Here is a 72,089-nt window from a genome sequence, read left to right on the forward strand (position 1 = left end):
TCAACTAGATCCTTCCACAACCATGCAATACAATCTCTAAAATCAATGTATGAGTGCCACATGATTTCATACCTAAAAGGCCTTCATCTAATGGATTGATTCTCCAACCAAGAAAACACCATCATAGAGTGATCCAAAATAGTCCTTGGCTCTACCTTTAAGGAAGAATGTTGTAAAATGTCCCAACTAGAAGAAATAAGAGCCCTATTAAGTCTAACTTGAATCAATTTTTTCCCCAATCTATTATTAGACCAAGTGAACAAAGACCCTAGAGATCAATATCAATCAAGTTGTTCCTTCCAAGAAAGCCCCAAAATCTTGCATACTATTAGAAAAGTCTTCCAAACCCCCCAATTTCTCATATAGATACAGAGGGGTGTTAAAATCCCCCATACACAACTTTTTCTTGTCTCATAGTCTCAACCACTTTAGTGGTCTCAACCCAGACAACTAGTCCACCATTCCTAGTGTTGGGGGAATAGAAATTGAAAAGATTCCAACTAATAGTGTGGGAGGTAAAACTCATAACCACAAAAAGGGGATTAATATAGGTGACCATTCCCACCACCTTGTTTGGGTTCCACATTGTGGAAATGCCACCAGAGGTGCCATTAGCCCCACTATAAGAAAATTTAGCCCCTGTCCAAATGTAAGTAGTAACTCTAGAGAGAACATGCTCAATCATTTTAACTTCTTGCAAAAGAATTAAGTTAGACTTATCCTATATGATCTTTTGTTTTATTTCATATTGTTTCCTAAGGCTATTCAACCCTCTTACATTCCAAGAAATAAGCTTCATCTTTTATGATATTAGGCATCCTTCAGGGTTTATTATTTCCCCTGTGCTATATCCTTCTTAGTTTATTTTTGGTGTAAATTCCTGGTCAGAGGTCTCCCAATCCTCATGGATGACCCAACATCCTCCTTATATCTTCCTCTAGGAATGCACTTTGGGACCGTCCATTTAGCATCATTTTTTAGAAGGTCAAGATTTGGTAGTTCAAATGTGGGGCAGAGTATTTCAACCATACCTAGGAGTGAGACCACTAGGGTGCCATCAACGAGAGGTTATCCATTCCCTAAGGGAAGGGATGAACAACATGGAGTAGCACCACTATCAACCTCCATCACTTTATTCATCTACCCTGCCCTAGGTTGGAATAGTTGAATAGCAAGTGGGTCCAAAATCTACCCCTCTTCAAGGAGAGAAGAATCATTTGTAATAGTATGGAATTCTCTACCCTATCCAATGGAATCCTCCTTCAAAGGGGTTTTTGCCTTCTCATCCTTTTTTCTAGGGGTTTCAATCAGGTCTTGAGAGGCCTCCTAACATGTTTCCTTTAGGCCTATCACCTCCTTATTCTCTAGGCTTTTGGCTTTCTTAGTCATCTCAGTAGTTTTGGAGCTTTCAACCACCATCACTCCTAGTGAGGACAATTTGTCTATGAGTTTCTCATCCTTCAAAAAATCCATAATTAAATGACCAAACATTTTACACTTTTGGTAAAAGTAGGCTGCATTCTCATATATTATCAACAATGACTAGTTGCTCCATCTAGATTTTAGTAAACTATTGTTGGCAATGGTTTATTCATTCTACCATTGATACAGAATCTAGAAAAACCTAGTTTGGTTCTAGAGGTAGTCATATTGTCCATCTTGATGAACTAGCCAAAGGAGTTACCAATCCATTTGAACACCTGTTCACCCCAAAAATCTAAAGGGAGACTAGGAAACCTTATCTAGACCAAAGAATACCTATAAAGGTCCCTCTCCTAGTTAAATCCTAGTTTCCATCTCACTATTAGCAATGGGTGTTTGCCAAAATACTAAGAGCCCACCATAACTAAGTCTCGATCCACTTCCATAGAGAATTTGAATAGGAAGAGGAGGCCATCCATCATAGAGATGGACACTAACCTCAAGAGTTTCCACTTAATAGAGAACCACTTCCTTACCATATCAATTGTGGGTCAGAAGGAGATGAACTTGCCAATCAGACAAATGGTAAAGCTTGAGGTGATTGAATTGACCACAGAATTTGGTAGAGAAATTATGGGACCAGTGGCCCCTATGGAGATCATAGGTTTCACACCAGAGTCCTCAAGAGGCTTGGATCCAATAATAGCCCCAAACCAACTTAACTTAGGGGACGTTATTGAAACCAACGTCAATGGGGGACCATCAAGAGGTTTGTGGACCCAAACAAGGATAGTCATTAGGGAAAGTGCAAGGTTTGGTTAGAGGAATATCTTCCTAGTGTAGGACACAAATATTTTAGGTCTTAGCAAAAAAAACTAGTTCTAGGTCTAGAAAAATGGACCCCAACATCACCAACGGGGGGGGGGGGGGCACTAGTGGGGGGACCATTACCTCGAGGGCAGAGAGGGTATGGAACTAGGAGGAAGTCAAGAGTGAGAAAGGAGTTGCAGAGAAATGTTGCTAATACTTACTATGGGAATTTTATTACATCTTCTATTAAAATTTCAAATAAGTTACTATTAATTTAATATAGTGATCTACCATTTTGTCTTAAAATAAAATAAATAAGTAAAAGCCTATTTAAAAGAGAGAAATGATTATATTTATAAAATGGCAAATAAAAGGTGACATTTTAAAAAGGTTTTGATGGCTTTGAAATGAGACCTTTGAAAGATATACAAGTCCTTTATGTAAGGCTTCCAATAGAGAATGTCAAAAAAAAGAGAAATTTTAAGAATAATAAGATTATTTAGATTACTAGATTGTTAATTTCGTAATATAGTAAATTAAATTATATATAATAATAAATAGTTATTAGTAGGATAATTGTAGTGAATTAATATTGTTAGTAGATAACTGTAGTGAATTAGTATTGGATTAAGTAGATTAAAGGGTAGATATGTGTAAAAAAAATATTGATCATCCTCTTGATATTATTTTAACATTTAGTTGGAGATGTTAGAAATGATAGTGAAAAAAAAAATTAAGTTAATTTTTTTTTAATTAATATTTATGATACTGTAATTTTTCTTATATTAATTATGATTGTAAACTTTAGTTTCTAGAACTCAAGGTGGACAAATGTTAGATAAAAAATTCAAATGCTTCTTACAATGAAAATTAAATTTAAAAGATTATGATTGCATTTGTAAAAACTAAATGAATAATATTTTTTAAAATTAAATACTTAATATATTTAATTATTTGTTAACAACATACTATTATTTATTAATTAATTCCTAAAATTGTGCTGATTAAAATGAGTTATGAAGCTATATCCAAACAAAGGGGTCCTATAAAACAAAATCAGAACAACCAATCATAGTGGTGAAAATTATTTTTTAGAATACATAAAATTAATCAATAAATTTAAAAGAATAAAAAAAGTATCAATTACATAAAAAAATGTCTTTCTTTGTGAAAATTAATTAAAAAATCAGAACAACTGAATGAAACAGTATATTGCGTACAAAAAGTACAATAAGGAAAAGAAAAATTAAAAAGTGTTGGGTTATATTTGTCATAAGTTATAAAAGTTTAATTAAGTGGACAATACATTAAACTTAATAATTAATTAGTTTATTTAGTAGTTCATTAATAATTATAATTTAGTGATAGTATTTAATATAATTTAATCAATATTGTTTTTCTATTCTTAATATTTTAATCAATATTTTAAAATTTTTATGAAATATTAAAAAATTGTAAGATTAAAGAAATTATAATTTTATTTTTAATGAATAGTCCCTTCTCTATTATCATTCTATTTCAAAAACTTACGTCAATCATAATTTATTTATCATTAAACTAATTAATAATACAAATGTAATGTTAGTAATTATCTATTGATAGTTTTTTGTTATTTTATTTAAATTCAAAACTAATTTCACATTTTCATATATTTGTGTTTCCAAAAATATTGCCTCAAAATAGGGGGGTATGCATCCTGAAAATTCATCCCTATAAGACCTGAAATATATGATGCAATCGAATTGAAATAAAAATTTCTTTTTAATTTCAAAGTTTTTTTTTTTTTTCATATATACATTAGAAAAATGGAACATCAAAATTTAAAATGAAAATACTTAGATCAATCAGTAGTTAACCCCAAATATATGATGTAATCAAAATTGAAATAAAATGATTTTATTAATTTTAAAAATTAAAATTTTCATCTATATACATTAGAAAAGTGAAACATCAAGTGAATATATATTAGAAAAGTGAAACATCAAAATCTAAAGGGAAGATGCTTGGCAATTATTCACTAGTTAGTTGTGCTTAGATAGAAGTGATTGCAATAGTATTAGCCTAATAAGACATATGAAAGGAAATATTTAAGTTTTCCAATCAAGCATTATGCATTGGATAAGAGGCATGCATTTTCTACTTTAAATGCTTTCCACCCCTATAAATAATAGAATGTGTAAGTAATTATCTTCTTTCAAATCTTCTTTGGTGGATACCAACTTCTTTATTATTCCCATATAAATAAAAATCAACTTTTATACTTTAAACTTATTAAGCTATTTATAATTGAGATTAAAATTATTTAGATTCTTTGATTTTAATATTGATGCATTAATGTTATTAAGTTATTTATAATAAACTCTAAATAATATTATTAATTGAATTAATAAATATATTATTAAAACATCGCGTAATTAATAAGAGAGAGTAAACAATTATTTAATAAAGTTTATTTTAATTAAATTGCATAAAGCATATTCATGAAATTAAAATATAATAAATTAAATAAAGAGATAACACCAATTATTTAAATAAAAATATTTTGTAATTAAATATCTAAAAGTTTGTGCATGAAAATGTAAAAGATAATAGAATAATAATAAAACTTGATCAACGAGTTCCCTCTTGGGATTGCACAATCAGAGCCCCAAATTTAGGGGAGAACTCTTTATCAGGGATTCAGAATCCATTTTTCAATAACCGAGGATTTTGGAGAAACAATTTCAACAAAGTAAGATTTTAGAGAAAAATGGATTTTCTCACATTCTTCATGGGATTGTGTTTGCAGGTTAGAATCAAATTCAAGTATAATCTAATGTTTAATTTTATAATAGTTTTAGTTTTCCAATCTTCCATCTGCTTCATCTCTGGTTATATTCAATCTTGGATAATTGTCGATTTGTTTGATTTCTTTAATGAAACCCTATTGTGAATCTGAGTTTATTTTCATTTCAAAGTTATATGTGTTTAAGGAATGAATTTTTTTTGAAAATCCTCATGCTCGTAAATTTTAGTCAGTTGTGCTTTTGTTTAAAATCAAAATTTAATAATAATAGTAATCTTAAATGTAAAAAAAAAAAAAAAAAATTCAAATTATTCAAATAATAGAATCTTTATATATTTGATGCATAATTTTATTGTATAGGTAAAATCATATCAAAAGATTATTTTATATTACTCATACATAGAAAGCCATTATTTTTCATTTTGTTCACTTTATTGGTGTTTTAATCAAATGAGGATGAATAAATTGATCTCTATAATCTTCAATTTTTGCATTAAATAAAATTTCCTTCATGTCTACAGTATTCGTGTTATGATTTAGAATCATTATATTCAAGTTTCTACATGAGTTAAATGTGAAAATTTCCACCAATTTTGACTAATGCAATATACTACCAAAATATGCAATTAATCAATATACTTAATTCATAAGCTTTTGCTAATATGGTTTATTTCTAATAGAGATTCTCATGGTAGATATGAATTCCCTTGGATTAGTACATGTGGATAAATAAATAAAATATATATCTTTAGAAATTCAATGGACAAGCTATAGAAGTTTGTTCATTGTAGGTGAGTCAACTCATTTATCAACTTCTAAGAAATTGAATGAGTAAACACTAATGACATACTCATCATTATAACACAATGTTTTGTTTTTAGTTCTTCTCAGTGAATAGGTGCAATATTTTTATTCGCCCTACATTGTGCATTTTGTTTCTAGTTGTTCCTCAAGTAGTTTATCCATGGCACTTATCATTTATTTTTTCACATTGTGCCATGTAGAACATACTAGGGTATCCTGTTAATTTTTTAATAGGAATATATTGAAATAGGTCAACTAGAATAATTTGTTCTTGCATTTAGAGTAAAAATGCATTACCGATTCTACATCACAAGACATTGTTAGTTCGAACTTATAATAAATATGTGCATCTTTTCCCATCCTACAAAAGATCATAATAGTAATTATACATATATATGTGTGTGTGTGTGTGTGTGTGTGTGTGTATGTATGTATATATATAAAGATAACTTATTCATTGATGCATTATATGTGATGAATAGAAATTTCCCAAAAAAGAATTAAATAGGGATTCATTTGGGATGGAAATGCAATATTTTATTTTAACTCTAAAGAATTGAAACCAATATAGTTCCTAGAAAAATAAGTTGACAAAGATGAAGACCGTATGTATTTATTCAGATATGCTCCATGTAAACATTGCTTAACATTGTTTTATCAAATGGAGGAGTTTTATCAATTTGGATTCTTCTCTCAAATACAAAATTACATTGAGAGTGACAAGATATGGAGGTTTTTATTGCCAAAATTGTTTTATATAGCTCCAATCATTAAACTTTTATGTAATTATTATAATTAAAAATTATATTATGTTTTTATATTTGTAAATGGGATGAACTAATATTTAAGGTGAGATTAATCATAATTAAAATTATATACATATGCAACTCTTAGTCAAACATTTGGTAAAACTAATAAATTTTAAACTCAAACAAACCAATAGTTAACTTATAGACAAAGAATTTAAGAGAAAATATTTTTACAAAGTAAATATTCAATCGATTTGTGAACTAGACTCATTTAAATTAGTCAATAAATTTGTAGCTAGTTTTTTAAAACAAATTTATATTAAGATGATATATTGTGTGTATTTTAGAAGACTAGGTTATCCAATGATAATTAGAGGGGTAACAAGATACAGGGAGGGATAAGTGGGGAGAGGATAGGGATATTTCATAAGATGAATAATAATAAGAGAGAAGAGAGATAGGGAGTTGAAGATATATCTATATTGATTAAAAAAAAGGGAGGAGAATTTAGTGAGAGAGGGAGTGTGAATTAGGGAGATAGATGCGCAGGAAAAGGAAAAGAAGAAGGAAGTAGGAGGGAGAAAAATGGGAAGAGGAGAGAGGAGAGTGGGATATGAAGAGATAGAATGATAAAGATGTAAATGAGGTGATAGATAGTATATGTACATAGATATAGAATATCAAAAATAAGTAGAGAAAATTGAATCTAGATAATGAGAGATGAATTGCAAGGAGAGGGGTCACATAAATAAAGATATAAGGGAAAGTATAAGGAGGTAGATAGGGAAAGTATGTACACATTAAAGAGAGACATATGGATATAAGAAAATAAGAGATATATAAAACAAGAGTAAGATGGAGAGAAAGAGATATATATGATGAGATAGAGACACTTTTAAATTATTCATTTCAAATAGCGAGGTTGTTCATTTCATAGAATAAATAATAGTTAAAGAGATAGATAATATAATGAAGGATACAAAGAGAGTGAGGGATTGGTGGAGAGATACTAAGATGAATAATACGATGAAAAATGAAGGATGGAGAGGTGAAGGGATTGATAAAAATAAAAATAGATAGGGAAACATAAGGAGAGACAATGTATAGATAGATGGAGAAGAATCAAATATCAAAGTGTAGGATATTTATGAAGGGAGAGACAAAGAGGGGGGGAGTGGGATGAAAAGAAATAAGAAGAGGAGAGGAGGGAGATAAAGAGTGAGAATGTTAAAGATATATGAGGTGATATAGCTCTTTATTCTCTTATTTAATGTCTTGAATGAGGGGTTCAAGTTGTGTAAGACAACAAATGGAAGGTTGAGCTCATGTATTTAAAGAAATACATGACAATGAGGCATTCAATTAAGGTTATAGTGGTAGACCTAAAAGTCTATGGTGGTATTGATCATATTTACAATTTTGAATGATATATGGTAGGCTGAAGGTTTATTAGACCATATGAATTGATACACTAGATTTTTAGAAGAGCTGTGAATATGATAATTAAATTTATTGTTGAACCATCAATATTTATTATAAAAAACTTAGGATTTTACATAAAGATTATTATATGTATGTATCGTAAATATCTTATTTTCTTTTTTGATCAGTAAGAGGCCAAAGTAAAGATTAATTATTGTATTATGTGTTGTGATTAATTATTATTATTATTTAGGTAAGAGCCTACAACACAACGATAACTTGTGAGCCTCTCATGTAGGAGGTCTTGGGTTTGAGTATAATTAACCTTAACACATAAAACAAATTAATTACAATAAATAATAATATCAAATCTAGGCTTCAACCCATTATTGATAAGAAAATTATATTATTATTATTGATTAAGCTTGATTAGAGTCAAAACCAAGACCTCCCAAATAAGAGGCTCACAATTTACTATTATTGGAGGCTCTTGCCTAATAAATATGTTAGTTTATATTATATATGTTTCTTTAAAAAAAAAAAATTCTATATTTTATTATTATAAATGTTTCTAATTTTATTATGATATTTTATTTTAATGTAAAGTTCTTTGAAAATAACATACTTGAATTTAGAAATACGCTTATTTTATTTATGATTGTTGTATACATTACTAATTTAAAACTATCACTTATTCAAAGAGACATTTTATATATTACTAAATTATTTTTTTATTGTCTAATTTACAAAATATTTAAATTTAGAATATTTTTTTAAATTAAAAATTGACAATCAAGTTTTTTTCAAAACATAAAATAAAAGATATTAAATTAAGCCACCCATTATTAAAAAAATCATATGACACATAGGAACAACTGCCAAATTCTAGGCTGCATATTGCATTGCAATATAGGTTAATTTTGTTCTCATCTCATTAATGTGTGTAGTGGGTGGTTAAATTTAACCCTGTCCATTGGGTCTATTTCTCGCAGCCTTCTATAAATTTTGTATGTATGTTGGTTTGAGTTATTTAGCTTACATGAGAAATAAAAAAATGGTGTCTATTGTTTTTAGTTGTGTGTTTTTGAAAATAAGCAAAAGTCTATAAGTGTTCCAAGAAGCTACAAAGACAGAAGAAGATCATGGGGGAGGGGGAATTCATTTCAAGTCAAGCATGATGATTGGAGGAATATAAAAATGATACAGAGTTGTGGGAAACCCTTCATCATGGAGGAATGACTAAATATATCACGGGAATGAAGGATTACAATCCCAAGCTCTCTCAAAATATTGTAAAATCATGGGATGTAGGAAGGGTGACCATTGGTTTCTTTATTTTGTGGTGATTCCAAAGTTGATTTGGCCATTTATAGGGTGAGTATTATAGGTGTGAAGATTCTAATTACTAAAAAGATATCTTTTAAGGAGGCTCTCTAGATGAAAGCATTTTTTTATCTAGTTGACAAGATTGCTCAACTCCACTATGGGTTTAATAAAGAAATAGTTAAATGGGTTTGGGGTTTGGCATAGCAAGGTGGACATGCACATCCAGATTATTACCTATGAGAAAATGTACAAACAGTTCCATTCTCACCTATTTTCCATGCTTACTCATTTTCAACACGATATGTCGTTATATTTTCATTTTAAGATTTTTTCCTTTCTTTCTATTTCTATGGAAAAATGAAAGACTAAGGGTTCTCTTCCTAACAACAAGGGTTCCTATATATCTTAGGTTATATGAGTATCATAGGGATTTTATTCCTCATACATCCCCTCACCTTGTTGTTGAGGTTAATAAATAGGTTTTCCCAACCATCTCTTTCGAGTCGTTAAAGAAAGCTTGTACCCTTGGTACTCCTAAGACTACCTCTAGGTTAACTATTGTGATTCTTGCCACCTATAAAGATAAAAATGACAAATTACCCCCTCCCCTACACACTCGAGAAGAAACTATGGAGGTCTCTGAGGACTCTGAAATGGGATCTTTCTTGGCCTGAGAGACTGAATGGACCCTACAAAATTCAACCCAAACTTTCTCTTCCCTCTCCCTAGGATCCACAATGTACCCTCCCTCCCTAGTGATTTATTTGAGTCACCCTGTGACTCTCAAGTGTCTCAAGAACACTCTCTAAGCCCTATTATTGAAAGTGAGAATGCCTCTATGGATTTGGAAACCCTTTCTCTACACTCAAAAGAGCTAGGTTTATGCTATAAAGGTTAAAAGATTTGTCAATATGACTTCTTTTTTAGATGCATATTTCCCATAGGGAAATTAATAGGTTGGAAGCCATAGCAAAGGTAGAGTAGAAATTAGTGGATTGGACTTTGGGTCAAATGGATGAAGTGTGGTAGGAAGTGGGTGAGGAGCATGGTGATAAACTGCATAATCGAGACCAACTGAAAGAGTGGGTGGTGGATCTTTGGAATAGGTTTCCATCAAAGGAAGAGAAGAAGAAAGGTTTGGACTAGCTTTGAGATCAAATTAATAATTTGATTGCTTGAAATAATTCTATTCAGGAAAAGATGGAGGCCAACATCAGTGGCCTAAAACTTCAACTTGAAGAAAGATTAGTGAAGAGAGACCTTGTGCAAAGTGGATGATAATCTAGTGGCCTCCCAAGGGATGAGTTTGGCTATGCTTTCTCTCCCTCCCAAGTTCTTTTTCTTGGACTAGATCAAGGAGATGCAGAGGTAGTTGTTTAGCCTTCTAATTTTGCTCTTGTGGGCTTGTATTAGGTCCCCAGTGTCTAGTTTTTGATGTTGTTGGTTTCTAGTGGGTGGTATATGATGGTTTAGTGTGGCTAGTTTGATGCCCAGTGGATCGTGTTTGTTGGTTCTTCTAGTTCCTTGCTATTGGTTGCTAGATTTTTGGTAGCTTGGTCTATCTTTTCATCCTTAGTGGCTTTGCATGGGCTTTTGTTTTAGTGTCCCATTTTGGTTAGTTGTTTTTAGTTTTTATTGATATTTATTTGTTAGTTAGTAGTTGTTGGTTCTAGTTTTGTTTGGTAGGTGTCACTACTCATGATCTTATCTTTATGTCTATAGACTTGGTGTTAATTTTGTTTTAATGGCTCATGCCCTACCCTATTTTACTTAATCAAAACATTGTCACTTAAGTACCTAAAGTGATTTTTTTTTGCAATGAAACTAGTTTATTTCGATAATGTAAGATATCTCTAATCAACCTAGGACAACCATAATTAATTTAGGACAATATATTATAATGAGGAGTTGTGATGAACATAGGACAAACTAGCAAAAAAATATTAGAGTATTCATTATACTATACTAAATGATGTGGTAGAGTTTTGAATTATAAAGATTATATTTATCAAATAAAATCATGCCACAATGTCATATCTTGGGTTGTCAATAATCTTCTTTCATGACATACCCAATAATTTTGATAGCTTAGCTAGTCTGACAACGCTATTTCTTTTACATTTTACTTTATCATAGTCTAATAGGTGTTATATCATTTGATACTTTATCTATATTATTCAAAACATGTTCTCATCTACAATAACAAATGAATTTGATGAGATTAGATTTTTATAATGAAGTTAGAACAACCCTAGTAATGATCCTAAAATAACCCTAGTGCACATAGACATATTGAATAATTCTAGGACAGCCATCATGAACCTAGAATAGCCTTATAGAATAATGATGGTTGAAAGTGTGTGAATAGCCCTATAGAATAAATATTTTGGAAGTACACACTTTCAACGATCGTTATGCATAGAGATTGCATTTGTGAAAATGTATAACCATACATTTTTTTTTCCAAAAATGATCATTACAAAAATTTGTTTCTTCATTATAGTGAAATGATTAAAAATATATATCTACGCTTGATTGGTTTATAGCTTCATCTTCTATCATGTCAGGCATTTTTGGGATTCCCGGGGCATTTTAACTTTTAAATTGCACCCTTTGGTTTATTTTGGATTCTTGGGGAGATTCTTCTTATTTAATGATGTTGGACTTTTGGGATTGTTTTGGATTGATTCAGATTTCTGATTTTGATTGGACTTGATAGAATTTTTCTGGGGAAGTGATGAAGTCCGCGAGTCTATTTTCTTCATGTTCAAGCCATTTCGATTCTGCGCAGTTTAACAGAGCAGGAAGCATATTCCTTTTTATCTGCTAACTCTGTTTCCATCGAGATACCAATACTATAATTGATTAGGTGAACCGAACTGCTGTTGAGTTCTGTCTACTAGTAAGTTTTTTTTTAATCCCGAAGCACATTACCTATGTGACTTGTTTATGCAAGGATACCACTGTACATACTAGAAACTGCTTCGAGAAGTTGAAGATCATTACTCTCTCAGACTACACTAAGAAGAAACACTAAAATAAAAGTAAGCCAAAACATAGAATACAAGCCATGTATTAATAGTTATACCTTGATAAGCAAGAGTAATAAGTACTTACTATGTTTACAATGGAAGATGAGTGAAAGAAAGCTACAGCTCCTCCTCACAGCAACAAACTACATAAGCACGCATGTCCTGCTGCTCCCCACTATCAGGCAGGACATTATTTAGTTAGTTATGTGGGGAGAGACGGAAAGGAAGCAGCATGGCGTGGGTCTCAGTTTGTTGCGAACCACGCGAGGTGGTTTTGGGGGATGAAATGGCAGACGGAAGCACCGCCAGGCTTCAGATTAAACTTCTGCAGTGCCACGTGTTCGGGACTCCAAGCGCTAATGTCGATGTGACAGAGGCTCACAGCCTCCACCGTGCTCTCATCTTCGCCTTCCGTCCAAACCCTCGCAACCTTGGTGCCTTCCAAGACGTAGCAGTAGTACACCGCGTACTCGTACTTCAAAAGGTGGCACACAACCGTTGGCTTGTCCGCTTCGCTCTCAAATTTCACCCCCAACACAGCGTATTCCTGCTTCACAGATTTTGACGTCTTCATAACACTCGTCATCAGAACAGTTAGGCAGTTGCTCCCGAGATTGGACGTGGTTAATTCGATCATGGACTCGAGCGACGTTGTGCAATGCTTGGTTTCGCCCTCCATAGCAAGCCTTTCGCATGTTCGTAGTGTTCGGTTCATGGCATGGAAGGAGGGACCACGTTGAGTTGCTTTAACACCAGAGAGAGCTTGTCGGATGAGAATGGGATCTCCTCTGTTGTGGAGCGTGGGAGGAAATGAGTCTCGCGCTTCCTGGAAAAGTTCACCGACACTTTGGTTCCCCTCGCCAAATTCTGCTCTAGCAGGAACAAGCTGGCAGACGAGGGCTTTCCCTTCTGCTCATCTGTAGCGTAGTGATCATAAATGAGGGAGCCCTCATCCTCGCCCTCTGCGGCGTAGCTATGGTAACGGAACAGGCCCTCCTGACCTGCACCGCGATCGCTCAAAGAAGACTCATCCAATTCTTGTACCAGACGTATCGAAGGTACACCACGGCCATCATCATCACCATCATGAGCTAAGATGAGCTCCCATAGACTCTCTGGAATGGCCGTTGTAGGAAGCTTCTCCCGCCAGTATGCTATTATTTTTTTCCCTCTCGCCTCCCAAATGTGCCCTTCCGCTAGCCACTACTGACTCTCAATTACAAACAACAGTGTGTTCAACAAATAGCTTCAAAGATATACAAAATTACAGAATAAATATCTTAACAAGCTCTTAAGAACTTATCCTTTTAATTTTTTGTTTTTAAATTATTCAAATATAACATATTATTATGTATATGTAATTTTTGTTTCTCCATTTTATTGTGTGTTTTTTAAGTATCAATAATTCAAATCACTATATATTTTACTTGCGTTCTCTCATCTTAATAATGGATGGATCACATAGTATGACATTGATGCTAAAGAAATACACCCAATCAAATGGGAATCCAGAAAAATAAATTACATGACAAATAAATTGGAGAAATTTAATATTATTAAAATATTATATATTTAAATAATCTGATATTATTAAATTATTATATATTTCAATAAATTTACAATTTAATAATTATTTATATGATCTTTTTATGAGATAAACATGACCAAAATTAGTTAATCTTTACAGATTCAGTTCTAATTATGATCATCTAAAAATCTTATATTATTACTATTTAAAATTTAATATAAAATTATTTAAATGTAAGAATTATTTAATATTTAGCTGATCATAAATGAATTTAATTTCTGTGAAATATACATATACTAGAAGTAAATGAAAAATAATTGATCAGGAATGAATTTTAAATATGAATATTTTGAAAACTTGCATTATTAGTACTTTAAAACAAATATAGAATTATTTAAATGCAAGAAACTATTGAATAGCTCTATAAACTAATAAACAGCAATGAAACTAATTAGAATTTTCATAAATTAGCTGATCATAAATGAATTGATATTTTATGAAATAAATATATACTAAAAAGAACTAAACTTCTTATTCTTCATAGATTAATTGATTATCAACTAATTCTAATTATAAACATCTTCAAACTTACGAACAGACATAAAATTATTTAAATACAAAGAATTACTATATATTTCTATAAACTAATGAAAAAGAATGAAACTAATTAAGACCGTCACAAATTAACTGATCAATTCATTTATGAAATAAACATTAAAAGAAGAATGAAACTAGTTTCTAACCTTCTATGTTAATTCATCCTGAATGGATTCTAGTTATGAACATCTAAAAACCATAGATTATTACTTCCACAAAACAACATAGAATTAACTAGATGCAAGAAATTACTAAGAATTTCTATAAACTAATGAACAAGCTCATTTATGATTTTTTTGAAAAGAAAAACATACAATAAGAAGAATGAAACTAAGACTAATAAAAGCCCTCATCTTGCAGTTCGAAGATAACAAACAAACAAGCTGAATTGTTTGAAGAGATACCGAGTGAAGGGGGCTTGATCCTCACCATATCACCTTCTCTCTAAGTCTCTTGCTTAGAACTCTCTCCTTTTCTCCAAAAACCTTGATTTAATAGATAGCTACTTGGAGGAAACTCAGAAAATATAACCTTAAAGATAAAGAGATAATATGAGTTTCTATAATTGCTACTTGGAATGGTAATAAATTGTACATTTGGATGCCAGAAAAGAGACACATCTGGGAAGCCATTTTCAATATCACTTATTACTATAGATTCTCTTAGAGAGGTGTGATTACTAATTCATGCCAAGATCTCGATAAGGTGGAAATTAATTTTTACATTGGATCATCCTCTAACATAATTGCTAGACTTTATTTACATAATCCTTATGGATTGGACCATTATAGCTACATACATTTATAAATAAAAAAAAGCCACTTTGGAATGACACCTTCTTTTCATTATGGTGTTTACATTTAAATTTAAATTTATAAGGGCATCCCATTTAAAAATTAACACCATCCTTAAAAGAAATATTTCCAAAACCCACAATGTTAACCATCATTCCCTATGTATGAAAGTTCATTCCCTTTCTAAAAAGGATTGAATATTTTTTAGTAGAGTAGCCATTTTCTTCTAGAATCTAACTCCCTAGACCTGCAAGACAAGGCTAGACAATTTTTTGTCAGAGCATTACACACTCTATAAATGTGTTGTAAAGTGTATCTCTCCATTACAATGAGTAGTACCCATATGTCATAAAGAATATTGGATCAATACTAGCGTGGATCCATATTACCTCTAACAATTTCCATAATATATTTTTAGTCTCCTTACATAGATGCTTCCATTCCAAATTGACAGCTAAGCTCAAGCCCCAATACAAAGCAAGGAATTTGATATAGTGCTCCTCTGAATTAAGAATTTTGAGCTTTCGTACACATTAAAATCCTCTGGGAGATTCCATGATAAAACAAATTCTAGTTACCAATGGATGGGGCTTTGGGGAGTTTGCCCCTTATATCCATCTAGGTTTTCCTTGGATAGCTTAATTATGATATTAGCCACTACATCAGTCAAACACTCCTCCTCGCTGAAGATAGAGTTGTTTTGTTCCTTCTAGATTCCCTAACTAATGGGGGGTGGGGCCATGCTCCAAAGTAATTTGATCATTGGGTGGTGGAAGGGGTGATCCAAATTTTATATAAATTATTGTAAGTGATTCAAAAAGACCCATGAATGAGAGATTTTTTGGAAGACCATAGACTAAATATCTCTATGAAATGGGAAAAGGTAAAAAATTAAGTGAATATGATCTTCTTCCTTTTCCACACAAGTAGCGTCTATTTGGGATGTTAAACCTACTTCACCTTAAGTTTTCAATACTAACAATCATTCCATGTAGAGTAGTCTACTAGAGAAATTTGATATTAGGGGTTAGGTCATCCAAATATTCTTCAAATCCTAAGGTATTAAATCATTCTTAAAGAAAAGGTAGGAAGATCCAATAGTGATTTTCTTCAAAGCATTTATGTCCCAAAAAAAAAAATTCCCTCTTCTTGGAATTCCATTATCCTATTATGCACTAAGATGCTATGTAGTTGTACAACCACTAGTTTAGGGTTATGGGGTAACCCTCCTTCTGTAATCTTCCTCCTCTTCCTATCAAATACAAAAATGTCCCTATCTTTCTGACCATAATTTAACTTGAGATATTTTGTAAGCTAGCAAAATTTACTCATTATTAATGGCCATACTCCAAGCCAATTAGAATCTTACTCTATACCTTCTCGTTACCATCTATCTATGACACTCTCAACGGATATTTATTTTATTAGTAATCAAATTATTATCAATTTTAGAGCCTTAGGATCAAACACTGTCATTCTAATAAATGACAAAGGGTACATTTTTAAGGTACTTTTCTTCCATAATATCTCCCTAACTAGCATGATTCACAACTAAGCATCAATCAATTTTAGTTTAATTAGAGTTTGGTTCAAGTTAGTGATCTTTGTAATTCCTAACCTTCCTCATTTCTAGACCAAAGAAAATTCCTTCAAATTTTATCAAGGTTCTCATCTATACCAGTAGAAATTTGAAATAACGAAAGGAAGTAAATAGGGTTCCTTTGAAGGGAGGCCGGCAAAAATTGAGGTTTTTCCACACTACTTAAATCCTTCTCCTTCGACCCTACAAGTTTTTAATCCATTCTTCCAAGGACAATGTTCCAAAATTGAGTAGAAATTTTCTCAATTGTAAGGGGTAGACCATGGTATTTATTTGGGAGAGCATCAAAATGACACAACATGATAGCAGTTACACACCTTTGTGGATGAGGGTCTTTATTAAAGAAGTAGATTTTACTCTTGCTATAATATTCATTTCTCTGTTATAAATGTTATATATATGTAATACATATGTAAATGATTTGAAGAACAAATATACACATAATTTGAATGTTTTTCAAATTAATTAAGGTTATTGAATTTTTTTTGTATATGAAAATGTAAATAAATTTGAAATCAAGAATTGGATACAGTATATTTTTTTAATCAATACTTTGGATTTGTCTTTATGAAAGAGAATTTGAATTACTATTTTCTTTCTTGTCAAAGGATTTTTTTTAGTTAACAATAAATTGTAACTTATCAATTTGTATCTTTTTATCATTTCATAAACTGTATCCCATTAAACTATTTAAAAGGATATTTGTAATGGGCATGGTTTACTTAGTCCTCCTACATGTTTACATTTCAATTTTCTTTGGTTAGAATTTGATACATTGAACTTCAGTTGAAGTATTGTAAGTTTAATAGTCTTTTCTTATGCATTCATTGTATTGATCTAATTTTGATTATTTTAGATAAGATCTAATAAATAAATATTGTATCTTCTATAATTGATGATATTTATGTTGAAACTATTAATTTATTAAAATAATTTATTATATTGACAAGTACACACCACTATATGATAGTTTTTGTTCTATATCTTTAATTGTAATGTTTGCATTTAAAAAAATTATTCAAATATATTTGAAAAGAAAAGATCTTATTATCAAATTAAACATGAATCTTCATCTACAACTATTACAAGTCAATTGACTTATCATTAAAAATAATTAAATACTTTATTTGAAAATATTTATAGACTAATTATAAGGAAGTCTTTTGAAAAACAAATTACATAAAATTTGTTCAAAGCAAATACCTCATATTATTTGATGATATGATATAAAGTAAAACATAGTTAAGATTTTTCTTTCAACATGTAAAATATGACGTCTTTGAGATGACTTGAAGTGGGAGAGATTACATAAAACAAATAATTCGTTAAAATGCGAGAGATTACATAATGACGCAATGATGGTTACCACTGAGAATATGAGCCAATAGAAATAATTGGCATGCAGCTTGTGAGTCAAATTGGTGAGGGAATCTTTTATGGGATAGGCTAATCTCCAGCAACAAAAATATTGTATTGGAGTTTGAGTTACCCAACTTTAAATCAATGGATTACTTATCATTTTGTTCACTATAGTTTCGTAGTTGAATTGTGATAGCAATATAATAATTTTAAAATGCTAATATTTTTCATTGCCTAGCCTTGATAGTCCCACAACCAATTTATTATTTTCTCATTTATAAAATATTTAAATTTAAATTAATTTATTAAAATATTTTTAAACTAAAAAATTGGCAATCAATTGTTTTTCAAAATGTAAAATGAAAGACATTAAAACAAGTCATTCTTAATATTTTAATCAATATTTTAATATTTTTATGAAATATTAAAAAATTGTAAGATTAAAGAAATTATAATTTTATTTTTAATGAATAGTCCCTTCTCTATTATCATTCTATTTCTAAAACTTACATCAATCATAATTTATTTATCATTAAAACTAATTAATAATATAAATGTAATGTTAGTAATTATCTATTGATAGTTTATTTTATTTTATTTAAATTCAAAACTAATTTCACATTTTCATATATTTGTGTTTCCAAAAATATTGCCTCAAAATAGGGGGGTATGCATCCTGAAAATTCATCCCTATAAGACCTGAAATATATGATGCAATCGAATTGAAATAAAAATTTCTTTTTAATTTCAAATTTTTTTTTTTTTCCATATATACATTAGAAAAATGGAACATCAAAATTTAAAATGAAAATACTTAGATCAATCAGTAGTTAACCCCAAATATATGATGTAATCAAATTGAAATAAAATGATTTTATTAATTTTAAAAATTAAAATTTCCATCTGTATACATTAGGAAAGTGAAACATCAAGTGAATATATATTAGAAAAATGAAACATCAAAATCTAAAGGGAAGATACTTGGCAATTATTCACTAGTTAGTTGTGCTTAGATAGAAGTGATTGCAATAGTATTAGCCTAATAAGACATATGAAAGGAAATATTTAAGTTTTCCAATCAAGCATTATGCATTGGATAAGAGGCATGCATTTTCTACTTTAAATGCTTTCCACCTCTATAAATAATAGAATGTGTAAATAATTATCTTCTTTCAAATCTTCTTTGATGGATACCAACTTCTTTATTATTCCCATATAAATAAAAATCCACTTTTATACTTTAAACTTATTAAGCTATTTATAATTGAGATTAAAATTATTTAGATTCCTTGATTTTAATATTGATGCTTTAATGTTATTAAGCTATTTATAATAAACTCTAAATAATATTATTAATTGAATTAATAAATATATTATTAAAACATCGCGTAATTAATAAGAGAGAGTAAACAATTATTTAATAAAGTTTATTTTAATTAAATTGCATAAAACATATGCATGAAATTAAAATATAATAAATTAAATAAAGAGATAACACCAATTATTTAAATAAAAATATTTTGTAATTAAATATCTAAAAGTTTGTGCATGAAAATGTAAAAGATAATAAAATAATAATAAAAATTGATCAACGAGTTCCCTCTCAGGATTGCACAATCAGAGCCCCAAGTTTAGGGGAGAACACTTTATCAGGGATTCAGAGTTCATTTTTCAATAACCGAGGATTTTGGAGAAACAATTTGAACAAAGTAAGATTTTAGAGAAAAATGGATTTTCTCACATTCTTCATGGGATTGTGTTTGCAGGTTAGAATCAAATTCAAGTATAATCTAATGTTTAATTTTACAATAGTTTTAGTTTTCCAATCTTCCATCTGCTTCATCTCTAGATATATTCAATCTTGGATAATTGTCGATTTGTTTTATTTCTTTAATGAAACCCTATTGTGAATCTGAGTTTATTTTCATTTCAAAGTTATATGTGTTTGAGGAATGAATTTTTTTTGAAAATCCTCATGCTCGTAAACTTTAGTCAGTTGTGCTTTTGTTTAAAATCAAAATTTAATAATAATAGTAATCTTAAATGTAAAAAAAAAAAAAAAAATTCAAATTATTCAAATAATAGAATCTTTATATATTTGATGCATAATTTTATTGTATAGGTAAAATCATATCAAAAGATTATTTTATATTACTCATACATAAAAAACCATTATTTTTCATTTTGTTCACTTTATTGGTGTTTTAATCAAATGAGGATGAATAAATTGATCTCTATAATCTTCAGTTTTTGCATTAAATAAACTTTCCTTCATGTCTATAGTATTCATGTTATGATTTAGAATCATTATATTCAAGTTTCTACATGAGTTAAATGTGAAAATTTCCACCAATTTTGACTAATGCAATATACTACCAAAATATGCAAATAATCAATATACTTAATTCATAAGCTTTTGCTAATATGGTTTATTTCTAATAGAGATTCTCATGGTAGATATTAATTCCCTTGGATTAGTACATGTGGATAAATAAATAAGTTATATATCTTTAGAAATTCAATGGACAAGCTATAGAAGTTTGTTCATTGTAGGTGAGTCAACTCATTTATCAACTTCTAAGAAATTGAATGAGTAAACACTAATGACATACTCATCATTATAACACAATGTTTTGTTTTTAGTTCTTCTCATTGAATAGGTGCAATATTTTTATTCCCCTACATTGTGCATTTTGTTTCTAGTTGTTCCTCAAGTAGTTTATCCATGGCACTTATCATTTATTTTTTTACATTGTGCCATGTAGAACATACTAGGGTATCCTGTTAATTTTTTAATAGGAATATATTGAAATATGTCAACTAGAATAATTTGTTCTTGCATTTAGAGTAAAAATGCATTACCAATTGTACATCACAAGACATTGTTAGTTAGAACTTATAATAAATATGTGCATCTTTTCCCATCCTACAAAAGATCACAATAGTAATTATATATATATATATATATATATATATATAAAAAGATAACTTATTCATTGATGCATTATATGTGATGAATAGAAATTTCCCAAAAAAGAATTAAATAGGGATTCATTTGGGATGGAAATGCAATATTTTATTTTAACTCTAAAGAATTGAAACCAATATAGTTCCTAGAAAAATAAGTTGACAAAGATGAAGACCGTATGTATTTATTCAGATATGCTCCATGTAAACATTGCTTAACATTATTTTATCAAATGGAGGAGTTTTATCAATTTGGATTCTTCTCTCAAATACAAAATTACATTGAGAGTGACAAGATATGGAGGTTTTTATTGCCAAAATTGTTTTATATAGCTCCAATCATTAAACTTTTATGTAATTATTATAATTAAAAATTATATTATGTTTTTATATTTGTAAATGGGATGAACTAATATTTAAGGTGAGATTAATCATAATTAAAATTATATACATATGCAACTCTTAGTCAAACATTTGGTAAAACTAATAAATTTTAAACTCAAACAAACCAATAGTTAACTTATAGACAAAGAATTTAAGAGAAAATATTTTTACAAAGTAAATATTCAATCGATTTGTGAACTAGACTCATTTAAATTAGTCGATAAATTTGTAGCTAGTTTTTTAAAAAAAATTTATATTAAGATGATATATTGTGTGTATTTTAGAAAACTAGGTTATCGAATGATAATTAGAGGGGTAACAAGATACAGGGAGGGATAAGTGGGGAGAGGATAGGGATATTTCATAAGATGAATAATAATAAGAGAGAAGAGAGATAGGGAGTTGAAGATATATCTATATTGATTAAAGAAAAGGGAGGAGAATTTAGTGAGAGAGGGAGTGTGAATTAGGGAGATAGATGTGCAGGAAAAGGAAAAGAAGAAGGTAGTAGGAGGGAGAGAAATAGGAAGAGTAGAGAGGAGAGTGGGATATGAAGAGATAGAATGATACAGATGTAAATGAGGTGATAGATAGTATATGTACATAGATAGAGAATATCAAAAATAAGTAGAGAAAATTAAATATAGATAATGAGAGATGGATTGCAAGGAGAGGGGTCACATAAATAAAGATATAAGGGAAAGTATAAGGAGGTAGATAGGGAAAGTATGTACACATTAAAGAGAGACATATGGATATAAGAAAATAAGAGATATATAAAACAAGAGTAAGATGGAGAGAAAGAGATATATATGATGAGATAGAGACACTTTTAAATTATTCATTTCAAATAGCAAGGTTGTCCATTTCATAGAAGAAATAATAGTTAAAGAGATAGATAATATAATGAAGGATACAAAGAGAGTGAGGGATTGGTGGAGAGATACTAAGATGAATAATACGATGAAAAATGAAGGATGGAGAGGTGAAGGGATTGATAAAAATAAAAATAGATAGGGAAACATAAGGAGAGACAATGTATAGATAGATGGAGAAGAATCAAATATCAAAGTGTAGGATATTTATGAAGGGAGAGACAAAGAGGGGGGGAGTGGGATGAAAAGAAATAAGAAGAGGAGAGGAGGGAGATAAAGAGTGAGAATGTTAAAGATATATGAGGTGATATAGCTTTTTATTCTCTTATTTAATTTCTTGAATGAGGGGTTCAAGTTGTGTAAGACAACAAATGGAAGGTTGAGCTCATGTATTTAAAGAAATACATGACAATGAGGCATTCAATTAAGGTTATAGTGGTAGACCTAAAAGTCTATGGTGGTATTGATCATATTTACAATTTTGAATGATATATGGTAGGCTTAGGGTTTATTAGACCATATGAATTGATACACTAGATTTTTAGAAGAGCTGTGAATATGATAATTAAATTTATTGTTGAACCATCAATATTTATTATAAAAAACTTAGGATTTTACATAAAGATTATTATATGTATATATCGTAAATATCTTATTTTCTTTTTTGATCAGTAAGAGGCCAAAGTAAAGATTAATTATTGTATTATGTGTTGTGATTAATTATTATTATTATTATTTAGGAAAGAGCCTACAACACAACGATAACTTGTGAGCCTCTCATGTAGGAGGTCTTGGGTTTGAGTATAATTAACCTTAACACATAAAAATAATTAATTACAATAAATAATAATAGCAAATCTAGGCTTTGACCCATTATTGATAAGAAAATTATCTTATTATTATTGATTAAGCTTGATTAGAGTCAAAACCAAGACCTCCCAAATAAGAGGCTCACAATTTACTATTATTGGAGGCTCTTGCCTAATAAATATGTTAGTTTATATTATATATGTTTCTTTAAAAAAAAAAAATTCTATATTTTATTATTATAAATGTTTCTAATTTTATTATGATATTTTATTTTAATTTAAAGTTCTTTTGAAAATAACATACTTGAATTTAGAAATATGCTTATTTTATTTATGATTGTTGTATACATTACTAATTTAAAACTATCACTTATTCAAAGAGACATTTTATATATTACTAAATTATTTTTTTATTTTCTAATTTACAAAATATTTAAATTTAGAATTTTTTTTAAAATTAAAAATTGACAATCAACTTTTTTTCAAAACATAAAATGAAAGATATTAAATTAAGCCACCCATTATTAAAAAAATCATATGACACATAGGAACAACTGCCAAATTCTAGGTTGCATATTGCATTGCAATATAGGTTAATTTTGTTCTCATCTCACTAATGTGTGGAGTGGGTGGTTAAATTTAACCCTACCCATGGGTTCTGCTTCTCACAACGTTCTGTAAAATTGAGTTGTATGTTGGTTTGAGTTATTTAGCTTACATGAGAAGCTAAAAAATTAGTGTGTATTATTTTTGGTTGTGTGTTTTTGGAAAGAAGCCAAAGTCTATAAGTGTTGCAAGAAGTTGCAAGGTGAGAAGAAGATCATGGGGGGCAAGGGGAGATTCATTTCAAGTCAAGCATGATGAAGGGAGGAATATCAAAATGATACAACATTATGGGAAACTCTTCAGCATGGAGGAATGACTTAATATATCACAGGAATTTAGGGTTATAATCCTGAGCTCTCTTAGAATATTTTGGAATCATGGAATGGAGGAAAGGTGACTATGGGTTTGTTTCTTTTGTAGTGATGCCAGAGTTGATTTTGACCATTTCTAGGCGAAGTATTGTGGGTGTGAAGATTTTGAATACTACAAAGATTTCTTTCAACGAGGTTCTTAAGAATTTTTTATAGTCGACAAGATTGCTTAGCTCCACTCTGGGTTTAATTGGGAAGCAATTAAAGGGGTTTAGCATAACATGGTGAATGTGCTCATCAAATTTATCATCTGCTAGGAAATTTACAAATAGTTCCATTCTCACCTATTTACCATGCTTAATCATTTTTAAGGAGACTGTCATTATGCTTTCATTTCTTTCTAGTTATATGGAAAAATAAAAGAGTGGGGGTTCTCTTGCTAACAACAAGGGCTTAACTACCTCCTATGGTTCTATAATACTATTGGTTGTATTGGGCACGAATAGGTCAATCTTTTGATATAATGGCAACCCAAGCCTTTTTAATAATTGGTATTAGAGCTTGGTCATAGGATCGAATCCTACAAGCCACAATGAGTGACACTTTGAAAGGGATTGCTAGTAGTGGGCCAACATCCCTTGCAGGGTTCGCGACATGGCTTAACCACCTACTTTGGTTCTATAAGACTATTTGTTGTTTCGGCCATTGATAGGTCAATCCTTTGGTGCAATGATAACCCTAGCCTTTCTAACACAAGGATGGCATAGTGTGGCTCAGTTGAACAACATTAGATTCATGGTAGAATTTGTGGATGGAAAGGCCAACATGATGGACGGTTCTTAAAGTAAATCTTGTTGGGCCTGACAATCAAGAAAGAGGTAATCTATTCTATGTAGATCTAAATGAAAATTAATGTTTCATTGCACAAGTAGAGGAAATTTGGTTATGGCATAAAAGGTTGTGTCATGTAAATTTTGATAACATGGTCAATATAAGCAAGAATAAAAGAGTGAGAGGTATTCCAAGTCTAAGGAAACTTGATATTGGCATGTGCAAAAATTGTCAAATTGGAAAGATGGGAAAGACAATCTTTAAAAGTAAGAATTATCATTTTGAAGAAGTTCGGGAGCTGGTTCATACATATCTGTGGACCAATTTGCATAGAAGCTATTATAGAGATACATATTTCATTTTACTTTTTGATGACTATTCTAGGATGATGACAGTGATATACTTGAAAGATAAATCTAAAGTCTTTCAAAAATTCAAGTGGTATCTGGTTAGAGTTGAGAAAGAAACATGAAAGAAACTAAAATGTATATAATTGGATAGAGGAGGAGAATTTATCTTAAATGAATTCAATGAATTCTGTAATGAAAAAGGAATCAAGAGACATGTATCTGCACCTGGAACACCTTAGTAGAATGACATAGTAGACAGAAAAAAAATAGATCTATAATGTATTTTGTAAGAACACTGATGATAGAGAAATATGTTGCAATCAAATATATCACGAGAATTTTGGGTTACAATCCCAAACTCTCTTAAAATATTTTGGAATCATGGAATGAAGGAAAGGCGATTGTGGGTTTGTTTCTTTTGTAGTGATACCAAAGTTGATTTTGACCATTTCTTGGTGAAGTATTGTAGGTGTGAAGATTTTAAATACTACAAAGATGTCTTTCAAGGAGGTTCTTAAGCATTTTTTATAGTCAACAAGATTTCTTAGCTTCACTCTAGGTTTAATTGGGAAGCAATTAAAGGGGTTTAGCATAACATGGTGGATATGCTCATCCAATTTATCATCTATTAGGAAATTTACAAATAGTTCCATTCTCACCTATTTCCCATGCTTAATCATTTTTTAGGAGAATATGTCATTATGTTTTCATTTCAAGATGTTTTCCTTTCTTTCTAATTATATGGAAAAATAGAAGAGTGGGGGTTCTCTTGCTAACAAGAAGGGCTCTTGTATATCTTAGACTATATGAGTATCATAGGGATTTGATTCCTCATACATCCACTCACCTTGTGGTTAAGGTTAATAAACAAGTTTTCCTGGCCATCTCTTCCTCAATAAAGAAAGCTCGTACTTGTGGCTTAACCCTGGCCTTTCTACATAGTTGTTATAGATGAATCAGTTGATCAAAATGATAAGATGACCCTCATTTCTCATATTAGAAATAGTGATACATAGATTGTAGATAGGTCTTGTTCTCACCACATGACTTGTGAAAAAACAAAAAATGAGCACTTGAAATACTATAATGGTGGGAGTGTCAAATTTTGAAATGATGAACCTTGTTATTGTTGTATGATTGTTGGAAGCATGAATGTTGATGATATTCCTATGTAGGAGTATTATAGATATGTTACTATGATGATATGTTACATTCATGACTGAGTTTGTCATTGATGTCAACAAAGCAATTTTCTATGGTATCTGATAGATGAACAATGGAATGATCAAGTTGGTACGGATGACTAGTTGAGTATTCTAACTATCTGATGTCATGGGAGATATTTTTGAGTATATAGTACATGCAATTAATGTTAGAAGAAGAAATGATAAGTTTGGAAGAAGTTATGTAAGTTTTGGTGATGTATGTTCTGAGATAGAGTTTATAGAGGCATGTTTTGGTAAACTTGTTTTATCTCTTAACAAACTTTATATTCTAAGAATCAAGGTTGAGGATTTGAATAAGACATGTTGGTGATGATGTAGCTAAGATCACTCATCATAATATTGCATGTACAAAAGGCTATTCAAGATACAAGGTGGAACATTAATGTTATCACTAAGTGTGATGTGTTCTTAATGTGGTCCTATAATGATTAATTAAGAAGGTTTAATAGCTGAATCAAGGAATTGTTTTATGGACTTGTCATAAAGGAAGGAAATTTTCCTTTACCATGGTATGAATATGTATGTATGAGGATGATATTTGTAAGCATTAAGATCAAAATGCAAAGTTGAGCAAAGCAGTGCAAAAGTGAAGGAAACTTCATTGCCAAGGTTTTTGCTGAGTGATCTGAGGTTTGATATTTGGATCCAAGGTTTATGAATTGATCTACAAGGTCTGATAGTGATTGGTTTGGTTGATAGAAAAAAGGAAATAAGAACATAACTATAAGAATTATCATTTTGAAGAAGTTCTAGAGCTGGTTCATACATATCTTTGTGGACCAATTGGCATAGAAGCTACTATAGAGATACATATTTCATTTTACTTTTTGAGATCTATTCTAGTATGAAGATAGTGATGTACTTGAATGATAAATCTAAAGTCTTTCAAAAATTCAAGTGGTATCTGGCTAGAGTTGAGAAAGAAATATGAAAGAAATGAAAATGTCTACGATCAGATAAAGGAGGAGAATTTATCTTAAATGAATTCAATGAATTCTATAATGAAAAAGGAATGAAGAGACATGTATCTGCAACTAGAACACCTTAGTAGAATGACATATTAGAAAGAAGAAATAGATCTATAATGTATTTTGTAAGAACACTAATGATAGAGAAAAATGTTGCAATCAAATATATCACGAGAATTTTGGGTTACAATCCCAAGCTCTCTTAGAATATCTTGGAATCAGGGGATGAAGGAAAGGTGATTGTGGGTTTGTTTCTTTTGTGGTGATGCTAGAGTTGATTTTGACCATTTCTTGGTGAAGTATTATAGGTGTGAAAATTTTGAATACTACAAATATGTCTTTCAAGGAGGTTCTTAAGAATTTTTTATAGTTGACAAGATTGCTTAGCTCCACTCTAGGTTTAATAGGTAAGCAATTAAAGGGGTTTAGAATAACATGGTGGATGTGCTCATCCAATTTATCATCTGTTAGGAAATTTACAAATAGTTCCATTCTCACCTATTTCCCATGCTTAATCATTTTTTAGGAGAATATGTCATTATGTTTTCATTTCAGGACTTTTTCCTTTCTTTCTAGTTATATGGAAAAATAAAAGAGTGGGGGTTCTCTTGCTAACAACAAGGGCTCCTGTATATCTTAGATTATATGAGTATCATAGGGATTTGATTCCTCATACATCCACTCACCTTGTGGTTGAGGTTAATAAACACGTTTTCCTAGCCATCTCTTCCTCAATAAAGAAAGCTCATACTTGCGGTACTCCTAAGATTGCATCTCTAACAGTGATTTGGTGAATAAAACCTACATATGGGGTCAAATAGGTCCCCAAGATATTAAAAAAATTGGGTCCAAATCCTAGCCTAATTGCCCATTAGTTTACATATAATTGGTCCCAATCTCAGTCCAATCACTAGTTTAATCTAAATTTTTGACATAGTAATTTTTAAACATTCACCAGCCTTTACCTAATTTCCTCTTATTGGACAATGTCATTTCATCCTCAGAATTAAATAATATTTTTCCTAGGGCCAAGCTATTGGATATAGGCTCGCATCCAATGCAAGGTTTGCGACATGGCTTGAGTGCCTCCTATGGTTCTATAATACTATTGGTTGTATCGAGCATCGATAGGTCAATCTTTTGATACAATGGAAACCTTGGCCTTTCTACTAATTGGTATCAGAGCTTGCTCATAGGTTCAAATCCTACAAGCCATGATGAGTGACGCTTGGAGGGGGATCGCTGGCAGTGGGCCAACATCCCTTGCAGGGTTCATGACATGGCTTAACCGCCTGCTTTGGTTCTATAAGACTATTGGTTGTATCGGCCATTGACAGGTCAATCCTTTGGTGCAATGATAACGGTAGCCTTTCAAACACAAGGATGGCCTACAATTTTACTGACGCATGTCTCCAACTACCCTATTTAGCCAACGATTTTATATTTTGGACTTTGGGATACCTATCTTGATTTCGAGAAGAATTATAATTCATGTTATAACGTTGTAAATTAGGCCTGAAGTAGAGTTAATTCCATTGATATATCTTACATGGATGGTCTACATCAATTCCTTATATGGTCCATGCCTCATTGGTGAATCTGTAAATTCACTAAATAAATAAATAATCTCTCTGTAGCAACTGAAAAATTAGGAAGCTATATTAATATTTTGTGCTATATAAAACAATCAATTTGCCCCTTACATTACAAAAATGTTTGTGACCAACAAAAAAATCGCCTACATTTATTTGCATGCCAATTTTTTTTTTATTCGTTACAATTATTATTAAATTTTGATATGGAATGGAAAATTTTGTCTATAGAAAAGAATTTTATCCCTTGTCCCAATCAAAAAACTCTCCCTCAATTAGAAAATTTTCCCTGAGATTAAATGTCGAATTTGCCATCATTTTACATATGTTTCTCGGGAGAGGTTTCTTAAGGTTGTCCTTGACCTCTAGGTCGACTATTAGTAGTATTCTTCCCCTCGAAAAGATAAAAATGAAAAAGGTGACCCCCTACCCCTGACACTCCAAAAGAACTGTGGAGGTCTCTGAGGATTTTGGAAGGGGATCTTCCTTGGCCATGGAGACTGAATGGACCCTATAGAATTCAACCCAATTTTTGACTCTCCTCTCCCTGGGCTGTACTATTTACCCTCCCTCCCTAGTGATGATTTGAGTCACCCTGGTGACCCTCCGGTGTCTCAAGAACACTCTCTGAGCCCTATTGCTGAAAATGAAAATGGCTCCGTGGATATGGAAACCCTATACCACTGTACGTACCAGAAAGTGCTTGGAGAGGTTCAAGGACATTAGTCTCTCAAAGCAAAGAAGAAAGATAGAATAAAAATAAGCTAAAACATAGAGTACAAGCCATATATTAATACTAGTTATACCCTGCTAAGCAAGAGTAATAAGTACATACAGTATTTACAGTGGTATAAGATGAGAGAGGGAGAGAGAGAGAGAGAGCTACAGCTCCTCACACCAGAAAACTACATAAGCACGCATGTCCTGCTGCTCCCCACTTCTAGGCAGGACATTATTTAGTTAGTTATGTGGGGATTAAAGAAAGCAGCATGGCGTGGGTCTCAGATGGCTGCGAACCACGCGAGGTGGTTTTGGGGAATGAAATGGCAGATGGAAGCACCGCCAGGCTTCAGATTGAACTTCTGCAGTGCCTCGTGTTGGGGACTCCAAGCGCTGGTGTCGGTGTGACAGAGGCTCACAGCCTCCACCGTGCTCCTGTCTTCTCCTTCCATCCAGACTCTCGCAACCTTGGTGCCTTCCAACACGTGGCAATAGTAAACCGCGTACGCGTACCTCAAAAGGTGGCAGACAACCGCTGGCTTCTCCCGCTTCGGTCTCAAATTTCACACCCAACACGGCGTATTCCTGCTCCACAGATTTTGACGTCTTGGGAACACTCGTCATCAGAACAGTTAAGCGGTTGCTCCCTAGATTTGACGTGGTGAAGTCGATCATGGACTCTAGTGACGTTGCGCAGTGCTTGGTTTCGCCCGCCGTAGCAGCCCTTTCGCATGTTCGTTGTGTCTGGTTCATGGCATTGGCCGCGGGGGAATGAGGGGCCACGTTGAGCTCCTTCAACGCCAGAGAGAGCTTGTCGGAGGAGAATGGGATCTCCTCTGCCGCGGAGCGTGGAAGGAAGTGAGCCTTGCGCTTCCTGGAAAAGTTCACTGAGTACACCTTGGTTCCCCTCGTCAAATTCTGCTCTAGCAGGTACAAGCTGGCGGATGAGGACTTTCCCTTCTGCTGTGATGGAGTGTAATGATCGTAAGTGGAGAACGTATCATCTTCCTCGACCTTTGAAGGTACACCACGGCCATCATCGTGAGCTGAGATGAGCTCCCACAGACTCTCTGGAATGGGCGTCGCAGGCAGCTTCTCCCGCCAGTACGCTATTATCCTTTCCCTGTCTCCTCCCAAACGGGCCCTTCCGCTAGCCACTACTGACTGTCAATTACAAAAACAATGTGTTCAACATATAGCTTCAAAGAGATACAAAATTACAGTAAAAATAAATCGCTTTACTGATTTAAAAGATTTAAAATATCTGTAAAACTTATTCTTTACATTTTTAAACAATTTATTCAAATATAATAAATTATTATAGATGTAATTTTTGTTATTCGATTGGATTGTGTCTATTTTCTTATCATTAACGTTTCAGATCACACTCTCTGATCTTTTACTTGTTTGTGATCCATCATCGTTTCTTACTTATTCATTCTTGCATTCTCTTATTCTGATGATGGATCACAGAGTGTGGTGGTTGATGCAAGAAAAATACACACAACCAAATCTAGAAACAAAAATTACAAGTTAATAAAATTAATTTTAGATTATTTATATGATCCTTTATGAAATAAACACGAACAAAGTTAGTTAATATTTATAGATTCACTTGCCATAGATAAATTTTAATTATGATTATTTAAAAATCTTATGTTATTATTACTTCAAATCTAATTTAAAATTATTTAAATGTAAAAACTAATAAATATTTTTATAAAATTTAGCTGATCATAAATGAATTAGTTTTCTATGAAATAAACATATACTCAGAGGAGCTAAACTAGTTGATCTTCTTAGAATAATTGATTAAGAATGAATTTTAGTTATTGACATCTTAAAAATTAGTATTAGTACTACTTTATATCTAATATAAGATTATTTAAATAAAAGAAATTATTGAATGGTTTATAAACTAATGAGCAACAATGAAACTAATTAGAAACTTTATAAATTAGTTGATCGTAAATGAATTGATCTTTTATAAAATAAGTATATACTAAGAAGAACTAACCATGTTATTCTTCATAGATTAATTGATTATGAACTTATTCTAATGATGAACATCTTAAAAACTTTCAGTTTTACAACTAATTAAATGACATATATTATATTATTTAAATACAAGAAATTATTATATATGTCTATAAACTAATGAAAAAATGAAACTAATCAAGACTGATCATAAAAGAATTGATCTTTTATGAAATAAACATATATTAAGAAGAACGAAACTAGTTTATTACCTTCCTATATTAACTAATCCTGAATGAACTCTAATTATGAACATCTAAAATCCTTAGATTATTACTTCTACAAACCAGCATAGAACTAATTAAATGCATGAAATCACTAAGAATTTCTATAAACTAATGAACATCTAAAAACCTTAGATTATTACTTCTACAAACCAGCTGAAATCACTAAGAATTTCTATAAACTAATGAACAGGATCAATTATGAAATATGGAAAAAAACATACAACGAGAAGAATGAAACTAATAAAAGCCCTCATCTTGTTCGAAGACACCAAACAAGCAAGCTGAATTGTTTGAAGAGATACCGAGTGAAGGAGGCTCTCCTCCATTTAAATAGGTGTTGAGCTTCCTCAACCTTCATGGTGAATGAAGCCGTGGCAGACACGTAAGCACAAATCACATGACCTAATTTGAAATGTCGATTTAAGAATCTTAATAATAATGTGCCTACTTTATGTACTATCTGTTTTACAAATTTTAAATTTATAATAAGACGAATCAACAGTAATGTGCATAATTTACGTACTATCTATTTTACACATTTTCAATTTATAATAAGACAGATGAGTATGTCGAAATGGACCAATTTTTAGCAACTTTATACTGTCTTCAACATCTTTGACATGACTTAAAGTGGAAGACATTACATAAACAAGGCCTAATCAGATTCTCAAAGATTTTTCTACATTTAAATATGTCATTAAAATACATTTAATTTTTTTTCAATCAAATTAAGGATAGATCTTAGCGTACAAATTTTCGTGGGCCATTTATATATTGTTAGAGACAATTAAACATAGTCTATGTAATGTACAATCTATTGGATGCATTCTAAATTTATCGCAGGACAAAATTATTCCTTGATAATTTATTACGCATGAGGTAAAGTTTCATCCAAGGACCATCAAAACGTTTCCAGACAGCAATATTTTTATCTCTGTACACGACCATTTCACATGATAGAGGACGCTGCAATTGTAGCCTTAAAAACACTGTTGTAATGTGGGATCAATACCGCAATGAGGGAATTTTTATATGGTGGAAGTCATTGTCACAAATTTAGCATTTACCGCTGCCAGCCACAAAAACTTTGCATTGGAGTTTGGGTGATCTGACTTTGTATCATTAATTCAGATCATTTGGGAAGATTGGTATTTTATTGATTGTAGATTGCACAGTCATTTTGAAAATCATCGCAGACAATGATCCTGGCCTCATTCCTTACAATGTTCGAGTCTTGCACTCAACAAGACTTGAGCCTTGAACTCAACAAGACTTAATGGACCATTTTTTAATATGGGTTATTTATCATTTTATTTACTATAGTTTCATAGTTGAATTGTGAAAGCAATATAACCAAAAGAAAATGGTAATATTTTTCATTCCGCAAAATGTGTGAAGAGAGATGAAGTGCCTAGTCTCTCAAATGTTCAATTTTATTTATTTCTTTGTTTTTCATATTAAATTAGTGGAAATAAGGCAGTTGTCTCTTAAGAATGAAATAATAGAAAATGTGTTAAGAGTAGACTATAAACAACATGATAACCAACAAATTTACCGGACAGCTTAAAGATCACATGGTAAGGCTTGATTCCTAGGTTAGAAGTGTTAAATAGTAAAAGTTGACTTATTTTTTCAAGCTTAATTCTTCCTTAGTGTGTGATGTTTAAGAGTGGTCCAAATTTATAACCCTAGCATATAATATCCAAACCCTATCTCTACAAAACCAAATGCCTTAAACATCATAGAATAAGCTTGATTCCTAGGTTTAAAGTGTTAAATAGTCGAAGTTGACTTTTTTTCAAAGTTCAATTTCTTCCTTAGTGTGTGATGTTTAAGGGTGGCCCCACAAAGTCTACATAACTAGATCGAGTACTTACCTAACTGAATACTAATTATGTCCATAGGAGTTTTCATAAAAAAATAGCCATACAAAGACAAGTCCTAAAACTACTATCAAAGTTTTTAAAACCAAATAAGGCCACACATGGCTGGGCTTCAGTTTTCACAGGTATGTCTTGCCAGAAGATCTACAACATAGGAAACAATACACAAAAAATAGAAGGCCTTAGTTTTTGTCTTTTCCTTTATGGCCAGGAACTCACAAAGTTTCTTGGAGTCACCACCTTCGTATGTCTAATTCTCCTTGTCCCATTTGAGCAATTCTAACATAGTTGATGTCGCATGCATAACCTTCACAATGAACCTTGTCAGGGTATCAAAGCTCTCATTGAGGGTAGTAAATTTGGTCTTAAGAGTCTCAATATCACCACTAGCCCTCTCCGTGATAACCTCTAAAACTTGACAACCTACACATTTTTCCTTAGGCATCATAGTATCCTTGAATTGTAACAACTGGGGCTAGATTACACCTTTTCTTTATCTTTTTTGATAAGAGATATCGTTTGTGGTTTGAGTAGTAAGGGGGGTGAGGGAGGTGAAATCATTCTCGTTGATAGTGAAATTAATCAATGAATGAGAGGAATCAAGGTTGGCTTCCTTCATCTTCTTAACTTTGCCCTTCTCTGAATCTAAAGTCTTGTATTTTGCTTTGTCTTTCTCTTCCACCTTCTCCTACTTAATAAATTTTCCTCTCAATTCCTTTTTTTCCTTCTTGATTTGTTCTCCTTTTCACTCACCCCCAACCATCAATTCTCTTCTTCATGTTTCATCTTTTTATTTGCCATTTTATTTGACCATGTCATACCCAAAGCCAATCTATCAAAGCTGCCTTTAGCCACAATAACTATCTTATTTAGATACTGCCAAATCAACCTCTATAAGGTATTCAATTTTGGATTTTTTAAATATTTATTGAACATGCAATGCTGAATAACTCAGTTAACACTAGAATGTTATTGATGCATGGTTAACAAAGTAATTTTAAGATTATTAATCTATATTAACCTTTAGTAACTTAGTTGCAGAAGCATAAGAAAATAAAATGAACACAAATGACACCATGATTTGATTTGGAAAAAACCACCTTGTAACTAGTAACAATTATTTTCACTCTTATGAAGTGAGTGGTATCAGAAGCCAGCCTTGTTAAAGTTCACAAAACATACTGTTAAGTATGACCTTGCTATAGGATTTAGATAACCTTTTTAGGAGTGACTTGGTTAGAGGTCTTCAAACATTTCAATCCTGAAAAGTCACCTTGTTATAGGATTTATATATGTTAGTTAAGTCAACTCTATTAAGATATTTCTTTATTGTTACAATGGTTAGAAAGAAACATCAGTTAGAATTGATTTGTGAAGAAACTACCTTTGTAGATTTAGATCTATACTATGGCTTGAGATTTGGATACTTCTTAATTAGATATTTCTTTGCAGCTTATTTCCACACTATCCTACTTAGCCTTTTTGCCTTCGCTCATATATCCATCTTTTCCATGTTCACCTTGTTACATGTTTTCCTCTCAAGTTGACATTTCTTATATATCATAACCTAGGAAAAATTTTCTTGAATACCCTTTCAAAACATTAATAAATATCCAAATAGTCATCCTCAATTAATTAAATATTTGACAATTCCATTCTAGTGTCACTTGATCAATACTAGGACTAATCACTTGGTTGACATTGTGACTTCTCAAATTCGCCTAACCACTCAGTCAATATTGATCTCTTTTGATCCCTAACCACTCTGTCAATTACTACAAGCAATAATCCATTCATTAACCAACTGCCCAATTAATATTAGAAACCCTTCTTTACCTAATTGCTTGGTTAATACTAAGCTATACAAGGTTAACACTGCAAACTTTACATTGCTCAATTAATGGTGATGTTGGTGTAAACATCAATGACAATTTACAATTGAATAATTGTTTCCAATAAAAAAGAGGGAAAATAGGTAAGTAAAAATTATAAAGGTGGAGGATGAGCATCTAGTGTAATATTAGAAACTTCTTATCCTTCTTTTGCCTATTCCTAACATCCATCACTGTAGCCTCAAGATGATGTCATTAGAAGAAAAGGATGGGTATTTCATCATAGTTCCTAAGATAATTTATTAAATGCAAGTGGTAGTAATGAAAAACACTGAACTTACCCTCAAGTGCTAGGTACTTCTTAATCAAAAGACATACTTCAATCAATGGGTCTCATACGTCCTCATGACTAAATCCACATTTGTGTTTGACCAAAGATTTATCCCTCTCAAAAAGTTTGTTCAGGCTAGTTTCATTTGAAACCTTGGTAACCTTTTTCTATTTTCTACTTTCTATGGGTAATTCAGTTGTCATTACAATGATTTCTTCATTAATTTGAAATGTAATGCTACTAATTGTAACTCTCGTATCATTCCAAGGATTAAAAAATGTGAGGAGAAATTTTTATCATGTCCTTTCATCACCTTCATGAATGAAATTGTACCACCTTTGTTAATTACCCACATGCATTTTATACATATAGTCTTCAATGTTAGGAAATGTAGTCCTAACCATATCACCTTCTATTCTTGATCTCTTTCTTAGGACCCTTTGACAACTCAAGATTGATATTATTAATAGGTCCCTTAATCCAAAAACCTTGATTCAATAGATAGATACTCATAGGAAATAACAAAAGAAAACATTATTTCTAAACATAGATTTTGAGTTGCTATAATTTTTGGTAGGAATGGTAATAAATTGCTCATATAGATGCCAACAAAGAGACACATATGGATACCTATTTCACTACCAATTATCATTATAGTTTATCTTAGTGAGATGCAATCACTAATTCATGCTAAGAGCTTGATAGGATAGAAATAGATTTTTAAGTTGGATCCTCCACCAAGACAATCTCTAGAAATTATTTGCATAATCTTTATAGATTGGATCATTATAGCTACATATGTTTAAAAAAGTCACTTTGAAATGATGCATTCTTTTCATTATGGTGTTTAAATTAAATTTCAATTCATAAAGGAATCTCACTTAAAAATTGGCACCACTCTTAAAAATAAATATGTTTCCCAAACCCATAAGTTAAGTGTTAGAGTGAGGTTTTTGTTGCACCTAAAGAATGATCTATTAGTGTCTCATACAATTACTCAACCTATAGTACATAGGAGGTGATTAAGCCCTTGTCACAAATCTTTGGGGGAGTGCTAAATATTTTTCAAACATTCTCCCCCTTAGTGTTACATGGAGGTCTAAGGATTTGAACCTATAACTAAGCTCTGATACTACTTGTTAGAGTGTGGTTTCCATTTCACCAATAGACTGATCTCTTTCTCTACAACTTTCTCTCTTAGAACATGACACTTAATCGATATATGCTTAGACTTAGAGTATGACATAGGATTCACAGACATACTTGTTGTATGTTATAACAATGTATAATAACAAGTTCTATAAACTCTATCCCAATATCCTTCATCTTCTATGTCATCCACATGATATAATTAAAATTGTGTGCTGCTAGTACATACTCTTCTTCTAGTGTACTCTATGAAATAGAATCTTGTTTCTTGCTCATCCAATAAACCAATCTTCCTCCAAGGAAAAATACTCTACCACTTGTACTCTTTCTACGATCCATACTACCTTCCCAATCTATATCAGAATGAGCACATATAGTAAAGTTATTTGATTTGTCATAGAATAAGCTAAAATTAGGTGCACCCTTCAAATATCTGAACTCTCTCTTTACTATTTGTAGTGTGATTCCTTAGGGCCTTCTTAAAATCTTGCTACTATACCGACTACATTTTTTATATCTTGTCTAGTGTGAGTCAAATATTGCAAGACTCCAATCATGAATCTATACTTCTTCTACTCAATTTTAAGTTTCTCATCTTTGCTACTTGTTACAAGATATCATAAGTGTATGAGTAGGGTTACAACTTTCCAAGTCAATTTTTTTATCAAGCCTTTCAAATACTTTGTCTATGATAGGAAGATACCATCTTAGTCTATGATAGGAAGATACCATCACTATTCTTCACAATGTTTACACATAAGAAATATTTTATCTCACCAATTGCGCTCATCTCAAATTCATTCTTCAGTTCATTAGTAAATTTTTCACTTGCTTCATCATTACCACCAAAGATTATGTAATCTAGAAATAGCAAGATAACCAACAAGTCATCTTTAATATCTTTCAAATATAAATTACTATCTACAATACCTTTAGCAAATCCCAAATTTGTAAAATATTTGTCCAACCTTGCATACAAAGTTCTAGGTGCTTTCTTTAGTCCATAAAAGGAAAAGAATAAAAGAAGTATAACAAGTACAAAGGAAAGAAAGATTTCAAGAGTTACAAAGAATACGAGGATAAAGGTAAGCAATCTTGTTACATGTCTAAGGACTCTAATAGTAGTGATGATGATGAAATGGTTTATATTGCTATTAAAGATGAATCAGATGATGAAAATGATAAGATGGCCCTCATTTCTCATAGTAGCGACAATGACACATGGATCATATATGGTGGTTGTTCTCACCACATGACTGGTGATAAAACAAAATTTGAGCACTTGGAACACTATTCTAGTGGGAGTGTTAGATGTTGAAATGATGAATCTTGTTATATAAAGGGAAAAGGTTGCATTGCATTAACTAATGAATTCAGATTGTACAATGCTTAGTGGGTTGAAGGACTGAAACTCAATCTACTTAGTGTGGCATAGTTGAACAACATTAGATTCAAGGTAGAACTTATGAATGGAAAGGCCAAGCTACTAGATGGAAAAGTAAATCTAGTTGGGACTGGCAAAGAAAAGAGGTAATCTATTCTATCTAGATCCAAATGAAAATTCATATTTCATTGGACAAGTAGAGGAAATTTGGTTATGGGATAAAAGGTTGTGTCATGTAAATTTTGATAACCTAGTCAATATAAGAAAAAATAAAAGACTAAGAGGTATTTCAAGTCTAAGGAAACCTAATATTGGCATGTGAAAAAATTGTCAAATTGGAAAGATGGGAAAGACAATCTTAAAAGGAAAGAATTATCATTTTGAAGAAGTTTTGGAGCTAGTTCATACAGATCTTTGTGGACCTATTGGCATAGAAGCTACCACAGAGATATTTATTTTATTTTATCTTTTGATGACTAATCTAGGATGATAATAGTGATGTACTTGAAAAATAAATCTGAAGCCTTTCAAAAATTCAAGTGGTATCTGGCTAGAGATGAGAAAGAAACAGGAAAGAAATCGAAATGTTGGTCAAATAACGGAGGAGATTTCATCTTAAATGAATTCAATGAATTCTGTAGTGAAAAAGGAATCAAGAGACATGAATCTACACTTGACACACCTTAGTAGAATGAAATAGGATAAAGGATATGTGTGTGTGCGTGTGTGTGTGTGTGTGGGTATGTACAGGATTATGGTGTGCCAAATAGTGGTGATGTGAAAAAAATATTGTTTGAAAACATCTAAAACTATTTCAAAATCCACTCTGACTTTTTTCCACTCATCTTTATACCAAAGCTAAAACGTTAGGACAAAGCCTTATCGGCGATTTCATATTAGATATCCGATATGAAATCAAATATCTAATATAAATTTAGATACCCAATACCTACGATTGTGATTTTAAAAAAAAAACCAAGCAATTTTTCACAATACATTTTTTTTGCTTGAAGCTGCGGTATCCAATCAATGATCTGGTATACATTATTGCTAAGTGTTTCTTTGTCTTTATTAATGTTTTCAATGAATTATATTATAAATTTGCTAAATTTTATTATAAATTTGATAGTTTTAATTGAATTTTTTAAAAATTAGGTTTTTTAATATAATACAAATTATTGAAATTTAGGTTGTTTTTAATATAAATAATATTTTTCAAATTTATACGTATGGCTGACCGAAATGATGATACTAAGGCAAGAAATACTATTCCATGTAACCCCCCCACCAAATGATCTAGTGCCCCCTCAAAACCCTCCTCAAATTGAAGATTTGATATTGGAAAATCTCGCTGAATTAAGGGCTTTGTGCACCACATTGAATACTATACCCGCATTGGCTGCTATTTTATTCATGTTAAAGACCATAGTGGATAATATTGAAACACTTACCAATGAACAAAATTCCACTCCTCATTGGTGTGACAAAATGCATACCCATCAATCCTTAATTTTTTAATCAAGAAAAATAGAAAATAATGCTAAGCCTTCATAAAAAAAATTCAACTGAATGACACTCAAATCTTTTTCTAAACAATTACATTATAAAAACTATGGAACATTGAACACATTTTCAGTGACAGACTACTTTAAGGATATGTTTCAGGAGATCTTAGACATGTCAAAAATTATGGAGAATATGGACCAATTTTTAGCAACTTTACACTGTATTCAACATCTTTGACATGCCCTAAAGTGGAAGACATTACATAAACAAGGCCTTATCAGCTTCTTAAAGATTTTTCTACATTTAAATATGTGATTAAAATACATTTAATTTTTTTCAATCAAATTAAGGATAGATCTTAGCGTACAAATATTTGTGAGCACTTTATATATTGTTCAAGACAATTAAACATAATTTACATAAAATCTATTGTATGCATTCTAAATTTATCATAGGACAAATTATTCCTTGATAATTTATTATGCGTAAGGTAAAGTTTCCACCAAGGACCATCAAAATGTTTCCAGACAGCAATATTGTTATCTTTGTACATGACCATTTCACATGATAGAGGACGCTGCAATTGTAGCCTTAAAAACATTGTTGCAGTGTGGGATCAATACCACAATGACGGTCACCATTGAGAACATGAACCAATTTATTCAAATCGGTGAGTGAATTTTTATATGGTGGAGGTCATTGTCACAAATTTAGCATTTGTCGCTGCCAGCCACAAAAACTTTGCATTGGAGTTTGGGTGATCTAACTTTGTATCAATAATTTAGATCATTCGAGAAGATTGATATTTTATTGACTGTAGATTGCATAGTCATTTTAAAAATCATCGCGGACAATGATCCTGGCCTCATCCCTTATGCTGTTGGAGTCTTGCACTCAACAAGACTTGAGCCTTGAACTCAACAAGACTTAATGGACCATGTTTTAATGTGGATTATTTATCATTTTATTTACTATAGTTTTGTAGTTGAATTGTGAAAGCAATATAACCAAAAGACAATGGTAATATTTTTCATTCCACAAAATGTGTGAAGAGAGATGAAGTGCCTAGTCTCTCAAATGTTTAATTTTATTTATTTCTTTTTTTTTAATATTAAATTAGTGGAAATAAGGGAGTTGTCTCTTAAGAATGAAGTAATAGAAAATATGTTAAAAGTAGACTATAAACAACATGATAACCAACAAATTTACTAGACATCTTAAAGATCACATGGTAAGGCTTGATTCCTAGGCTAGAAGTGTTAAATAGTCAAAGTTGACCTATTTTTTTAAGCTTAATTCTTCCTTAGTGTGTGATGTTTAAGAGTGGCCCAAATTTATAACCCTAGCATATAATATCCAAAACCAGATGCCTTAAACATCATAGAATAAGCTTGATTCCTAGGTTTAAAGTGTTAAATAGTCAAAGTTGACTTATTTTTCCAAGTTTAATTTCTTCCTTAGCATGTGATGTTTAAGGGTTGCCCCCCAAAATCTACATAACTAGATCGAGTACTTACCTAACTATATACTAATTATGTCCATAGGAGTTTTCGTGAAAAAATTAGCCATACAAAGACAAGTCCTAAAGCTACTATCAAAGCTTTTAAAACCAAATAGAGCTACACATGGCTGGGCTTGAGTTTTCATAGGTAGGTCTTCCCAGAAGATCTACAACATAAGAAACAATACAAAAAAAAAAAAAGGCCTAAGTTTTTGTCTTTTTCTTTATGGCCAGTAACTAAGAAAGTTTCTTTGAGTCACCACCTACCTATGTCTAATCCTCCTGTTACCTCTGGTTTTACCGCCAAGGATTTAAATTTGAAAGCGTGGCTCGTACAACGGTTAGTCTCGAATTAGTATTTTAATGTTACGACCTGCAAGTTTCTGGCCGTCAGATCTAAGCGGTACCGACGGTTGGTGCCATTGTGATATAAAGGAAATGCACGATATTTATTATAGTGCAACGACGCCCTAACGACACGTTGTAGGGGTGGGTCTGGCATCCTGCGGGTCGAAAAAGGTTCTTTGACGCCCTTCGCACTATGTCGCTATCGCATATCAGCCAGAAAATTTCCATAGCGACACAGCGCCCCGCAAAAATAGTCATGGCGGTGAGTTTCAATGACCAACAGAATCACGTGTTGTGGAAAAAAATTAGAAGGAACGACGTGTGCCAGGTCAGAGTTCCTGTCGGCACGGCTAACACAGTCGGGGCTTACGATCACCACCGTCGGATCAGCTCGGATCAACGTTAAGCACCATCGCACTATGGAGGATTTGCGCGAGTCTTATGACAGCGAAATCGTGCCCTGGTGACATGTTTCAGGTGGGGCCATGTCTCAAGGTGATGCCAGGTGTATTGACATGGAGGGCGAAAGCACGAGGTACGACAAGTCCTCACGATTGTCGGATTGGGTCGCATCAACGGATGGTGCCATCTCGCTATGGCAGAGATGCACAGATTTTATCATGGCGACATAGCGACCATCCGCCACGTGGATCGACAGGACCAAGTCTCACCAAGGATTGCTAGGTGTCATCCAGAGTGTGGTGTAGTTACAGACATGGCGCCGAGTGGGATGGGTCCGGTTGCAGATCGTAGAGTATGGCAGGTCAGAAGTTTCATGGCGGCGGGCAAACAAGTTTCACGGCCCAGAGGTTTCAAAAAATGGTGAGGCGCCATGGCGCCAATGAAAAACCCATGCCTTTTTCGATGGCGACATAGCGCCCAAACGAAAAGTTCACTGTGGCAAGGAATGATCAGACGGATAGGTCCCAGTAGGTGCCGTGCAAGTGCAGTCGACGTGGCAAATCAGATGGGGACACATGTAAATCTCAGAGCACGCTGTCAGTGGGCGCTATGGCACTATGGGAATTTGGTCTCAATTTTCGCATAGCAACATGGTGCCTAGCTTACACGTGGTCACTCTATAGATCAAGTCTTGAGTTGCCAGCTAGTGTTTCGTTGAACCAAGTAGGGAGGTGCCATGTGTATGAGTCAGTGCACAGTGTACCAGCAAGCCCAGTAGTCTCAGAATGAATGGCGAGTCTTCACAATCATCGAATCCGTGGGGATCTACGACTGGCGCTGTCTCGCTATCGAGAACTGCCCGGGAGTTAACATCGGCGACATAGCGCCCGTGCGCCACGTGTCTTAGTGGGGCCACATTTCATGCCACCGGTGCAGTCAGATTTAAGTAACTAACAGACCAACAAGGAGACGCCACGTATCAGCGGGCCCAACGAATCAATAGAGAAGGAGGGTCGCGGGAGGTTAAGTTTTGTGACCATCAGATCTACGGAGATCAACGGTGGGCGCTATCTCGCCATGAAGAAGCCGCGCGAGTTTTATGATAGCGAGTTAGCACCTGTGCATTGCGTGTCCTCGTGGGCTCGGATTTGGAAGCACAGTGAGTAAGACGATTGGCGGTTGGCGGTCATTGCAATCATCGTAGTTGACATGGCAATTAATGTAAGGTTATGGCAAGATAATGAAAGGTAGCACAGTCAGGATGAAACCCTTAGGTGCTATGGCGCTATCAAGATCTTCGAAAACTTTTTCGATAGCGACATAGCACCCAGTCGCACAGAAAGGGTGGTAAGCACCCAGTCAAACGTAAGAGACTGCCAGGGTGGCAAGATCGAAGGTGTGATTGGCCTGCATGGACCAGCTAGCTCGTCGAGCCTGTTTGACTGATCGATTCTGATGGGCGCACAAATCACGAATGATGAGAAATCCAGGTTTTGCCACAATCTGATAGTGGGATTAATTGCTACCAACTCGGAATGAATGCCAAGCGCAGGAAGACACTCCATCCATTCGGTCAATCTATCTACCATGTTAGGGAATGTTGTGGCACCGTTCGTGTCTTCTCCAGGCTCTTTCTCAAAAGGATATCAAATTTCTTGGTATGCAGGCCATGTTCAATCAGATCTTTGATTAGATTCTCAAGATGGAAAGTTAATGCCAGTAGGTGAGAAGTGAATGTAATGCAGAAATCTTCAGTTATGCCTAATCTATAAAGGCAATTTGGTGATCTATTCTTAGGGTCGACTCTTCCTGATTTTCTCTACTGCTGCTTGCAGACTTGTAGTGTAAAATCCCTTTGTCTCTGAGCTAGATAAAAATCCTGTATCATCTCTTTCAGCCATCAACATGTATGTGTAGCATTTTGCCTCTCATTGATGTATTGTTGAGATCAGTGGTCTGCATACTGTATCTATCTTTTGCCTATGGAATAATATACAAGTGAAATCTTCTGTTCCTGGTGTTATTCAATTGGTCTCCTGATCTGTATGTGGCTATTGGTCGATATAAGTCTGAATGAATGTATGACCTTGAATGTTACCCTAGTTCCGTAGTGCATATATGGGCAGAAATGAGCCTAAACACTCTGTTTTGGTGCATCACTGCCTTAGATTAGACTAGGTAGATTTTCTTTAATGCTCTCTTTCTCCCTTTCTCTTGTGAGAATAGATAGGTGCGCCCTGATAGTAAGAGGAAGCCAGCCTTCTCTGGAGACTCAACCTCGTAGTTCAAGTCCCACAGCTTGGAGGTTGTTTCCATGTTTCACTAGGTTGTCCTCGCGCATAGGCCTTGGACAAGGGTGCAAACCTATGTGACAAAAATTTTTGGCACGCCCGGTGGGACTCATATCAGAAGATTTCAGCTCTACTAGTGTCAAGAAGAAAGAATTCTAGAGATAAATGCTGAAGAAGTAGTGCTGGCTTCAGTTTTCAAGCCTCCAAGAGGCTGACTCTTCAAGTACTTGGCGACTCTGAACATCAAAAAAAAAAAGTCTGGTTCCAGACCAAGTTTTCTATGATTCATGCCCAGGACCAAAACAAGGGTGTCTTCTAGAGGTATATTTCAATATCAAGAGCTTTCTCTTTCAAATCCTAGGAGAAGAAGGACTAGAACTTCATTATCACCAGTTAGGGGTAGAATAACAGTTGATATACCTATAAGATCTGTCTCTACTCCCCCTACTATTCGAAGTTAGCCTAGATTGCCATCAACACTCATCAATAGAACACTTTTTTATATGGCACAGCCAAGAGTTTATGCTTTTGCCACCTTTAATGGTGGAAGTCCTCTGTTGTTAGCCCAAAGACATGATATACTAGTATCTGCACTAAAAAGTATACCTGATTTTACTAGTGAAACTTCTAATTCCCCTTTAGAGCATATCCAAGAGGTAGTGAATGTCTGCAATATTCATGGTATTACAGAAGATGATGTTGCCGTCAGACTTCTAGCCTCATCCTTAAAAGGAAAAGCATTACAGTGGTATAGAGGCTTAGCTCATGGTTCCATAACTGATTGGGATGGACCAGGAGCAAGATTATGCAAACATTTTGAGGATAAGAGTGACCATTTGTCACTACTAGAGTAGCTGACTACAATAAAAAGAGCCCCCATGAATGTATGACTGATTTTAATTACAAATTCCAAAAGACATGGGATAGAATACCTACTATAGTGAAACCTACCCCTGGTAATGCCTTCTTGCATTACCTTAGAGCTTTCAACAGTGAAATTGCCACTACAATCCAAACTATGGGAGGGGATACATTATCGAATGCTTATGAGACAGCTATAAAAGCTGAGAACATCCTAATACAAGGAGGAAAGTTGGCTCCAAGGCCTCCTATGCCTTTCTTTCCTAATGTTCCCAACCACCAACCAGCAATAGCCCCCCTTCCTACGATTTCTACGTCACAAGCCCTTACTCCAGTTCCCCAAGCTTCCACATCCTCAAACGGAATAGATGAACTCAAGGAAATGCTCCAAGGTCTAGTGCTGAATACAGATTAAAGAGAGAGGACTCTGGATAAAAAATTGCAAGAGCAGGGGAAGGAGTTGAAGGACCAAGGGAAGAGATTAGAGGATAGTTTTTCTCTAATACAAAAAATGAGTAACAAGGTGGTGGCCTTAGAAAGGAAACAAGCCCAAAGTGGCAAGCCCCCCCAATTACAACATCAGGCCCCAAGTAGTGGTAGGCCTCCTAATCATTGGAATAGCTCTTTTGATCAGAATAGGCAAAATAGTCATGCTGCTGCTTCAAGCTCAAATCAGAATAGAGCTTTAATTCCTCAAAATAACTTAGCCCAAGATCAAGACTTCTGTCCTTCATGTAACTATTCTTATGCCTACTGCCTATGTCAGAAGGCAGAATCTTATTTGGCCCTAACTGTCCAGGAGTCCGCAGTAAAGCAATCATACAAGGAAGATCATCCCAAGGAGGCCTCATATGTTCAGAGGCAGGGTGATTGCTCTTTTATGAATCACTAGATGGAGGAGCATTGTAATGTAAACCAGGATTCCGTTGCTCATAACACAAGAAGCAAGAAGAGAGCTATGGAACATACTGCCCCCCGTTCTCCTGAGCAAGCCTCAACTTCGAGTGTTATATCTCATACACAAAAAGAAAATGAGCAGAAAAATACTTCACAACAGCAAAGGCAAGGTCCAAGAAAGGAGGATGCAAGTGATCCCTATGTTGCTCCATCTCAGCCTCTTATGGGTACAGCTCCCAAAGTTTCTGCCAAAATTCCTAATGCACCCTTGAGTGTGGTAGAGAAAATGAAGAAAACCAATGTAAGCATCTCCATGTGGGATGCAGTTGCCACCATACCAATGCAGAAAAGGATGTTGTAGCAAGAATTGGAAAAGATCGAACCCAAAGATCAGTCACCCACCATGGAGAGTGACACTAGTTTAGTACAACCATCAGGTGATGTGGAGACAAATAAAAAGGTTAGACCTCCTCCATTCTATGTTGCTCTGATTATAGGGGGCAAGTTAGTCCATAATTGCATGATAGATTCAGGGGCTAGTAGCTCAGTAATGCCTAGGTGTGTTGCTGATGCTTTAGGAATGAAATATGAGCCCATTATTAGGGATGTGTTACAACTAGATGGGAGTACTGTCAAAACCGTAGGCATCCTTAGGAATGTGGAAATGGCCCTACATGCATGCCCTGGCTGTACTGTGATTCAAGACATATCTGTTGCTGAAGTCAAGCCCTATTTTGTCATCTATCTTTCAAGAGACTTCACTACCCAAATAGGTGGATTCATATCTTCTGATTGGTCTTATATGTCGTTTAAGACCAGATATGGGGCCAATGCTTCAATTAGAGTAGAACCTCAAGCCCTTCATCACACTGAACCCTACACCCCCAACTTCATTAATATGAATTGCCCTATTTTGGAGATAGATGAAAATGACATAGTAAATGAGCCTGCCACCTCCATAGTAGAGATTCCAGATTTCTTCTTAGATGAGTGGGAAAATACATGTCAATTTGAACCTATGTCAGAAACTCTTGAGACAGGCCTTAGTACATATTGCATAATAGAGAAGGAGGCTCAAGTTCCTGATCTTGTTGGAGCTAATGATGACATAAGTGGAATATGGAGTATGTACTTTGATGGCTCAAGGAATAGAAATAGATCAGGGGCTAGTGTTATGTTGATCTCTCCTACACAAATAAGATACTACTTCTCTTTTAGGCTCCAATTTAGTTGTACCAATAATGTGGCCGAGTATGAATCTTTGATCCAAGGTCTCCTACTTGCCCAAAAGAGGGGAATTCAAGCCTTGAAAGTATATGGAGACAGTGAGTTGGTAGTAAACCAAGTGAGAAATCAGAATATCACTAAAAATGGCCTGCTCAAGTCTTACAAACACAGTCTGGGATTTTCTTGAGGGCTTCCAAGCATTTAATATCTAGAGCATTCCTAGGAAAGAAAACAAATATGCTGATAGACTTGCAGCAGTGGGTGCATCTTATGATGTGCCAGGGAATCTTGAGGAAGAGAAGAAGCAACAAATAAAGGTGGTAGTAAGGCTTGTTGTTCCTGATAATAATACTCATTGGCAAGTGTTTGAGTCTGATGAGCAGATTGTGAGTTTCTTGCAGAATGAAGCAGAATTTTCAGAAAGAAATCAGTCAAGACTACAAGATCAGTATGGTGATTAGATCATTCACATCAGTTCCAACAAGTTTCCCAAGGGTCTCATTACCTTGGAGAGTGTCTTTAATCCTGATGATCAGACAAGAGGCAAAGGAATGAATCTAGCTGTAGAAAAAGATGATCATGCCCCAGTTACAATTGCTGATGGAAAATCTCTTAACATGGGGAAGGTATGTTCTGAGGCTGAGCAAGAAAATTTCATTCATCTATGTCAAGAATTTAATGATGTGTTTGCCTGGACATATGATGACTTAAAGGAGTTTGACCCTAGTTTGTTTCAGCATACCATAGATTTAGTTGATAGGGTCAAACCAGTAAGGCAAAAATAGAGGCCAGTGAATCCCAAGATTGAACCCTTAATGAGGAAGGAACTATCCAAGCTAACATAATTTTTCCTATCAAACACTCATCATGGGTGGCTAACCTTGTCCCTGTAAGGAAGAAGAATGGACAAATCAGATTGTGTGTGGACTTTAGGGATCTTAACCAGGCTTCCCTTAAGGATCACCATCCTCTCCCTTCTATGGAGAAAATTCTGTCTAAGGTCAGTGGGTCAAGGAGGTTCTCTTTTCTTGATGGATTTTCTGGTTTTAACAAAGTGTTGGTTAAAGAATCTGACAGATATAAGACCGCATTTACCACTAAATGGGCCACCTATGCTTATTGCAAGATGCCATTTGGACTAACAAATGCAGTTGCCACATTCCAAAAGGCAATGGAGGTGGCTTTCAAAAGATTAATCGACAAGTTTGTCTTAATATACCTTGATGATATAACTGTATATTCCAAGAATGTAAAAGATCATCTTGATCATTTGAGACAGGTATTTCTAAGATGTAGAGAGTTTGGGGTTTCCCTCAACCTAGCCAAGTGTGTCTTTGCTACAAGCCAAGGAAAATTACTGGGACACATTGTATCTAAGGATGGGTTGACCATTGATCCAGAAAGAACAAAAGAAATACTTTCCCTTCCTCTCCCTAAACACAAGAAGGGGCTGCAAAGTTTCCTTGGTAGGATAAATTTTGTAAGAAGGTTTATTCCTAATCTTTCCATCATGGTGAAACCCCTCACAACCATGCTTAAGAAAGATATGGTCTTCTCATGGACCAAGGAGGGAAAGGGGAGTTTTGAAGAAATCAAGGCAGCCATAGCCTCAGCCCCCACTCTCATGAAACCAAATTTTGAGAAAGATTTCATCCTCTACACTTTAGGTGGTGAGTCAAGTATTTCTGCTGTCTTGGCTCAGACAAATGACAAGAATGAGGAGCAACCCATAGCCTTCTTTAGTGAAGGACTCAAGGAATATGAAGATAAGTATAGCTTTGTTTAGAAGCAATCCCTTGCAGTCATTAGAGCCTTGAAGAAATTTAGACACCTCTTATCCCACAATAGGATCCATTTGTTGGTGCCCCATGCGAGTGTAAAAGACTTCCTGTTAAGCAAGGACATCAGTTAAAAGAGAGTTGGATGGATCACTAGGGTAATGGAATATGATGTTGATATTCAGATTACCAAATTAGTAAGAGGGAGAGGATTATGCAAAGAAATGTTATTAGGTCAGGATTCAGATGAAGGGACTGCTATGGTAATTACAGAGCAATAGGAGGAAAGAAATGTTAATGCCCCAAGGAGCTAGATGGATGACATGAGGAAATTTTTATCAGGGAATGGATACCCTCAGGGATTGGATAGAGCTAAAAGAAGACAATATAGACTGCAGTCCATTCCCTATGTTGTGATTGATGATATCCTATTTAGGAGGGATTTTAATGGGACTCTGTTGAGATGTATTGAAGAGGATTAGGTTGAGAGGATGATTAAAGAACTTCATGATGGCCCTGATGATGGCCACTTCTCTGCAAGAACAACCGCCATGAAGACCATGAGGGATGGATATTATTGGCCATCTCTGTTCCATGATTGTTATAGGTATGTGAGAAAATGTGAGAAACGTGCTTTTTTCTCAGGCAAATAGAGACCGGTAGCTCTTCCTCTTCATCCTATTCAGGTGGATCAGCCCTTCACTCAATGGGGGTTGGATTTTATAGGCCCCATTAATCCTCCATCTAGTGCAGGTCATAAGTGGATCTTGACTGCTACCGATTATTTCACTAGGTGGACAAAGGCAGTTGCCTTGAAGGATGCTACAAAGCCATCAGTTGTTGAATTCCTTGATGGAATTGTATCTAGGTTTGGAGCTCCTTCTACTATCATCTCAGATAATGCCAAATCTTTTGTTGGAACCCAGATTTGTGCATGGGAAATGAGTCACAATATCTACCTGAGCAGATCATCAAATTACTACCCCCAGGGTAATGGTTTAGCTGAATCTTCCAACAAAAATCTGATCAAAATCATAAGGAGAACGATAGAAGACAATCAGAGGGTCTGGCATAAAAAATTAAGGACTTCTCTGTGGGCTGATAGGATAACACCCAAGAGATCTATTGGGAATTCGCCTTTTGTGCTGGTATATGGTAGGGAGGCTAGACTTCAAATCTCGTTGGAATTCCCATCCTTGGAGTTGGCTCATCAGTTAGAATTGGTTGAAAATAGTTCCATGTCAGTGAGAATGGCAGAATTGATTGAACTAGAAGAAAAGAGAAACAAAGCTATGCAAACCCTGGAGATACACCAGCAGCAGATGAAGAAGAGTTTTGATAAGAAGGCAAGGGCCAGAATCTTCAGAGAGGGAGATTTAGTTCTCAAGTGGGAGTTAGACAGAGCAAAACTAGGAAGGCACTCCAAATTTCATCCACTATGGAGTGGCCCTTATCTGATCTCCAGTTGCAAACAGGCCAATGCATTCTAGCTAAGTAGGCCAAATGGAAAAATTTTACCCATTCCAGTTAATGGGATTCATCTGAAGCCCTGCTTCTAAAGGATTGTGAATCCATGTACATAGTTAGTGTTAGTCTAGTTGCTTCCTGTTTGTTTCTGTTTTGCAATAAGTGCACGTGCACATGGCTCTCTTCTTGAGTCACCAATTTCTGAAGTTTTGACAAGTCTCAGGTTGCTGAGGAGGTTCTGTTTTTTGTTTCCAGTCGTAGAGACAGAGCTAGAGTTTGGGGGTTTTCAATGTTTTGATTTCCTCATTAAGGGTTAGGGTTTCTTGTAGCTCTCGGTTTCGTACCTTCCAGGTCCTCTTTTCTGACTCCATGGCCCAATGGATCATTCTCAGGCACTGGTCATGCATTGAGCAGGCTCATGCCCCCTGCAAGTCGCCAGAAGTGTTACCTCTAGTTTTACCGCCAAGGATTTAAAATTGAAAGCATGGCTTGTGCAACGGTTAGTCTCAAATTAGTATTTTCATGTTATGACCTGCAAGTTTCTGGCTGCCAGATCTAAGTGGTACAGACGGTTGGCGCCATTGCACTATAAAGGAAATGCACGATATTTATTATAGCATGACGACGCCCTGACGACACATTGCAGGGGTGGGTCCAGCATTTTGCGGGTCGAAAAAGGTTCTTTGACGCCCTTGGCACTATGTCGCTATCGCATATCAGCCAAAAAATCTCAATAGCGACATAGCGCCCGGCGGAAATAGTCACGGCAGCGAGTTTCAACGACTGGCAAAATCAGGTGTTGCAGCGACAAATCAAAAGGAACCACGTGTGCTAGGTCAGAGTTCCTGTCGGCACGGCTAACACAGTCAGGGCTTACGATCACCACCGTCAGATCAGCTCGAATCAACGGTAAGTGCCATCGTGCTATGAAGGAGTTGTGCGAGGGTTATGACAGCGACATCGTGCCCTGGTGACACGTGTCAGGTGGGGCCGTGTCTCAAGGCGATGCCAGGTGTATTGACATGGAGGTCGAAAGCACGAGGTACGACGAGTCCTCATGATTGTCAGATTGGATCGCATCAATGGATGGTGCCATCTCGCTATGGTGGAGATGCATGGATTTTATCATGGCGACATAGTGACCATCCACCACGTGGATCGACAGGACCAAGTCTCACCAAATATTGTCGGGTGTCATCTAGAGTGTGGTGCAGTTATAGACATGGTGCCGAGTGGGATGGGTCCGATTGCAGATCGCAGAGTATGGCAGGTCAGAAGTTTCATGGCGGTGGGAAAACAAGTTTCACGGCCCAGAGGTTTCAAAAAATGGCAAGGTGCCATGGTGCCAACGAAAAACCCATGCATTTTTTGATGGCGAGATAGCGCCCAAACGGAAAGTTCACCGTGGCAAGGAATGATCAGACAGATAGGTCCCAGCAGGTGCCATGCAAGCGCAGTCAACGTGGCAAATCAGATGGGGACACATGTAAATCTCAGGGCACATTGTCAGTGGGCGCTATGGCACTATGGGAATTTGGTCTTGATTTTCACATAGCTACATGGCGCCTAGTTGACACGTGGTTGCTTTGCGGATTAGGTCTTGAGTTGCCAGCTAGTGTTTTGTCAAACCAAGTAGGGAGGTGCCATGTGTATGAGTTAGTACATAGTGTACCAGTAGGCCCAGTAGTCTCAGAATGAATGGCGAGTCTTCACGATCGTCGGATCTGCGGGGATCTACGACTGGCGTTGTCTCGCTATCGAGAACTGCCAAGGAGTTAACGTCGGCGACATAGCACCCGTGCGCCACGTGTCCTGGCGGGGCCACATTTTATGTCGTCGGTGCAGTCAGATTTAAGTAACCAATAGACCAACAAGGAGACGCCATGTATCAGCGGGCTCGGTGAATCAATAGAGAAGGAGGGTCGCGGGAGGTCAAGTTTTGTGACCGTCAGATCTACGGAGATCAGCAGCGGGCACTATCTTGCCATGAAGAAGCCGCGCGAGTTTTTTGATAGCCAGTTAGTGCCCGTGCGCCACGTGTCCTCGTGGGCTCGAATTTGGAAGTGCAGTGAGTAAAACGGTTGGCGGTTGGCGGTCATTGCAATTGTCGCAGTCGATGTGGCGATTAACGTAAGGTTAAGGCAAGATAATGAAAGGTGGCGCAGTCAAGATGAAACCCTTAGGCGCTATGGCGCTATCGAGATCTTTGAAGACTTTTCCGATAGCGACATAGCGCCCAGTCACACGAAAAGGGTGGTAAGCACCTAGTCAAACGTAAGAGACTGCCAGGGTGGCGAGATCGAAGGTGTGATTGGCCTGCATGGCCTAGTTGGCTCGTCGATCCTGTTTGACTGATCGATTCTGATGGGCGCACAAATCACGAATGATGAGAAATCTGGGTTTTGCCACAATCTGATAGTGGGATTAATTGCTACCAACTCGGAATGAATGCCAAGCACAGGAAGACACTACATTCGGTCAATCCATCTACCACGTCAGGGAATGTTGTGGTGCCGTTCCTGTCTTCTCCAGGCTCTTTCTCAAAAGGATATCAGATTTCTTAGTATGCAGGCCATGTTCAATCAGATCTTTGATTGGATTCTCAGGATGGAAAGTTAATGCCAGTAGGTGAGAAGTGAATGTAATGCAAAAATCTTCAGTTATGCCTAATCTATAAAGGCAATTTGGTGATCTATTCTTAGGGTCGACTCTTCCTGATTTTCTCTACTGCTGCTTGCAGACTTGTAGTGTAAAATCCCTTTGTCTCTGAGCTAGATAAAACATCCTGTATCATCTCTTTCAGCCATCAACATGTATGTGTAGCGTTTTGCCTCTCATTGATGTATTGTTGAGATCAGTGGTCTGCATACTGTATCTATCTTTGGCCTATGGAATAATATACAAGTGAAATCTTCTGTTCCTGGTGTTATTCAATTGTTCTCCTGATCTGTATGTGGCTATTGGTCGATATAAGTCTGAATGAATGTATGACCTTGAATGTTACCCTAGTTCCGTAGTGCATATATGGGCAGAAATGAGCCTGAACACTCTGTTTTGGTGCATCACCGCCTTAGATTAGACTAGGTAGATTTTCTTTAATGCTCTCTTTCTCCCTTTCCCTTCTGAGAATAGATAGGTGTGCCCTGATAGTAAGAGGAAGCCGGCCTTCTCCGAAGACTCAACCTCGTAGTTCAAGTCCCACAGCTTGGAGGTTGTTTCCATGTTTCACTAAGTTTTCCTCGCGCATAGGCCTTGGACAAGGGTGCAAACCTATGTGACAACACCTCCCTTTCCCATTGGAGCAATTCTAACATAGTTGATGTTGCATGCATAACCTTCACAAAAAACCTTGTCAGGGTATCAAAGCTCTCATTAAGGGTTGTAAATTTGGTCTTAAGGGTCTCAATATCACCACTAGTCCTCCCCATGGTAATCTCTAAAACCTAACAACATGCAAATTTTCCCATAGGCATCATAGTATCCTTGACTTGTAACAAACTGGGGCTAGATTAAACCTTTTCTTTACCTTTTTTTTATGGTACCCTCTAAGGAAGTGGTAGTTACAGGTGAGATATCGTTTGTGGTCGGAGTAGCAGGGGAGGTGGTGGAGGTGAAATCATTCTTGTTGATAGTGAAATTAATCAAGAAATGAGAGGAATCAAGGTTGGCTTCCTTCATCTTCTTAACTTTGCATTCCTCTAAATCTAAAGTCTTGTATTTCATTTTGTCTTGCTCTTCCACCTTCTCCTACTTAATATATTTTCCTCTCAATTCCTTCATTTTCCTTCTTGATGTGTTCTCCTTTTTACTCACCCCAAACCATCAGTTCTCCTCTTCATGTCTCATCTTTTTATTAGCCATTTTATTTGACCATGTCATACCCTAAGCCGATCTATCAAGCTTCCTTTAGCTATAATAACTATCTTATTCAAGATATTGCCAAATGAACATGTATAAGGTATTGAAATTTGGATTTTTTTAACATTTACCTAAGCCTTGTTGGTATATTTTTTCTACTTTTTTTAGGTTTTGAAGGGTATAGAAGACTAAGCTAGCTAAGGAGTCAGGACCATTGAGAAGTTATTGCCAACATTCCATAGGCTATTTGAAAAATACTAAACATCTTGTTAATAAAACACAAATGGGTTTAGAAATGTAAGAGATTAACTCAAAGGGGACAGGTGAATTAGATACCACAAAAAGACAAATCCCTGTCCCTTAGATGTCAATGTAAACTTTTATTGATCATGCAATACTGAATAACTGGGTTGCCACTAGAATGTTATTATATACTATATATCTAGTACTATAATTATCACAATGTTATATTTCTAAAGTTGGAAGATTTTTGACAATATTGATCAGAACTAATGATTCTTGTGGCTATGGACCTTTGGACACAATGGTGGTAGAAGAATATATCATCTTGGCATGCATATGATGGAGAAATAAGAACATGCTATCCATTGCTTGGTTATGCTAGTGAAAGAAGAATAGGCTATCAATTGCCTAAGATTGGTTACTCTATAGAGGTAGACTTTAGTTGAGGTTCATTTTATTTGGCTATTTGGCACTAGCTTATGTTATTTCTAACATTTTCTAGCGTTTGCTATTTGTACCATGGGTCAACACCCTTTATTGCTTTTTATATTTATAAACTCTTTATTTCTAAACTAAAATCTTGATTATACTTGACAAAATTAAATTAAATTTTTTTTAAAAAAATTATTATAAAAACTATTACAAGTGCATGCCACATAGTGGCACTTGTTTATCATTTTGTTCACTATAGTTTCGTAGTTGAATAGTGATAGCAATATAACTAAAAATAATAATTGTCATACTTTTCATTCTAAAATGATGAATTTCCTAGCCTATCAAATGTTCACTTTTATTTATTTCATTTTTTTAGATATTAAAGTCATGGAAATAAGAGAGTTGTCTCTTAAGAATAAAATAACAGAATGAGAGAATGAGAGAATTTCTAGAAGACCAGGGACTAAATATCTCTATGAAATGGGTAAATCTAAAAAATGAAGTGAATATGATCTTCCTCCTTTTCTCTACACAAGTAGCACCTATTTGGGATGTGAATGCTACTTCTCCTTAAGTTTTCAATAGTAAGAATCTTTCCATGCAAAATAGTGTACTAGAGAAATTTAATATTAAGGGTTAGCTTATCTAAATATTCTTCAAATCTTGAGGTGTAAATCATTCTTAAAGAGAAGGAGGTACGAAGATTCAATAGTGATTTTCTCTGAAGCATTTATGTCACAATTTTTTTCCCCTCTTCTTGGAATTCCATTATCCTATTATGCATTATGATGTTATGGAGTTCTACAACCACTGGTTTAGGGTTACGGGGTATCTCTCCTTCTGTAATATTCCTTTGCTTCCTATCAAAGGTAAACATGTACCTATCTTTCTCACCATAATTAAACTAGAGATGTTTCGTAAGCTAGAAAAATTTACTCATTATTAATGGCCAAACTCCAACCCAGTTATCTTCCTAGAATCTTACTCTATTCCTTTTTATTACCATCAATCTATGACCCTCTCGAAGGATATTTCTTTTATTCATAATTAGATTTTTCTCAATTTTAGAGCCTTAGGATGAAACATTGTCATTCTAATAAATGACAAAGGGCGCATTTTTAACGTACTTTTCTTGCATAATATCTCCCTACCTAGTATGATTCACAACTAAGTGTCAATCAATTCTAGTTTAATCAGAGTTTGATTCAAGTTATCAATCTTTGTAATTCCTAACCTTCCTAATTTCTAGCCCAAAGAAAATTCCTTCAAATTTTATCAAGATTCTCATCTATACCACTAGAAATTTGAAATGAAGAAAGGAAGTAAATAGGGTTCCTTTGAAGGGAGGCCAACAAAAATTGAGATTTTTCTACACTACCTAAATCCTTCTCCTTCCACCCTGCAAGTTCTTTATCCATTCTTTCAAGGGCAGTGTTCCAAAATTGAGTAGAAATTTTCTCAATTGCAAGAGGGAGACCATGGTATTTGTTTGGAGAGCATCAAATCGACACAACATGATAGTAGTTACACACCTTTGTGAATGAGGGTCTTTATTAAAGAAATACATTTTACTCTTTCTATAATATTTATTTCTCTGTTATAAATACTCTATATATGTAATACACATGTAAGTGATGTGGAGAACAAATATACGCATACATTTTATGCTATTCAAATTAATTAAGGTTATTGAAATTTTTTTGTGTATGAAAATATAAATAAATTTTTTTAAAATAGATTTTTTAATTCTAATTTCAATTTTGTTTGTTGAATTTTAAATTATTTATAGTTTATATTTAGTTTTATTTTTGTCATTTTGATCAAACTTCTAGGTCTTGTTGAAGAATAATGTGATTTAACTAAAAATATGAATATTAAATATATCAATATTAGTGAGATTAAAAATAAATAAAGAATTGGATAAAGTATTTTTTTAATCAATAGTTTAGATTTATCTTTATGAAAGAGAATAAGAATTAATTTTTTCTTTCATGTTATTGGATTTTTTTAAGTTAACAATACATTGTAACTTATCAATTTGTATCTTTTAATCATTTCAAAAACTGGCATTAAACTATTTAAATGGATATTTGTGATGGGCATGGTTTAGTTAGTCTTCCTAAATGTTTATATTTCAATTTTTTTTTAATTAGAATTTAATTCATTGAACTTTAGCTTAAGTATTGTATGCTTAATTGTCTTTCCTTATGCATTCATTGTATTGATTTGATTTTGATTATTTTAGGTAAGATCTATGAATTAAATATTGTATCTTCTATAATTGATGATATTTATGTTTAAACTATTAATTTGTCAAAATAATTAACTATATTGACAGTACACACCACTATATGATACTTGTTATTCCATATCTTTAGTCATAATGTTTGCAGTCAAAAAATTGATTTAAATACATTTGAAAAGAAAACATATTCTTGTTAATTATTGTTAGTTGGACAGCTGTTATTTCTGACCCGAAAATAGCAGCACTATTTATGGGTAGCTTGGACAGCTGTTCGTCCTTATCTATGAATAGCGGTTGTATTTATGGGTGGTTTGGACAGCTGTTTGTCCACTTGCCAAAAATTAGTAAATGGTTATTATTTACTAATTTTAGAGATTCCCTTTTGGACACCTTGCAACCAATTCTATTATTGGCTGTTGAGTTGTCTTAATCTTAGCCGTTGGTTTGATTTAATCTCGGTCGTTGGTTTACCAACGAGAGTAGTATAAAAAGGGGTCTAGGGGGCATTTGGAGAGTGAGGCAGGAAGCTTTTGGAGAAGCAGTTTGCAGTGTTAGCAAACAGTCTTGCAGTATTAGCAAGGAAGCTTTTGGAGAAGCAGTTTGCAGTGTTAGCAAACAGTCTTGCAGTGTTAGCAAGAGAGAAGCTTTTGTGAAGCAGTTTGCAGTGTTAGCAAACAGTCTTGCAGTGTTAGCAAGGGCGCAGTGTTAGCGCAGGGATAGCAGTGAGAAATATCAGTGGAAGAAATTAGGAGGTTGTCGGAGTTCTGCCAGTGTGAGGCAAGGAATTTTGTATCTCTTGATTTGTTGAAGTTTAATATTATTTCTCATCTGTAGAACTGGTTTTCCCTTAGGGGTTTTTCCAGGGACAATTTGTCCGAAAATATTGTGTTGATTCTGTTGCGCATTTCTTTCCGTATTTTAAGTGAAGTTGCAGTTGTGTTATTTTTCGATATTAGCTGAGAATTTGTTTTCAGCAAATTAATAATCATTTATGATAGGAGATTAATAATCAGTGACTGCAATAGTTTGAATTTTCACATGGTATCAGAGCATTGTTAAGGGTAGAAGAGTTTTGCCTTAGGAAAGAAATTTTGATCTCTTTAGATTTATTATTGCTTTAAACCCTTGAGATGGCTTTAGCTGGTTTGAGAGATCAGGATAGATTGGATGGTGCCTCAAATTTTGGTGTCTGGAAGGCCAGAATTTCTTTATTGTTGGAAGAGAATGGTATCAAAGATTATGCTACCAGTGGTGTACCTGTACCAACGGATGCAACACAGCTTGCAGCATATAGGAAGGACGATGCCAAAGCGAGGAGGATTATCCTTGATGGTGTCAAGGATCATATTGTTCCACATATCTCGGAGCTAGATACAAAAAAGAAGATGTGGGACGCCATTCTAAATCTGTACCAGAATGCTACCACTAACAGGAAGTTGATTCTCAGAGAGAAGCTAAAGAATACCCGGATGAATCAGGGAGAAGACGTCACAAGTTACCTCACTAGGCTCAGACTTGTCAAGGATGAGTTAGTAGCTATTGGAGATAGCCCTAGTGATGATGAGCTAGTGAGAATAGCCCTAAATGGGTTTACTAAACAATGGAGTGTCTTTGTTCAAGTTGTCAGTGGACGAGATACTTTACCGAGTTGGGATCGACTATGGACTGATTTCACTCAGGAGGAGTTTAGACTAAGTCTTGTCAATGGGGCCAACAAGAGTCAGAAAAATGAGGTGGAACAAGAGAACGTTGCCCTAGCGGGTAAAGGGAAAGCAAAGAAGGGATCTAGCAAAGGATCAAATTCACAAGGTGAAGGTATCAGGTTGATAGGCTATACTGACGCAGATTGGGCAAGAAGTACAACAGACAAAAGGAGCACTTCAGGGTGTTGTTTCAGCTTGGGATCAGGAGTTGTATCTTGGTTCAGCAGGAAGCAGAAGCAGAATACATAGCAGCTAGCATGGCGACATGTGAAGCTATATGGCTTCGAAAGTTGTTAGTAGCCTTGTTTGGTCAGAAGGTTGAGACTACTGTGATACATTGTGACAATCAGAGTTGCATCAAGTTGTCTGAAAATCCAGTGTTTCATGATAGGTCTAAACATATAGATATCAGATATCACTTCATCAGAGATTGTGCACAAAGGGATACTCAGGAGTTTGTGGGAGCTCCTAGGAAGAGTACTAGACAGCGAAGACAACCAGCCAAGTTCAATGACTATGTTAATCAGTTGGTAGATAGTGAGCCTTCTAGCTATCGGGAAGCTGCAGAACATCAGGTATGGCGAGATGCTATGGTTGAGGAATATTCTTCAATAATGCAGAATGATGTGTGGGAGGTAGTACCTAGACCAACAGATAGGGCTGTAGTTGGATCACGCTGGATTTATAAGATAAAGCACGGTGCAGATGGTAGCATCAAGAAATAAAAGGCTAGGTTTGTGGCAAAGGGGTTCTCTCAGAAGGAGGGAATAGACTATGAGGAGACATTTACTCCAGTTGCCAGGTATACTTCTATACGAGCTGTAATCTCACTTGCAGCACAGATGGGATGGCAGATCCATCAAATGGATGTCAAGATAGCATTCCTCAATGGTGAGTTGAAGGAGGAGGTATACATAGAACAACCAGAAGGCTTTGTAGCACACAGCAAAGAGACCCACGTGTGCAGATTGAAGAAAGTTGTTCGACTACAATACATACCTACAGATGAGCAGGTAGCAGACATTCTGACGAAGGCTTTGGGAAAGGCCAAATTTATCTTCTTCAGAGATAAGATGGGTGTCATGCAGAACAGCTTCCTCGCTAAGAGGGAGTGTTAATTATTGTTAGTTGGACAGCTGTTATTTCTGACCCGAAAATAGCAGCACTATTTATGGGTAGCTTGGACAGCTGTTCGTCCTTATCTATGAATAGCGGTTGTATTTATGGGTGGTTTGGACAGCTGTTTGTCCACTTGCCAAAAATTAGTAAATGGTTATTATTTACTAATTTTAGAGATTCCCTTTTGGACACCTTGCAACCAATTCATTATTGGCTGTTGAGTTGTCTTAATCTTAGCCGTTGGTTTGATTTAATCTCGGTCGTTGGTTTACCAACGAGAGTAGTATAAAAAGGGGTCTAGGGGGCATTTGGAGAGTAAGGCAGGAAGCTTTTGGAGAAGCAGTTTGCAGTGTTAGCAAACAGTCTTGCAGTATTAGGAAGGAAGCTTTTGGAGAACCAGTTTGCAGTGTTAGCAAACAGTCTTGCAGTGTTAGCAAGAGAGAAGCTTTTGTGAAGCAGTTTGCAGTGTTAGCAAACAGTCTTGCAGTGTTAGCAAGGGCGCAGTGTTAGCGTAGGGATAGCAGTGAGAAATATCAGCGCAAGAAATTAGGAGGTTGTCGGAGTTCTGCCAGTGTGAGGCAAGGAATTTTGTATCTCTTGATTTGTTGAAGTTTAATATTATTTCTCATCTGTAGAACTGGTTTTCCCTTAGGGGTTTTTCCAGGGACAATTTGTCCGAAAATATTGTGTTGATTTTGTTGCGCATTTCTTTCTGTATTTTAAGTGAAGTTGCAGTTGTGTTATTTTTCAATATTAGCTGAGAATTTGTTTTCAGCAGTTTAATAATCATTTATGATAGGAGATTAATAATCAGTGACTGCAATAGTTTGATTTTTCACAATTCTCAAATTAATCATGAATCTTCATCTACAAATATTATAGGCCAATTGATTTAGTATTAAAAATAATTAAATAATCCATTTGAAAATACTTATTGATTTATTATAAGCAAGTCTTTTGAAAATCAACTTACATAAAATTTATTCAAAGCAAATACCTCATATTATTTGATGATATGTTATAAAGTAAAACATAGTTCAGATTTTTCTTTCATAGAGTATTGTAAAACTATTATATTCTTAGATCTTGTTAGATTTTGACAATTATTTGCTGCAAAAATGGATTCGAACGTGTATATAATTAGAAGGAATAGCAATTAATAAATATTCCTTTTCACTTAATAATATCACTAAAACAAAAATGATGCGCTTAAAGAGGGACAAATTAATAATATCACTTAAACAAAATGATACTCAACCTTCACGGTGAATGAAACCGTAGCAGACACGTAGTCACAAATCACATGACCTAATTTGAAATGTTGATTTAAGAATCTTAACAGTAACATGCATAATTTATGTACTATATATTTTACACATTTTCAATTTATAATAAGACAGATAAGTATCTCGAAATATACCAGATACCCTAACAAATCATAAACAATTTTTTTTGAAATAATACCTATTTTGTATCTGAACATGACATAAACAAGGCCTTATCAAATTTTCAAAGATTTTTCTACATTTAAATATGTTATTAAAATACATTTAATTTTTTTCAATCAAATTAAGGATAGATCATAGCATACAAATATTCGTGAGCAGGATTACTTGCCCAATAGTGAGGAGGATACGAAACTGCCAAATCTTAATGTAGAGAAGAGGGCCAAGAATAATAAACAAGCAGTCCCTCACAACTTTTCCCATATTTTCAGCAGACAGCCTATAGTTCAAAAAGCTTTTCGCCGTCAGAGACCCTCCCCACCCACTTCTGACGAGCCTGGCATCCTTGGTTCAGGGCCACCAACAGGGCTTTCCCACTTTCAGGAAGTTGTGCCCCATTCTGGACATTGCATAAGGTCAAAGGAAATTGGGAAATACTCAAACTCCCTAGATAGTACAAGGTTTCTTTTGCAAGAGACTGGCAGAATGAAATTCTGGTTTAGAGCTCATAACATGCCAAAACAAGCGCACAGAAAATGGTTTGGATTTCATAAATGGGTTTCAAGGAGAGAAACTTACAAAGGAAAACAACCAATTTCTGATATATATGTTGGTCCGCTGGCTGGGTCTCAGGGAATGTCTGTGCAAGAAGAAATAGAGCGGGAACAAGGAGCAACCGTTCATTCAAGTCATAGTGGGCAAGATAATATAGAGAAATCATTCCAGTCAATGGAGATTGAAATTCCAGAGCTCATTATCCAACCAAATATGTCAGTCTTAGAAGGGATGGCTCTCATTGGTAGGTTTTCTGACTCTTCTCTTCAAATTGAGGAAATTTCAGCTTGGGAAGCTGAGTTTGCTATTTTTCTATTTGATTCTTCAAGGGCAAGAGATATTGCTCATAGATTTAAAGGATGGTTTTGTAAAGGAGTAGGACTGGCTACTCTGCCTTGGACTCCAAATTTTCATGCAGACCCACAGATTTGTCATTTTCTACCAAAGTGGATCTCTTTCCCTACCTTACCCTTAGAATACAGGGATCCAAAAATTATTGAAACAATTGCTAATTATCTCGGTATTTTTGTGAAGCATGATTTGATTCCATTTGAAAATTTACAACGTGATGTTAGAGTTTGTTTGTTAGTTAGTGATCTGAAACCTTTACCAAAGGTGTTCTCTATTAAAACAAAGAGAGATTCTTGGGAACAAGAGCTTGTTATTCAAGATAATGTGATCATAGAGAAGTTTGGTAATAATCTAGGTCATTTTAATCATCAATGTCAATTTAATTTCAAGAAGAACAAGAATGTTTGTAATGATACTGTTACAGACCCTTCTTTATGTGCTTTCTACTCTAACCATCTTCAGACAATAGTACCCTTCCAAGTTTCAGATAACCAGACTATGGTCAATAAGAATATCAGAGATATACAACTTAATCTTCATTTTCAAAAGGATAATCATCCTAAAGATAGATCATTTAAACTGCTAGAGTTCATTCTTCATCTGTTCTATGTTTTTTAGTGACATTGGACAAGTGTGAAGGTTTTAGGACCTAGAGAATCAGAGAGCAAGGATTCAAATCCTCATTCAGAATCTCATATTGAGTCACCACCTCCTGCCAATTTTCAAAAAGGAATAGTTGAGACATTGATGTTTCAAAATAAGCCACTACAGCTATCTCAAATAAGGCAGATTGGAAAAAAGTGCAAGATGCCTGATGGTCAGTTGGAGAGAATTGCCAATGAGATGTTAAGATCCTTGGCTTCAGATATGATTGATGAAATTTCTCAGGAAGAAGGAGCTTGCTCAATAGAAGAGGAAGACATAATGGGGTTGGGAGTTATCAACCAGAATAAGGATTCATCAGGATGCCGAACGAAAGTGTTTTTTAAATAAAGATATCTTGATCCAGCATGAGGATTTAGAGGGCTTAGGACAACTGAATGAGGTTGAGGTTTTACTGGCTGTTCCCCCCTTTTTTTCTGATCTAAAATGTCAAACTCCAATTCCAGTAGAAAATTTAAATTGCTCCATGACTGAACATGATTTAGAGGAATGTTTTAACAAAAAAGACAAGTTATGTTCACAAGATCTTCCAAAATTCTAGGGAGATAAGGAGTCTTCAGATTTAGTGGGAACAGAGGTTGATCTTGGCACTGATAGATGCTTTGACTATTCTCAAACTTTTTCTCTTTCATAATCAGCCGCAGTCAATTTGACACCAAAAAAGATACCTAAAGTGAGAGACATAAAATCTAATAGGGTGATAACAAGAGAGGAGGTAGAAGCAGGCTTTCAATCCACTCTTGATGGAAATTTTTCTATCTTGACACGTTCGACAAGGAGAGAAAAAGTCTCTCCTTGTCAAACATGAAGATTATTTCATGGAATGTCAGAGGCATTAATGCCTCTAACAAGAGACAAAGAATCAAGCAACAACTTGATTCTTCGAAGGCAGATATTATTATGTTACAAGAAACCAAGTTATCGCAAAGAAATTACGAAAAATCAATTATGACTTGGAAGAGTTGGTGCTCTGTTCATGTGTAGGGAATGGGTGCTTCAGGGGGTTTTGGCATCTTGTGGAATCCTAAGACAGTGCAAGTCCAGTTGATTCAACAGTAAGCAAATTGGCAATTGATAAAAGTCCAACATATCCAACTTTCTTTTCATCTTTTTAATGTGTATGGTCCCTCTGCTACAGATGATAAGAGAAGGCTTTGGGAAACTTTAATAGGTGTTATTCAAAGTATCTAGGTCCTAAATGTTATCATGGGTGGTGATTTTAATGCTATTCTCAATGCAGATGAAAAAATTGGAGGTATTTTCCCTCTAGCTAAGACCATTCAAGACTTCTCCTCTTTCCTTTTTGATAATGATTTCTTAGATGTGATTCCTGATTCAGGTGGTTATACTTGGACTAATAAGGAAATGGGTTTCCATCAAATAGCTGAGAGGCTTGATAGATTACTGATATCTCAGTTATGGAGAATTCAAAATTATAGTATTTCTTCAGCTATTTTGTCCTTCCCAGGCTCTAACCACTTCCCAATTGAGCTGTTAATAAATCTTCCTTCTTTGGCTTATCACAATCACAGGCCATCTTTCAAGTTTGAATGAATGTGGTTTAGACATCCCAATTTCATCTTTTATTGAGGGAGTGGTGGTTAAATGCTCCATGTGTTATGGGCACCAAGATGTATCAGTTTTGGTCAAAACTCAAACATATGAAGACTCAGATAAAAAAATGGAATAAATTTTTTTTCAAAAATGTTTTCTTTGAGAAAGAGGTGGTCAAGCAAAAACTTTATCAGATTAACAATCATGTCATTTATCATGGTTTGGATAGTGATACCTTTTTGCAACAAAAACATCTACAAGAAGAGTGGGAGGAAATTTGTTCACGAGAAGAGGCTTATCGGAGACAAAAATCACAAGAGCTTTGGCTACAAGAGGGGGACAAAAATACCAAATTTTTTCATGCTACTGCAAAACAAAAGCAGGCTTCCAAAACTATATTCTCTATCAAAGATTCAGATTTAGGAAATTCTATTCTTACTTTTGAAGGTATTCAGCAAGAAGGTGTTAAATTTTTTAAAAATTTATTAGACCCTCAGGAGGCTGATGTTCCCTCACATCAACAACAAGAAGAGTTATTGAACAATATCCCAACTCTAGTTACAACTCAGGATAATTGCATGTTGATGGCCCCATTCACTATAGCGGAACTCCATACAGTCGTGTTTTCCATTTTTTCGGATAAATCCCCAAGGCCTGATGGGTTCCCTTTTTTTTCAAAGATGTTGTGCTTTTATTTGTTGGGACCTCTTGGCAGCACTGGAGCAATCAAGGAAGAGTAAAGCCATGCTTTGTAATTTTAATACCACTAATATTGCCCTTATTCCTAAGGTCAAAGACCCTAAGATGTTTGCTGATTTTAGACCCATTTCATTGTGCAACGTGATCTACAAAATCTCTACTAAAGCTATTTACCTTAGATTGAAGAAATTAATTCCCAATCTTATTTCTTCGGAGCAAGTGAGTTTTGTGCCAAGAAGGGAAGCTTTGGAAGGTTCCCTGGTGGCACATGAAGCTCTACATTCCACTAAGACTCACCAGACTCAAAATTTTGTTATTAAGTTAGATATGATGAAAGCCTATGATAGACTTCATTGGGAATTTTTATTCAAAGTTTTGGACAAGTTTGGTTTCTTTACTGCATGGTGTAAATGGGTAAAAGCATGTATATCTGGAGCATGGTTCTCAATCATTATTAATGGTTCTCCAACTAGTTTTTTCTCTTCCTCACAAGGTATCAGACAAGGTGATCCACTATCTTCAATTCTATTTATCTTGATGGAAAAAGCATTTAGTAGGTCAATTAAGTCCCAACATGTGCAAGGAGTTTGGAAAGGTGCTCTAATTGCAGGCACTAATGAGTTTGTTACACATTCTCTTTTTGTAGATGATACACTACTTTTTGGTTATGCCTCCATTCAAGAAGCAAGACAGATAAAGAGAACCCTCCAAGCTTACACACTAACCTCAGGTCAGAAAGTTAATCAATTCAAATCAAAAATTTATTTTTTCAACACAAAGTCTGTTTTGGCTTGCAAAATCCAAAATATTTTACAATTTCCAGTGGGTAAACTTCCATCAATGTATTTGGGAATTCCTTTTTTTGTGGGAGCAAACAAAGTTGTCTACTGGAACAACATCATTGAGAGGATAAAACATAGACTTGTAGCTTGAAAAGTGAGATGGCTATCACTATCAGGGAGAATCCTATTAGTCAAAACAGTGTTAACAACAATTCCAAATTATTTTTTTGCTGTCTTGAATGCTCCTGCCTCTATTATTAGCCAGATTGAGAAACTGATTAGAAGTTTTCTTTGGTCAAATAATATGTCTAGGGATAAGAAGATTCCCCTAATATCTTTAAAAGATATGTCTCATTCTAATTCTAAAGGAGGGGTGGGCTTGCATGAACTTCTAAGTAGAAATAAAGAATTTGGAGGAAAACTCGTTTGGTTTATGTATGAGAAACCAAGTAGCAAGTGGTGTTCTATTATGCATAAGAAATATTTGGATATTGATGACCCATTGCGTATCTTCACTTTAGCAAATCCTCCAAAGGGGTCAGCAATTTGGAATTTTATGATGGCTTCAAGAGAGGTGGTCTTCAACTACATCACGTGGGAAGTACATAGTGGGTTATCTGTTTCTTTCTGGTTAGATTCTTGGTTGGGGTTCCCACCTCTTGTGAACTCTCCCCAAGCTTTGGAGATCATGCATATCACTAACCAACATTGGGGCTCAAAATTGATTGATTTTGTGGTTGCAATTGAGTTACACTCAGGCAAGGGTATTTGGAAGGATCCGACATCCTTACCACTGGACAATAATCAATGTTCCTTTTTATTGGGAGTTTTTAAGGAAAGAAATATTTATTTTTCTCAAGATAAGGATGTAGTAAGATGGGCTCCTTCTAAAGATGGTAGGTACTATGTTAAAGAAGGTTATAAAGCATTACAAAATTTGGCTAAAATTAGGCCCCCACATCGTGCTTTCAATCTTTGTTAGAATAATGTTGTGCTCCCCAAAGCAGGCTGTTTCACATGGCTTTCTTTAAAAAAAAGGATTTTAACTAGTGATAAATTGTCTAGATTTTCAATAGCTCAGCCATTTAAGTGTGTTTTGTGTGAAGAAACATGGGAGACTGTAGATCACATACTATTACAATGTCCTTATGTGCAAGAGTGCTGGTTACATGTGCTCAAGAAACTCAATTATGAGATGCCACTTTTGAACAGCTTGTGAAATCTTTTTCAATCATGGCCCTTGCTTTATCCTAAGTCAATGTTTCATGATATTTGGAAGTGTGCTCCTTCAGCTATTGTTTGGGCACTTTGGTGGGAAAGAAACAAGCATATCTTTCATCATGTTTCTTCACATATGAGCAAGGTGCAATATCAGATTGAGAAATCTATATCCGAAAGTGTTAATTCTTCAATTGCTTCTGTTAGTTTTAATCACTATTTATCAGCTTAGGATAGTAGTATCATCCAGAATTGGAAAGCTATTCACATTCCTATGGGTACTCATTCAAATCCAAAATTATCCGGCAAAGTTGATAGATCAAATGTCGAGTGGACTCCTCCATTATCTGGTTTTTTTAAGATTAAGTTTGATGGTGCATCACGTGGAAACCTAGGCAAATCAGGAATTGGAGCTTGCATTAGAGATGAGTGTGGAAGGGTTTTAGCAATTAAATCTCAACCTTTACCTCTGGGGACAAATAATATGGCAGAGGCACACACTTTGCTAGCTGGCTTAATACTAGCAAGAATAAATGGTTTTCATTCAGTTTATATTGAGGGCGACTCAATGATTATAATTAAAGCATGTCTCTTAGAAAATTCTTTCAATTGGAAAATTACTTATATCCTAAAACAGATTTGGGGGTTATTGGATTCGTTTCGAAAGTATTAGATATCTCATATATATACAGAAGGTAATTTTGTGGCCGACTATTTGGTAAATATGGTATGTGATGATCAACATGTAGAATTTGTTGCCTCGGCTTCACATCCCAATCTTAATTCTCATCTAATTATTTTGTCTGCCTTTCCTATTCTAGTAGAACTTTTTATCCAGGATTCAAATTAACGTCTCCAATTGCAGCCCTTTGTAGTTTGTGTTGTCGTAGGGGAAATCTTTTGTGGGCTGCTTTTCTTCTGCTTATTTCTTCTGTATTTCAATGAGGAAATGGGGTTTTATTTCTAGTTCTTTCCCCATGGAGTTATCGAACTAGCTATTTTAATAGATAGTTTGTGGCCCCATCACAATTTGCCCAAATATATATATATATATATATATATATATATATATATATATATATATTTGTGAGCAATTTATATATTGTTAGAGATAATTAAACATTATTTATGTATAATCTATTGTATGCATTCTAAATTTAATATTGTATTTGAACATGAAATAAATGGAATATTGGATTAAAAACAAGGCTTTATCAGATTCTCAAAGATTTTTCCACATTTAAATATGTCATTCTGTTGCCTGGTCATCAAGTGTTTCAATTTTTGAACCTATTAATCCCCTGGTTACGTGTGAAATACATCCCATTTTGATCATTGAAATAACCATTTTATCTCTGAGTTTTTGTGAGTTTTTGAATCTTCATGTCTCCAGCTCGTTCTCAGCTCTACACATCACTTGAATTTTTTAAAATCTGACTTCTGAGCTCCAACTTATCGCAAGTTAATGTTGAGACCCAAAATACATGTTTTCAAGTCTATCATTAACCATTAACCTCTCAAAAGGTTAATGATAACTTTAAAATTGCGCATTTTGGAGTAGGTTAATTAACCTTTCCAAAAATGTGTTTTTCTTAACCTCTTAAAAGGTTAATGATAACTTTCAAAACACGCATTTTGGAATAGGTTAATTAACCTCTCCAAAAACACATATTCTCTAACCTCTTTGAAATGGTTACTAACCTCTTGAATTTCTTGATGAAGGATTGGATATGTGAATGGCTTGAAATCAATAATAATAGGAATTCATGTTTTTCAGTAACATGTTTTCCAAGATGTCGAGAGATTTACAGGTGGTCTGAAACAACAAGAATACCAACACCCATGGACTATATGACATAGTGCCTTTTGACATCGCGTGCAACTCTGAGTTCACAGTGTGATTGCAGAGGAATTGTGTGGAGTTACAAACAAGGCATGTTACCTATTTCATTGTCTTCTCTCAATATTACATCCCATGGGCAGATAGATAGTGCATGGGAGTTGTTTGGTAAAAAGCCTGCAACTTGCACAATGACAGTCCACGTAACTGCACACTTGAATATTTCATGATTCCCTTTCATCTTGAAAGATGTTATTCAATCATTTTCAAAGCGATTGAATAATCAATGTGATAAGAATGTCATCTTGCTTGCATGATAGAAAAGCATCCAGTATCATCAATTTTACATAATGTTATGCTTATGACCGGTATATGACCAATTTGGAGGAAAGGGAATGGAGCCGTGTGCAAAGAAAATTAAGTTAGTAAAGGAGCCTGAAGTTTTCAAAAGATATTACTAGTATTTTCTATAATCCATGTACGTATTGGAGCTGAGGTGATACACATGAAAGGTTTACATTGACATCCTCGCTCCCTGTGCCAAATTGGAGCTATAGAATAGGGTATGAGCATCCGTCAAAACATAAAGAATGGAGATATCTTGTCAAAGTTGGGATTGGTTTTGTGAGGTTATCTACACCCTCTAACCAGCAGCATTCAAGATTGTTACCTAATCAATAACTCCATGGTCCCTTCGAGCCACCACGAGGAGAAGAGTGATTATTTTCCCACTGTCTAATAACCATATCATATGTGGTTTCTCCCTTTCAATGCACACCAATGAATTTGGCATCTCTGGCCCTGATTCCAATCAATGACATTCACATGGAAAAATGATAAGGTACAATGACTATTTGATGGAAGACTCCTCCCAGTCTGTGGCCACATAGCATATTAGTAAGTCGGCAAAGTACACTTGCAATAATTTCAACATTACAAATATTCAAAGAATGTGCGAGTTTCATGCTCAAATACTCTTCAATCTCCAGCCTGCGGCATTAGGTGACTTTAAACATTCACAACCTCTCGATAAGAGCATGAAATATGGGTGTACATGTAAAAAAAGAACATAAAAAATGATATGTGTGGTATGAGGAACACAACACCATGAAATAAAGATGAAGTATTGCAGTAACCATCAAGGTGTGTGACTTGTGTGACCAAATGCATTGAAGGTAGTGCTATGACAGAATAAGAGAAAATAGTTTGTCCAAATGCTCTCCACACAGTTTCATAGAAAGACTTCCATGCTATTATTAGTTTGAAGAGATGGCCAAATGAGAAACATGCCATTCCACCATGACTTGAAGTTCTAAATGAAGGAGGAGTCAAGCATGAGACAGTAGTAGTAGTAGACCAAATGTTTGAAGAAATGCCAACAATATCATGTGATGGAAAACCTGGTGTCGATAGCAACAAATTCAAAGGAAGAGTTCAGTCATCTATTATAGTTGAAAGTGTCATAGTTGACATGTACTCAGAATATAGAAGCATATGGGAGAGCACACACGCAGTCAATATACATAACATAGACATGAAATTTAGTATCGATAGAAGTGCCATCCTTCTTACTCGATTCATAGCAGGGGCACTCAAATGATGTTTAGGGAGCCGTCGAAGGACCCTTATAAAGAACCATATTTGTAAAAGCTCAAAAAGTAATCATGCTTAGTGTTTGATCAAATTTTACCATAGCAAGTATTTAAATGAGCTTTTCCAATGGTAGTCTAGATGCAATTTTTGTGAAGACATATCGCATTTTGAGGCATGTAAACTCTCAAAAATCCCTCAAAGGCTTGGAGATATTCTAATTTGAACATTTGATGCTCAATGGGTAAACAGAATCATCCAATATGATCAATGTCATGGAGGGTATGTATGCAAGATTTAATCATATCATCATATGATCTTTTGTATTTTTCAAACGACGATAATCTTGTAAGAATGAGATGCTTAGCAATTCTAAATGCAATTGGAGACTTGATGAACATATGGTTACTATTTGATGGACATGTCTAAGGTCTAAAATTTTGAATCATATAGGTTAATTTTGTAGAGGTTAATTAACCTCAGCCAAATCACGTATTTGGGCAGTAGTTAGTAACCACAGAAAGGTGGTTATTAACCTCTGTGTCTATATAAGGAGTCCTTTGGGCTTTGTAAAGTGGACTTTTTGGTTTTAAAAATAAGGGAACACTATGCTGAAATTTTGATTGAGGGGTAAATTTTGGAAAGTATGTACACTTTTAATCTCTAAAATTAAAAATAGCTCTTTTGTCTTCTTGGTGCAAGGAAATGAAATGAGATATGCTTTGGGTTTCTTATTTTGAAATCAAAATTGTTGTATGCAGTAGTAGACATTCTCATGGTGCTATGGAGTGTTTATGAATG

At 34.4% G+C, this 72,089-nt stretch overlaps 2 protein-coding genes and 1 pseudogene across 2 annotated transcripts; all 3 read right to left on the minus strand.

Moving 5' to 3' along the window:
* Nucleotides 1–12,467: 12,467 nt before the first annotated feature.
* LOC149566779 (BURP domain-containing protein 3 pseudogene) lies at nt 12,468–13,065 on the minus strand (annotated as a pseudogene).
* Nucleotides 13,062–29,870, minus strand: LOC149566780 (uncharacterized). Its single transcript, XM_089816531.1, has 2 exons — nt 29,841–29,870; nt 13,062–13,553 (listed from the first exon to the last, which is right to left on the minus strand). Exons 1-2 carry the CDS (start codon nt 29,868–29,870, stop codon nt 13,062–13,064), a joined length of 522 nt encoding a protein of 173 aa, XP_089672657.1.
* Nucleotides 29,871–29,907: 37 nt separating this feature from the next.
* LOC149566781 (BURP domain-containing protein 1-like) lies at nt 29,908–32,416 on the minus strand. Its single transcript, XM_089820095.1, has 2 exons — nt 32,353–32,416; nt 29,908–31,031 (listed from the first exon to the last, which is right to left on the minus strand). Exons 1-2 carry the CDS (start codon nt 32,383–32,385, stop codon nt 30,123–30,125), a joined length of 942 nt encoding a protein of 313 aa, XP_089676221.1. The 5' UTR covers nt 32,386–32,416; the 3' UTR covers nt 29,908–30,122.
* Between the last annotated feature and the right edge of the window lie 39,673 nt (nt 32,417–72,089).

This window comes from Cupressus sempervirens, chromosome 3, assembly GCF_028749045.1.
Source record: "Cupressus sempervirens isolate cs-2001-9-10 chromosome 3, ASM2874904v1, whole genome shotgun sequence".
In the NCBI taxonomy this organism is placed as follows: domain Eukaryota; kingdom Viridiplantae; phylum Streptophyta; class Pinopsida; order Cupressales; family Cupressaceae; genus Cupressus; species Cupressus sempervirens.

Coding starts and splice junctions, on each gene's coding strand:
- LOC149566780 (XM_089816531.1), bottom strand. CDS start 29,870: ATGTCCTTGAACCTCTCCAAGCACTTTCTG. Junction 13,554..29,840: donor ACCTCTCCAAGCACTTTCTG/GTACGTACAGTG, acceptor GAGAGTCAGTAG/TGGCTAGCGGAAGGGCACAT.
- LOC149566781 (XM_089820095.1), bottom strand. CDS start 32,385: ATGAGGGCTTTTATTAGTTTCATTCTTCTCGTT. Junction 31,032..32,352: donor TTAGTTTCATTCTTCTCGTT/GTATGTTTTTTT, acceptor TGTAATTGACAG/TCAGTAGTGGCTAGCGGAAG.